Raw genomic sequence first — 72,089 nt, forward strand, 5'->3', positions numbered from 1 at the left:
AGCAATCCAGAATTAGTCGAGTTCTTTCTCAATGCTGAGTGATTTTTGGTCTAGTCTCGACTATCTAAAGGCAATGACCAAATAACGAAGTTCGATTTCAATTGAACTGTCTTTAGTTTTGCTTTCACATCTAAATAAATGTATTATGAAAATGGTAAATTTGAAATCTTTTTTCCTTATATATTAAATAATTCAATCACTGAGTTTTCTATATATGATATACACAGAAACATAAAGAAATCTTCATTCGACAATCCCGGATTTTCTTAAACCAAGTTTGATAATACTTGAATTCTTTAATTTCCGTTGCCAAATTGTTTTTGCATATTTCTTACAATGTGTGTATACAAGTGAAATTACTCACTTTATGTGGCATTGGAAAGAGAACAACAGAGAAGAAGAGAATATTAAAAATTTTACTCGAATTTACAATCAATACTTTCAATTATTCATCAAACTGGTGCAAATTGAAATAGTAGGATATACGTAATAAGGTTGCAATCCTCAATTTTGTGACTTCTTTCAGCAATACAGATATTTAACATATCTCTGAGAACTGTTTTCTGTTTTGTTTTTTTAAATAAATAATAAAACGCAATTATATATTTATTTTATTTTATTTCCAATAATAATCATCCGGGTTGAATATTCTCGTTCGTTGTCTTGACATTACGAGAATGAATGTAGTTACAAAATAGAAATAGACTTTCAACTGCATTTTTTCTGAATGGATGATAGAGGACTAAGATCTTGGCTTTTATAGCACTAACAAAATTGTAAATTATGTAAGTTTGCATTGGCGTATCAAATTATTTAATGAATTAGTTACACATTATATTGTTATGTTATACATTCACAGTTCAGCGTTATATATGCACAAATTTTAAAATGGAAAATATGATTCATTGGCGCTAAATTTGCATACGTACAACATTTCTTAAGTTCTTTTATTTCCTGAAATTGTTTGGTGGATTATTTTAAACAAATTTTTGTAAATTGTTTATTAATGCTTTGTTATATCACTTAAACGCTCCTCTAACTATTTGCTAATTCTATTTAGAGAATGTTAATTTATTTTATTTAGCATTGAATGCAATAATCTATGCTACATTTGTTTCGGATTGGTTAAGAGGCTCGTCAGCAAGCGATAGGGATATAAAAACATGCGGAATTGTTGACAATTCTTGGGAAGAAAGAGTCAAAAATGTTAGACCTTTGAAAGCAGACTTCCACCCAGCAATAAAATAATTTTGCAAATAATTATTAGTCTTTGTTTTCTACAAGAAGTAAGTTGAAATGCATTTTCTATTACACATATTATTGTTTGTAACCGCATTTTTTTTGTATTATCTTTTCATATTCTGCAGTTTGCAATCAGTAGGGAAAAATAAAAATGGCTGCAATTAAATAAAAATAGTTTTTCAAATACATCTCTGAATCGAAGTGAACGTAGTTTGCTTTTGTAGCCAACCATTTGATTTAAGATCATATCGCACAATTATTTCTATAAAATATTATTTTTTTATATCACTCCCGTTCCTTTTTAGAAATTAAAGCGATTCATTTTTAAATGTATAATTTCAAAATCGAAACATTCGAGCTTATTACAAAATTTTTTAGACCCAATAAAATATCGATGAAACTAGTATTGCAAAATTTTTATTAGTTTCCGTTGTGTACAAGAAATAAGTTGATGTACGTTCATTTTACCCGTATTCCAGTGCGGGTGCGATATTTATACGGTGTTAGTGTTTTTATTGCTGCTGCAGGCTCCAGGCAATAGCAAAGAACAGCTATAAGCGCAATCCAATAAAACCAATTTTTCAAATACATCTCTGAATCGAAGTGATTCTTTTGACTGAACGTATGCTGCTTTTATAGCTGACCATTTGACATAAAATCATATTACATAACTACACCAGGAAGAGACAGTATAATTCGATCTACAAAATAAAATTTTCGAAAATTGAATCAATTCCGTTTCGGTCTAGAATTTTTTTTTAAGCGGTTCAATCTAAAATTTCCGTACTCTTAAGTCGAATTGTTCAAAGTAATACCGTTTTAAAAATATTATATGAGATCGAAAGTCTTACATCCATTTTAAATAAAGACTAAATTAAAGTAGAACAAAGGTTGTAATTCCTATCCTACTTCAACCAAATTTATTATGCAACCGGCGGAATTCCTGATGGGTATGGTAAGTAGTATTAAAAACTAATAGAATTAAAATGTGATATGTACAATTTTAAAATAGCAAACACATATATTAAAAAAATATTTAATAATAATTATGCACAATTTAAGCAAGTAACTAATTCTTAATTCTCTTCCCTTAGTACCAACTCGTTGTTAAAACAGTTCTAAAACGCGTTTAAAAATTTCTTAATTGAATCAAGAGTTTTCAGTTTCTTAAGGAAAGAAACTTCATCAGTATCAATAGCTCAGTCGAAGTCCGAACGTCTGTTCATCTGTATTACTTCATAATCACAGCAACGATTCAAATAGTAAGTGATTATAAGTGCATTATACTAACTCCTCCCAATTTTATTGGAACAGAACGTTAAATGCATTCATTTTTCTTATTTTTTTTATGCGAGATTTCTACAACTTCAATAATTACAATTGTTGCTGGTTGCACAAATTGAATAAATCTGATTATGTTGTGGCGGAAATTTCGTTGAGTCCTGTTAACCATTCTGACGTTTGGGAGGTCGTCCAGGCGCTCGTGGAGGTGCCGGAGGATTTCTTGGTCTGTTCGGCCGGGATGGAGGAGGTAGTGGAGGTGCCGGAGGATTTCTTGGTGGTTTTATTCGGGATGGAGGAGGTATTGGAGGTTGACATTCTGTAGGTTGTAAGAAAAAGAGAAGAAGGCTCAAAGCCCCAAGAAGAGTCAAGGCGGTCAACTGCATGTTCACTAAATAAAACTTAATTGTACGTCCCATTACATGTTGATTTTATAGTAAGTGGAGTTATATGAGATATAATTTATGGAATAACTGAAATTTTGAATTAGATATGCCAATTTTCATACAAACAACCCAAAGGATATTTTAACTTTCTGCATGCATGGAATACATATATAACAGGAAACAACAACAGCTTCCGTCTCTCCATCGTTCTGTCTGTCCGTCTGTATGAACTCCTAGATCTAGGTTTTTTTGAGAATACTTGTAATTTTTGCATTGGTGATGTTGGTTCCACTACTTTGCCCAAGTTATCGGGAGATAAGATGGCCTTTTTGTCGAACGATTATGTTGAATTTCTTCTGGTTGTGCAAAAAGAAGAGGATACCTAAAGCCAAAAAAAAAAAAAAAACATTTACGGTAGTGAACTGCATTTTCGCTCATTATTGTATAATATTGTAATATGGACTTTAGTATAGATTAAGCGGTATTACTTACTCAAGCAGAAGGCCTTTGAAGCTATTGCTTTACACAAACCAAATTACCCGAACTTTATAATTGCTGGTAATTTCTTAATAATAATAATAATACTTAAGATGTGATTTACAGATTAATTAGATATGCCAATTTTTTCAATTTGGAGCTTTGATTATTTACAGAGTATGATACACTTGACACTATCTGAAATAATTAGATTTTATCAATTTTTATATTTCAATACTAATTTATATTGCCTTTTGCTCTGAATTTTTTTTATCGTGACTTTATCAAAATAGAATGCATATTATTATAAAATGTCCCAAGTTAAACATTTTTATAACTACAGTCAGAAAAAATAACACGATTCGTTTTATAAAATAGTATTTTTAAATCAATTCTGTTTCGTTCAAGAAATTAAAGCAATTAATTTTTAAATTAAAAATTTAAAATTATAAAAAGGCAAATATGTTAGAATACATTTTAGACTCAATAAAATATTGATGAAAGTAATGTTGCAAACATTAGTTTTTCGACTTAACAATAAACAAGTGGATGTGCATTCATTATACCCGTATTCCAGTGCGGGTGCGAATTGTAGTTCTTGGTTTTGTTTTTCTTGGCCTTTTCGTTGAGCTTGGGTTTCTTGTTCTTACTGCTGCTGCAGACTCCAGGCAATAGCAAAGAACAGCAATGAGCGCAATCCAATAAAAACAGCTTTTCAAATACATCTCTGAATCGAAGTAGTTCTTTTGACTAAGTGTAACTTGCTTTTATACTAGCCAACCATATATATAAATCGTCTCGAAAAACACAGAAAAATGCGTTCCACAAATTAAAATTCCAAAATCAATTCCGTCTCAGTCTAGACTTTTTCAAAATCAGCTAATTCGTAAATGTTCTGGTTCTTAGAACGAATCTTAAACCAAGATAGAAGTAAATGACATGAAATAACTATAATTTATTTATAAATAATTTAAATTACTTTATAATCTATAAAAAAAAATAATGAAAATTTGTAGTCGGTCAATTCGGCAGAATTAAAAATCTAGGCGAAACAAATGCTGAAATTTCTTTCCATTATAAAATCAAGATTTTGCTACTAAGAATTTTGGTCTAAAAAGTGCAGAAAGAACAATGTCAAGAACATTTAATATAACACCCAAATTTCTAATTAATACGAAGAAGAAAATATCTTACAAATTTGTTTGCTTACGAAATCATCGATAAAAACTTTATAGAAATTTTGATGGATTACAGAATTTTGTAGCACAAATCTAGAATTTTTTGTCCTTTTTTGAAAGTTTAGCTCTTTTTCGACTAATTTTGTTAGTTTTAAGAAAATTTACATAATGTGGTCTTATTTTAAGGATACTTTTTTTGAAGTCGAATGTTATTGATATTATGGTAGAACTTGCTTTAGTGTATAATGCTATAAAGAGCGCTCCAATTTATGCAAACTTTCTTAAAAATTTTGTACTTGAATCAAAAACTTTCAGTCTCTTTAAAACAAAAGACTCTGGCATAACAGATGGTAAGCGATAGGCCATTATCCTAACTTCTCCAAATTTTATTAGATCAAATTCAAAAGCCTAACAGCATTTTTTTTATTCTTTTGTACAAATGTCCAAAGATTACAACAATTTCATTATTTACAATTCTTGCTGGTTGCACAAAATGAATTCATCTGGTTATATTGTGGATGTTAACCAATCCTACGTGGAGGCGGTAGTGGTACATCTCTTGGTGGTTTAATTCGGGATGGAGGAGGTAGTGGAGGTTGACATTCTGCAGGTTGTAAGAAAAAGAGAAGAAGGCTCAAAGCCCCAAGATGAGTCAAGGCGGTAAACTGCATTTTGACTAAACAAAAATTTTGATAATGGGTCTCAGTGCAAGTCGATTTTATAGTAAGTGGAATTACATAAGATATAATTTACCGAAAAATTAAAATTTTGAATTTGATATGCCAATTTTCTATTTGCTGATTTGCTTATTTACAGAGTACATTTTACACTCTACCCTCTACAACAGTCGATATTTCAGATGCGACGGCCAACTTTCTATCTTTGTCAACCAAAATTGGAATTTTTAGCTGATATAAAATATATATACTTTAGGAAGATTTAATTTGTGACTTAGCTACTATGACAATTTTCCAATTTTTCTACATGCAGAAGGAAGTATATATTCTTAACCTGAATGAAAAGCTGAGTCTTTTGATTTGATCTTACAGCAACAATTAATGATATAAATTTAATGTCCTTTACTGATGTCATTGAAATAAAATTAAAAGCCCAACATTGAAAGTGCTCAAAGATTAATTTACTTTGATTATTTATTCAGGTTGTTGTATCATATTTTACCCAAGTTTTCGGGAGCTAAGAAGGTCTTCTTGTCGAACGATTTCGATGACATTATACTGGTTGTGGAAAAAAGAGAAGAAGACACAAAACCTTAAGAAGTGTCAGGGCTATGAACTACGTCTTCAATGAATATTATATTATTAAAAGTTTTAGTGTAGAACGATTCTTAGTTTGCGGCCTTATAATAGTTAGTACGATTCATTCATTAGTCTTAAATGAAAATAATTACTTTGCAACCTATGAAAAGAAACATAAAAAAATTATATGAGGCAGAACTAAACATCTAGCCAAAGAAAATATTGTAAAATTAAACGTTGTTCCTTTCCTGTAATATAATAAAAAGCGCTCAATATTTTTCGAACGTTCTAAACGTTCTCTTTAAGAACCAAAGACCTTGACTTTTCTTTTAGTGTTATACATGAATGTACATAGTTATATTCAAAACCAATATTGATAGTCAATCGATAAGAACGTCGATAACTGATGGTCAACGATAGACCATTATCCTAACTCCTCCCAATTTCATTGGAATAAAATTAAAAGCCTAACATTGAGTGCATTCATTTTTCAAATTTGTTTTTAATACAAGTGTCCAAAGATAACAAAAATTTCAGTATGTAAAACTCTTATTGGTTGAACAAATTGAATTTATCTAGATATGTTGTGGCGGCAACTTCGCTGAGAACTGTTAACCACCTTACGTTTAGGCACCTCCAGGAGGAAGCTCGCCTAATCTTGGCCGTTTCGGCGGTAAATGTGGAGATAGTGGAGATGCCGTCCGTTTCGATTGACATTCTGCTGGTTGTAAGAAGAAGAGAAGAAGGCTCAAAGCCCCCAGAAGAGTCAAGGCGGTGAACTGCATTTTCACTGAATAAAACTTGGTTATGGGCCTCAGTGCAGGTCGGCTTTATAGTCAGTGGAATTACATAAGTTCTAGTTTACGGAATAATTGAATTTCAGAATTAGATATGTCAATTTTTTTCTATTCAGATATTTAATTATTTACAGAGCAGTTTTTACCCTCGACCCTCTTGAAAAGTCCATATTTCAAAAGCTGCAAGTAACTACGTTACAAAAGATCGAAACTTTTAGCTGATCGGAAATAAGTTATCAGAAATCATTTAGAATATCGCTAATTATTCTTTTTTCGATTTGTGTGTGTTAAAATACGAAATCAATGATGTTCAGATTTACTTATTATGAACTATTTCTATCTCCCGCGACTCTTGCAAGACATTCGTCTTATCAATTGTTGTCTTGAAATAAGACCACTTTAAGATTAATGAACTTGTATCAAAAATGCCAATTTTTGAAAAACGACTAAAAATTCTAGATTTATTCTGTAATCCATCGAAATTGCTTTTTTTTCTAGATTTAAATGTTTTTTTTTTTTTTACATCTCAGTTAGTCGAGCTGTCTCAATTGCATTATTCTATGAGAGGAAGTCCTTGGGTTGAAGGGCTTTGCTAATCGATGATAAATATATCGTAAGCAAAAATTTATAAACTTTTTCTTCGTATTAATAAGAGCTTGGGTCTTGTATTAAATATTCTTGAAATAAATATGTGTTTTCTAACATTAGGATTTTCATATTCTTGACGACCTTTTCAGACCAAAATTTGACTTCGGTCTTGATTTTTGAACTTTTTCTTTTGAAGAAAATCGATGGTAAAGTTTCTTTTGCCAATTAGAATTAATTATTTTCATGGAACAAACCTACATAAGCTGACATTTGCATAATAAATTACTTGGGTAATTAGACATACCAAGTAATATTGTAAACAATACATACGCTTAGCTTTTTTAAATGTTCATGGATTGATTTCAATTTATTTATTATTGACGCTTTCAATAACATCTTGCAAAATTCAATGTTCGCATTTAGCGGATATGTTCTAGAACATGACGGCTTTACGAAACCGAGGAGTAAAAGAATCGCAAGAAAAACAATTGTCCTACACTGCATCTTATCTAAATACAAAATAAAGTTATTTCAGTAAATCTCTTGTTATTCGTTCTACTTGTTAACTGTGTTCCACTCCTACAAGTTAGTTTCTGACACCTGCAAAGTGACTTCAGCCGAAAAAGTAAGCTCGTTTTTGCCTCTCACACATTTGAAATTCAAAACGAGCAGCGTATACAATTTTGTCACGTTGATAAACTAATTGGTTTCGTCTCACGCTTCTATTATCACAGCTCGTGTGATGTTCGAATGTCAATTTAAATTTCTTTACATCCCCAAAGTCGAATCTTTGTGCTTGTTACTCATCGAAAATTCAATTGAAATACATATTCAAGCGCTTATCGTGAGCAGCAGCAGCAGCTGATAAGATTCATTCTGTGACTCAGCATTCGCATTTCAGTTGAATATTCTGCTCGATTTGTAGCTTGCAGTCAAATGCATTGCATAATGTTGCAATAAACGAAAACTTGTTTACTGTTTGTTGCCCATTTTGTTGAGCTTGATTTAATAATTTTTTCGAAAATTAATAAGCTTAACAAAAAACCAAATAGCAAGAGAGAGACCCACGAAAATTGTAGCCATTGCCGTTGCCACTTTGCTGCCTCGTTGCCGCTTTGCTTAGCTTTGCTTTGCCCAGATGCCAAACAAAGATACAAAGGCGCAGATATAGATACAGATACAGCTACGGCAACAGCTATAGCTATAGCTACAGCTATTGCTACAGATACATGTGCGTGTCAGTTTGTCTGTCTATCAGTTTGGCTCATGAGATTGCTCATTGCGCAGTTAATTTGTTCATGCGCTCAATGCGTCAATACAATTTGACTTTCACTTATTTTATGCGACCCATTGCAGCCTCTCGCTTTCCCTTGCCCACCCTTGCCCCATCAAACAATCAATACACACACAAAACTAGAGGACACCAGCTGAAGATGGAAGTCAAGCTGGAGTTTAAGTTGCAGTCGAAGCTGCATTTTTTTTGTTTTTTGTGTACCAAGTCGTCAAATTGTCAGCTCATTATGCAATTGAGTGTGAAAATATTTACAACTGACTTTGGCAGCTTCAAACTTCGTTTAAAGTACAGTGAAACTTCAACTGTGGCGCCACTGAAGTGTACCTAATATTGTCTTCAAGCATCAGAGCCAGTTACTTATACTGCCAGTTGGGAAATCCTCAACGTATGCACAAACCATGTCACTAAAAAGAGGAATAAATCGATCTACAAAGATATACTCAAAGTAAGAAAAAACTATAAACAATTATATTAAGAATAAATAACTTAAGAAATGGGTTGGAGTATTATTTATATAATATTATTTCATTTAAATAACGAAGGCAAATTCTTATTGTAATGAAATGAGCCAGATCGTCTAAGGCCTTATCTCTACCTTATTCATAATCTCTTCAAATGTTATTCACTATTCAATTCAAAAAGTAATCTCCTTTTATTACTGGATGATCTTCAGCAATTACTAAAGTAATGCATATAATAATAATGACTCTTGAAAATAATTTCATGTATTTCTTCGCAATCATTATAAATAATTTAAAAACTTCTCTGTGCCAACTAAATGTTTTATCTAGGTTTCATATCTATTCAATCAGTTACAGCCTCAGACACTACTTCTAGGCACTCTTTCTCTCTCTCTATAAGACATCCAAGTATGGCATTGTGCAGTCCAGTCAAATGATTCAGCTTTTGGTTGTGGCCACACAGTTATTTAGCCTAAACAGTTTCTGCTGCGCCACAAGCAGCAAAAGATACAACAAACAGCAGCACAATCTTTCAGATACGATTTCTTTTAGGTTTCAGTTTCAGGTCGCAGTTGTTGTTTTTGTTACGATTGCTGTTGTTGTTGTTGCTGTTGTTGTTTGGCGCGCGCAATTGATGTTGTAACATGGCTACCACGAGTGCTACATTGCACCCCTCCGTTGCTCTTCCACCGAATTGCCCCTCTAAGCAAGCTCCCTGCACACTCCCCCAAATACTACACAAAATGTGTGACATAATCTGTGCAGCCTTCGATGGCAGCAGCAGCAGCATTATTGTTGTTGTTGCTGTTGTTGCTTTGGGGCTGCAGCAGTTGTTGCTGTCTCAGTCATTCAATAAGTCAGTCAGAGTCAGCGACGAATGGTTCAATGAACCAAAAGCGACGCCGCTTCGCTTTGCCTTTATGTACAATAACCAAAAACAACGCACCGAACAACAACAACAATAACAAGACATCTTAAAAATTTTGCTGCCGAATATGTTACAAATTTTGCACAGTGCTTGTTAGTTTTGCTCCATCGCAGCTTCGACTTCGACTTCGACTTCAACTTGGACTCGGACTTCGACTTCGACTCCAACTTCGACTTCGACTCCAGCGCCAACGACGCTGTGTGAAATCACTTACTGGTTTTTATTCGGGCGGCAAAACAACACCAACAATAACAACTGCAAATTTGTTGCCCTCGTGTTGCTCATTTGGCAGCTTCGCACCTTTATGCGACGGCAGCGTTTTGCCCATTGTCAAATTGGGGACAATTTCAGCAAATTTTGAAAACAGATTTCAGTCAACGAAAAAAAGTTTACTGTTTTGCTTATAAATCCAATGACTAATCACTTAAGTACTCCGATGAATGATACTTGGGATTAGCTGCAGAACAGTTGAAAAATTGCAGATTATAATAAAGTGATTTGAGTTGAAAATAGTTTTAATAGTGGTTAAGCAAAATTTATGATGAAATGAAATGTTGTGTTAGATATCATAAAAATTGGATTAGTTATAAGAGCAAACATGGCACAGGAAAGTCAAAAGTAAATATATAGTATTAATATATTATCTTATTATTCAAAGTCGATTATGAGATGTCAAATGAGATAGAAAAAAGTTACTTTTAAATTTAACAAGTAAGAAAGCTACACGACATTATAAAAACAGTAAAATATTGTGGTATTATTATTAAAATAAACCAAATTAAAATATTATAATAAAATATACTGAAATATACCGAAGCTTATATTTGGTACATCGACATAAATAAAAATAAATATACTAACATATACCATTACATATATTTGGTATTTGGTACAAAAAACCAATGAATATTAAATCAAAGTCAAAACTAAAGTTCCATTAAAACAATTTAATTTAATAATTAAAGGTCAAACCCAATGTTTTTAAAGCATAAAAAGAACCATTTGCGATGGAAAAATATTAAATCTTATTAATTTGCATATGATAAATTAGCTGCAGGCGACTCTTAGACACTTCACACGTCTATAAATTAAGTGACAAATTGAAATAACTATAATTTTACAATGTATAACAAATTTGCTAATGAGAGAACACTTTCAGAATACTATAATTTATAATCCCTATTAAAAAGAGCTCATTTAACAACAAATATTATTTCCTATTAAAAATCGTATTAGTTAGTTATTTTTCTATGGAACTGTAGGCCAATGAAAAAGCATTGAGACGTCAGTTGATCAACGCCTTAAAACTTATTGACTATAAAATGTTGTATCAATAATTGTTTAACAATAAAACCAATGTCAGACTAGTGCTGAAATCGACATGCGATTGAATGATGAAGAGGCAGAGGGAGGGGGCAAGAGGCAAGAGGAGAACCCAAAAGCAGCCCAGAGCAACAAACATTGAGTACAGCAATCATAATTATCATAAGACCTGCTTTGAGTCAGTTTCAAGCGGTTGTTGTTCGTTTGGTTGTTGCTTGCTTTTCACACTTTTGTTTATGGAAAACCTAATGCCAGCGACTGTACAAAACTGATGTGACGTTGCTCTCTGTGTGTTTCTGTGTGTAGATTGAAAAGCATTTCAAAATAATTGTTGAGAAATTTGTGTGCCCAGCAAACGTTGAGAGCTGAGAGAGAGGGAGCAATTACCAAAGGCCAGATCGGGATGAAGATACAATACAATGCCATTCCTCCCCCCCTCCCCACACACTCCGTGGCTGTCTGATAGGTCTCCCTCCCTTGAGTCTTGAGTTGGCCGCTTAATGACCCTATTTTAATTTCAAGCGTCGCTTGTCCATCGCACTTTGCGGAATTTACATTATACTCGTACTCCAAACCAAACTCGTACGCTTGATACGCATACATTTCTACATATTTCTCAGCGCTGGGCTTTTGAGAAGCCGCCGACAAGCGACGTTGACTTTTGGACGCTAATATGACGACGATCTTGGCCTTTGGGGTGCCACACACTGAAACATACACACACACACACACTGTCACACACACACACTCACACTCACACTTCGACAGCAACAAGTCGAGCACTGGAGGAGCCTGAAACTTAAGACAATGGAAATTCATTCGTTGTTTTGGCTTCTGGCAAGGTTGTTGTTTGTTGTGTTTCGTCGTTTCGTTTCTCTTATGCTGAGAAATTAGCTGCTTCAGTTATTATTATTATGGTTGTTGTTATTGTTGTTGTTGCTGTTTGGCTGTTGGACAGGCGTATCTATATGCGATCGTCACTCGCCCTGGCACTTCATGTTTAGCTTTCAGCTTGTCGCTTGCCTCTTATTTTTTTTATTTTTTTCTTTTTTTTTTTTTGCATCCGCTTCCGCAGCGCTTCTTCTCAGCAGCAGCAACAGCAACAACAACGACAACAACGGCAATTATTGTATTAGCAACAAAAATGCTGCTGCCACAATGGTCTTCTACACCTGGGCGTTTTCTTCAGTTTGACCTCAAAACTAAAAGTTGAAAAATATTTAATCTAATGTGAAAATCGCTGAAGCGTCGTCAACATTGACTTTGTTTTAGTTTCAGTTTTGTTGTTATCTTCTGCCTTGCTGTCGTTGCTGTTGACAGACGCTGCTGATAGTGATGACGACGCTGAAGACGACGACGACAACACTTCTCTAAGCCTTTTGGGAATCGAAATTGACTTTAAAGTACCAAGGGGCATAGAATATTTTTTTTCTCTATTGTTAATGAGCCAATGACACGAGCTGAAAAGTGTTTCAGCCAAAAGAAAATGGTCTAAAGAGTGAACTTTTTCAGTTGACTGAGTGGAAAGTAGACAAAAATTTTTAAGATAGATAAGATGAATATTGTTTATTCATCAAAATTTAGAAAGATTTTTAAGCAAATTTTTATTAGGTGATATATATTTGTAAACTCTTCATTTTTTTATTAAACTTTAGCTTGAAGTAAATGTCTTTATCTGAGATATCTCTATTGATAATATCTCAGTTGCTAATAAGCCAATGAGGCGTGCTGAAAAGTGTAGCAGACAATTGAAGATTTAATGATAAGTGGCAAGTAAGTGGAAGTATATAAGATTGTCGATCAATAGAAGCGTATATGATCTAAGCTACTTTTAAAAATGTCATTTATTTGCGTATTTACTACATATATAATATTTGTAATATCTTACGGTATATAAGTATTATTCGGTATTTTGTATCTATTATTTTAGGTGATTAATTTAATCTAGTTGTCAACTCTTAAATGTCTTCTATCCGACATTAGTTTATACTTTAAAGTAACTTGATTATCGTATTTATCGTATCAAAAGGAAGTGTATTGTAATTTTGCCAGCCTTTATATTAATCACATACTCATAGTACTATTAAGTTCACTTTTTGGCTCGTGTCATTGGCACTTTGCCGACAGTTGCTTAAGCAAAATAGTTGAAAATGTTCTGCACTGTTGCTGGTTTGGCGTGAGACTTTCGGGGGAAATACAAATGAAAAATGCGCATTTGTCGTCAGTCTGAAGTCAGAAGTATGCTTAAGTCACACATTTGTCGGAGTCATAAGCATTCTGTTTCCAAAGTGATTCCGATTCCGTGCTTGCACATAAATCACAATAACGCATACCAAAAAGTGACCGAACAAAAAGAAAAAATGCACAAAAAATTAATAAAAACAAAAATCATCATAATAAATACAATACGAAGATGGCAACGTTTTGTGTCAGTTTCGCATTTCGATTACTCATACGCATAAATATTTTTGAATCGGAATCAAAATTGGAATCGAGGCGATAATCAGCAAAAGGCGCAGAGACAAAGGAGAAACAGAGAGAGAGGGGCTGTCAGTCACATGATCTGCCATCTCTTTCTCTCTCTGTCTCTCTCTCTGATTGTCTCCCTTTTGATGGTGATCACAACACCCGCGCATGCAATGTTCGAACGTGCAATGATCACGAGCTCAAAGCTTTTTCATCATCATCATCATCGTCATTCGAACGTTTGACGACTGCAATTCGTCCACAATTGGGAGAGGGGAGGGGAATAGGCACTACGCTTAGCATTTGCGCAATTTTAATAAATATTTACATTTGTTTCAAACCAATTTGCGCAATTTGTGCAACTGCTTCACAGCGACGTTTGAGACGATGGCAGATTGCTAACAAAGCTCTGCGAAAAATATTCATCAATATTTGGTGGGATGCTCGATTAATAAGCACGCTAATCAATTGATAATTGGAGATGCAAAAAATAAAGTGATGACTTAAGTAGGAGAATTTAAAAATAATAATGAAATAAGAAACGTAATTTTTAAAATATATGCAGAAGAAAAAATAGAAAATAAATGAAGTAAATTAAAGTAAAGGAATCAAAGTCAATAGAGTAAAGTATAATTTGTATATGGAAAAATTTTAAATTAATAATGAAATATTAAAAACTGTTCATAAAGAATTTTTAGTAAAAGAAAGTAATATAAAATTTATCTGTTTATTTAAAATATCTCAAGTTTCGATATATAATGTTGGGAAATAGAGTGTACTCAAAAAAAGTTAAGAAAAAATTTTGATGAATAGAATAAAAGAATGTAAGAAAATAAGTAAATAAAATCTAGGATTTCATTTATGAATATTTTCTCTTTATTTAAGTATTTCATTACTCTATTTGTTGTAAATACTTCATATGTTTATGATCTTCTCAAAACTTTTTAGCAACAATTAACAATATCAAATAATCTTTAAAGAAAAAGAAAACATGTAAAAAATAAAATCTATTGAATGAATATATTGCTGTCTATAGAGATACTTAAGTACTCAAAATATACATTTGTGGTTCATTTCAAAAGTTTAAGTTCTTAGCATAAAGCTCAATTTAAAAGAGTCATCAAAATAAGCAAATAAATAAATGAAGTTAAGAATACTTTAAATGAATATTTGCTTTTTATTTAGGTATTAAATATGTACATTCAAATAAATTAAGTGTTAAGTGTAAGTTCTTCATACAATAAATATGTAATGATTCGAACTAATTTTTATTAGAGCATTGAAGAAATTGTGTAAGCAAGTAAAACAAATTAAATATATAAAACTATTTACTAACGAAATTAAGTATAAATGATGTCTATATAAATGAGCAATTAGTTAATATTTTGAAGTGACAGTCGAGTTTATTTTAAAGTAGTTTGTGGTTTATTTAAAAATACATAAAAATTAAAATAAGTGTCTGTTAATAGTGACAACTTTAAGGGCACCCCTCGAAGTGCATATATTTGTTTTGTCATCGCTTTGATTTGGCGCGCGCTGCTCATTTCGCTTGCAATTTATGCCGTAAACGTAGCCGAGGGGCAACCGAGGAGGGAAGAGGAGGAGATGGAACTGCAGTTTTATTTGCGGGCGGGATTCATTGCGAAAATTGCTCGTCTATTAAAAATTGTTGACTGCTCCGTTGTTGCTGCGTTGCTTTTCAATGCTAAATGCAGCTACTTAAGGCCAAAGTCAGCCTCGGCCTCAGTCTCAGTCTCAGACTCTGTCTCAGCACACGTGGCAGCTGCCTGTGACTCAAAAGTGACATATACAAGTAAGTCTTCCCTCCCTCTCCCCCTTCGTCGACCCCCCCTTCGAATTTGTGCGATGCTCATGTGACAAACAGATGTGCCGATTAACAGATAAGTTTCAATTCTGCACTCTCAGAGACAGCTTTGTATACATTTCCATGCCTCATTCCGAAACGCATTTTCATTTCCATTTCCATTGATATGTGCAGTTGAGTAGGGGAAAATGAAAAGTCGAGGCGCGCGCGTCTATATTTATCAATGGCTGGCTGTATGGCATACCAAAATTGGAGCAATAAAAGCAAAGCCTCAGCCCACAGATGCCTTTCGAAGCGAAGACCCCAAAAATAGTCAAGAATGCGACTAAATTTAGTCAGAGAGCAGAGAACTGTTCAAGTTTACAGTACAGCCTGGAGAGAGAGAGAGAGAGATTGGGCAGCAAAAGAGCAACATGCACTTACATGTGTTCCAGACACAGACAGAGAAAGAGAGGGAGACCGAGTGGGAGCGAGGCAGACTTCTCGAGTGCGTATTAATAAAAGAAAGTGCAATGAATTCCCAAATATGTTAAATTGTCTACCAAACAAAGGAACGCAATGGAACTGAATGCAAGAGGGGAAAGTTCCAGCACAACATGTGTGCAACAGATACGCGAATGAAATTTCTTCTTTCTGCCCCCGTTTTGGGGGTGCTTCCCCGATGTTCGATGCTGCTTCGGTCTGGGCCGGTCGCATATTCAACAATGCCCGTAATTAAAATTGAAGTGGAGGCACTAAATTTAACAGCCCTCAATGAGGCAAGAGCACAACACAGCACAACAGAAGAAGCTGCTGCATCTTCTTTCTGATATTATTATTGTTTGCGCTGTTAATGTTGTTGTTGAGGCCAATGTTGCCACAAGTCGAAAGCAAAATGAGCAGAGGGTGAACAACAAAATCAAACAGAGGGTGCCCCACAGTACACAAATAGAGCGCCAGCGATAGTGAACTGTAATAATATACTTGTACTCGATCGCGTACTCATAGTTGGGAAATCGTACAACTTGCAGCTGGCCGAGGAAAGTCACAGCTGAAAGAGTGTTTCCCCAAATCTATTGCGGGGTCTGTCATGTGATAAATAGTTTGACATTAAGAAAAACAGCCCCCCAAACACATGCAACTAGCTAAATCAATGTCTTATAGTCAGTCTCTGAATTCAGTTTTCGAAATCTGGAATATTATTTATTAGAATTTTTGTATAGTTAATTAGTTTTTTAAACCACAGCATAGCTTGCATATTTGTTACATCTTTGAGTATCTTTAATGTGATATGCAATGAATTTTTGATATATCTAATAGTAGTGATTATATAATTCATCTGGAATTATGAAAACTATCTTTCTTTTATTGTGGTAGTCACAGTTGAAGTTGGGTTGATGTTTCTAGTAATAAAAATTATATTATATTGCAACTAAAAATATACATGTTAAAGAATTGAACAATTCATTTGTCTCATCACTGAACTACTTAACTTAATTAACAAAACACCAATGTATATTGTGATGTACTTAATTCTACATTTGCATTTTATATATTAGTTACTTTAAATTAACTTTAAAATTTTACCCTTAATAGATATACATTTAAAAAACTACTAGTGATAAATCCTAAAGTTATATGTGCCAATTTCAATTCTCCTTTTAAATTTGAATGAATTTAAATAACAAAGTACATTTTGAGAAGCTATACTTGTATAATTCCATAGAAGAAGTAGCTTTACGTTCCATATGTATTTTCAATTTAATTTCTGTCGAACTTTTATTAACATTAGTTGTATAAAATATATTTGAGTTAATAGTGAAGAAATATAAAAATAAAGCCGTATATAACCTTATTTAATATGAAGGTTCTGAATGAATATAATTTACAATTATTAAGATCTTATTTGTACTATTAAATAAGAACTAATGTGTAAACTAAGGGCACCCTAATAAATTATTTTATTGTTTTCTTTCTTAAACAAGACTTTAATTTAGTTTCTTTTTTATTATTTTTATTTTATCATGATGTTAATGTTCTACTATTGATCAAGAACACATTCTTCAACTAATGATATCCTTATTATTTTACGGTTTTGTTTCTTATCGTAGCCTTTATTTTAGTTCCTCTTTCATTATTCATGATGTTAATAAATATAAGTAGAATTATTTATACATTTATATTGTTTTTTGAATTAGTCTCTCTCTTGCCTAGTCAATTTAATATCTTTATGTTTTGTGTTGTTATTTGCTAAAACATTTGCATCACTATTTTAATAGAAATGTTACTATTTGTATAATCTTTTCCAAATATGTTGATTCGCTCAAATTTCCAGCCAATTAATCACTCTTTAGCCACTTGGAAACATGTGAAGGCTACATAAGTGGCAATCATGTAAAATTCTTGGCATACCTGCCAGATAAATTGGCATTCCTTGGCCACATTTATTCAAATGCCTGCTACATTTATTGCTGCTGTTTTTTTTTTTTTTGTTTTTTGGTTACAAGTGCCTGAGAACTTTGCGAAAACTTCTGTAATCCCTCAGGGCGCCTCAAGGTCGAGCTTCGGCTTTTGCCGGTCAACCGGATTGCTGACTGCATAAATATGCATGCTTATGAATGCGAGAGGAGAGAGGAGAGAGGAGCATATAATAATAATACACGTATGCCCAATTGTGTTTCGTGTCATGCCAAGACCGAGACTGCAAGAATTTTATGCAGATCGTTAGATGAATCGTCTTGTAGAATGCTTCTTGCATTGAGTCTGGTGTACGCGCCCTCTTAGCGCAACGCGTAATTTCCCTAACGCCTACTTTTCTCGAACATGTGCAAGAATTTTATGCAGATCGTTAGATGAATCGTCTTGTAGAATGCTTCTTGCATTGAGTCTGGTGTACGCGCCCTCTTAGCGCAACGCGTAATTTCCCTAACGCCTACTTTTCTCGAACATGTGCAATTTTGTGTATCATTTGTCATTTGTTTTGTGAGTGCTGTACGAGAAAGTTGATTTTTTCCTACGCGTCTTTTATAAAACAATCAGAGGTAAGTTGTTAATATTATTAAACTACTATTCTAATCTGATTTAAATTAAAAAATATATTTGTATTTGTATTTATATTTACAGTTTTGAGGACCACGAAAGAGCTACGTTGGATGATAAAAATAGAAACTACAAGGCATTGTTCAGGGCGAAGAATATTGAAAACGGCGAAATAAATTAATTTTTTCTTTTAGCTATTATATTATTTAGTTATAAGTAAAACTGTTTAGATAATATTATATATAAATTTAAGTACTCATTGTATTAGTTTTAATAAATTTAATTTCAAGTATAATAAACATTTTATTTACTGCATATATTTTTGAGCGTATTTTTATTTTGCATATTCCGAACTACGCACTAGAATCTAAGCACAGATTTTCGGCAAGAGCTGCACCGCATATTTTCTACAAGAAACGTCGAGTACAAATTCCGCCAGCGCAGCCGAGGGAAATTTAAATTTCCCTTTGGCAAGAATTTATACTCGACGAGTCTTGTAGATAATCAGTTCCGCATATACGGCAAAACGAAGTGAGTAAGTCTTTTCGCATCTTGTGTCTACACATGACGGGACTGGAAGAAAACTTGTATATTGTCTACGAATAAAACACAATCGGGTGCTTATCTCAGAGGCCGCCCCGTCACTCGGCGTATTCACGCCTACATGCTTCGAGTATGAGTGTGTGTGAGTGTGAGTGTGAGTAGTACTCACAAGTACAAGACATATTCGTAAATAGTTCATTGCTCCGCTTAGCCGCTTGGAGCGCGACTTGGCGAGACGTGAAGAAAGAGCGGTGGGGGAATCACAAGGGGAGGAAGTCTAGGCAGCTGAGACGACTGCGAGACACACATTCACACACTCACTCATACTTACACTCACACTCGAAACACTCACACATTCACACACGCGCCTCGCTGACTGCAGTTCATAAATCTTTTGGCCCTTTGTACTTGGCTGCTCGACTTTGAGTTCGTGCGAGTTGCTGTTGTTGTTGTTGTTTTTGTTGTTGTTGTTGCTGCCTGTGTTGCTGTTGTTGTGCATTGTTTCACTTGGCGCGCAAGTAACAGACTTTTATCTACAATTTTATTATGACTATTTTAATATTAAACTAATGAATGCGTCGCGGACACGCCGACTGTGACTGAACCCCGTTCATGCCACTTGCCACTTTCGACTTGCCACTTGCCACTTGCTATGCGGTGCGAGTTCGCGCCCTCGAAGAAGATGCCACCACATTTATAAGCTGTTGACGACCCTTTTCGAAATTACAGACCATTGCTAATTTATGCGCCTTTTGTATGATTTTCTCTTGTTCTTGCTTCCTTTCGCCTGCATTACTTTTTTGTACATCTTTCTTTCTCTTTTTTTTGGCTTGGATCCTTGTGCTTTTTATACCCTACACTTATTACGCTAGCTTTCAATTATGTGGCATGCTAATTGTGCGAGAACACATGCAACATGAGTTGCACTGGGCTGCAGAGAGTGGGCGTGGCATATCAAATATAAAAGAGCGCATATTGTTGATTGACATGATACAAGGCGCCGACGAGAAAATGTATCTTAGACTGTAATGAGAGTATCTTTTAGATTAAAGTATGCAACGGCTAGCAATAAACTGCATTTAATTTAAGGTTTATTGAGCTAAGCTGGGAATAAACTATATTTAATAGCATTTACATAGATTTTGCTGGCATTAATAGCAGCTCTTGCTCATCAAACTATCTACATCATCATCTACATACATACTTATGAATAGATGCTCATTTTTTATTTGTAAATTTTTTGTTTATCATTCAACTAATGATTTTTGTAATAAAACTTATAAAAACTCATTTTATATTGTTTTATTATATTACCTATTATTATTTATTGTTTATTTTTTATAAATTTTATTCAATTTTATACCTGTAGTGTAATAAGAGTAAAATTGTTAAGTAACTATGTTTTTACCCATAGAGTAGAAGGGTATTATATCTTTGCGTCTCCAGAAAATGTATGTAACAGGCAGAAGGAGGCATCTCCGATCCTATAAAGTATACATATTTATTCTTGATTAGCGTCAACAGACGAGACGATACGGTCATGTCCTTCTTTTCGCCTAGTTACAAGGGGCTTAAGTTACTTTTGTTGGAAATCTGGTATATTTTGAATGTACCTATAAATATAGCAAATATAGCCTTTGGTATTTTTTAGTATTTTAGTATTTTAGGTATTTTTACAATTCTTGCTTTTATTCACAGTGGCTTAGCGGGTATCTCACAGTCGAGCACACTTGCCTGTAGCTTTCTTATTTGTTATTTTTAACCTTTTGTTGATCATCTGATTAATGATTCTTGTAACAAATATTGCAGAAAATTCTTTTGTATTTATTTATTATTAGTAATTTCATTATTTCTTTTGTTATTATACCGTTATGCAAAAAGTGTTAAATTTGGATGTTAAGTAAAGACTTTTTCAACTCGATATATTTTTTAGCAGACGTATTATTGAAAGTGTTTGCTACTTTTAATTCCCCAGCTACATATTTACACAGCATTAATAGATTTTTACTGGCAACAAATTAGAGCATTGCCACGATCATCAATGCCACATTTATGGAGCACTGTAATTATGCTTGTTTGCATTTAGCAGAGAACAGAAAGCAGCAAGCATAACAATTAAAACGTGCAAAATGCTATTAAACAAGCCTAGACTATGGCATAGAAATTGTGAATACTAAGAGAATAATTTGCTTTTGGTTTAACATAGTTCAATTGTGAGATAGTCGAAGAGACTGTGAGAGAGAGTGAGAGGTGGAGAGATACGGGATTGGGGGACTTCCCCGCAGCTGTTGTCGTTGGCAGCGTTTTGTGTGTGCAGTCGCTTAAAAATTACCCAGACGAACGTCAAAATCTTGTGCTTGACTTTTCAGGCTGTCAGTTGTTAACCCGGCTAAGATGTAGCCCCCCTCCTACTACCCCTCTCTCCGCACTTCCACCACTCCCCTGTCACACAGAAAAGCCTGCAACGCGACGACGGTTTCTTTTCTTGCTCCAGTGAATTTTCTGCTGCCTTGACTTCGTCTTCGACTGCGACTGCGACTGCGACTTCAACTTGGACTTGGGCTTGCTTTTCACCTGTCCATCGTGTGGAAATCATGTGAAAACATGTGGCCGCCAGTCAGTCAGCCAGTCAGCTAGTCAGTCAGGCATTCATTTAGCCAAGTTTCAGCAACAGCAACAGCAACAACAACAACAATGGGAGCAACAAATTAAAGTAATTTCCTACCGCAACGTTTTTAACGTTGCTTTTTTTTTCTTCTGCTACACATTTTTTCAAATGTTTCGTCGTCATTTGGCTTCATTTTTTTTCACTCGTTGTTGTTGTTTGCGTTAATTGCGACTTTTCATATGCCAAGTGCATTGTACAACAATAACAAAAACAAAAGAAAAAACAAAATATATCAACCCAAATCTGCGTCCAATTTTCAAATTCGAAATCTCTTGGCCAAAATGACAACAGCTGTGTGCTTTTACCACTTGCGACTTGCTGCTTGCCACTTGCCACTCGCTTTTTGTTTTTGTTTCTTGTTAGCTTTTATTTATCAGTTTTTAGTGCGTCTTTTTGTTTTTCTTTGAGCAATTGTTTTAATTAGCCTCGCTGCGAATTCATTTGACACGCAAAATGCGGCAGCTTCGCATTTCAGTTGAGTAAATTTTTTTGGTGGCGTCATCTTTGCTCCACTCTGGAGAGTGGAGAGCTGGGAGCTGGCTGCAACAGCTGTTCGCTTTGCGAGCAAATGGTGTCAGTCTCACGAGCAGTTGGCAGTTAATAAAGCGGCAAGTATCTCAGAGTCGTCGTCGTCGTAGAAGCTCGTACATTTGCTCATAAGCATCAATAATGCGCTCTAATGGAAATTGTTGACTTTGTCAACGCTTTTTTTTTTGTTGTTGCTATTTGTTGTTATGCGTCAACCATTGGCCAGTCAGCTAGGGAGCGCAGTTCAGTTCAGTAGGGGGTGGGAGGGGAGGCGTGGTTCAGGCAACACCGCTTGACTGACATTTATCGCTAGTTGTTGCAACAGAGTTGGTGTCAGCAGCAGCAACAGCAGCGGCGTTCAACGTTTTGGAAAATTTAGCACAAGGTTGGCGCAACCAGCAAAATGAGCAATTGTGGCAACAACAACAACAACAACAACAGCAACAAAAGCTGCAACGCCAATAGTTAAAGTTGCTGTTGCATTCAAATTGCAGCCTCTTGCAGTTGTTGTTGTTGCTGCTGTTGTCATTGCCCAAAATTGTAAATAAATAAATACTTAATTATGTTGTTCGGCCGCACCGCTTTTGGTTATCCAAAGAACTGGCTTAGCCAAGAGCCACAAAACAACACATTGCGCATACGCCACGTTGACCAACTGCTACTGCTACTGCTGCTAAGAATCAATCAATACGCTGTCATCGCGCATATTAGATCACAACAATTATATGACTAATGGAAGCCAACTTAAGACTTAACATAATTCTGCCGTCATTGTAGTTCTTGATATTTTATTATTGTTTGTTGCAACCGCTTCGATTGTCATCATCATCATCGAACTCAATCGTAAAGACACCGCTGATCTGTCGAGATAGCGTCAGCAACAAATCAATGCAAAGCACTTTGCTGCGCTGACTAAGCAAATTGTTAATTAGCCGCAAATCAGATCTGTGTCTGATCGCATCAAGCTGAAAAACTCGACTAAATTCGTGATATCTACTTCGCTTCAACTCCGATTCTTATGCGAAAAGTGAGTTAGTGTGCCAGCTATCAGATAATATCAGTATCAAACGATATTCCAGCAGGCATAAAATCAACTAAATTATGCTTACCACTTTTTCATATTTTTGCAGTTGTTTTTACGGTGTCAATTTGTGGAGCAAAAAGAAATGCATTAAAAACGAATTAAATTCATAGTTTGTTAAACATTTTTTGTATTTTTTCGACATTTATTTTCTTATTTATTTATTGTTTAGTTATGTTTCTATTTCATTCTTTTAATTGTTCACTTATTTTGCATTTATGCTTGCGTACATTTATATGTTATTTCTATGAATTATTTAAATCAAAACTGTTGCTTGAGGCAATGATTTGATTTCTTTTTATATTGCTATTTTTTCTAGTTTCACATTTTTGTAGAAAAAGTGTTCTTCGTATTTTTACCAATTTCAATGAAATCTGAATTTTAGTTTAGTGAGTTTTTCTTTTCAAGTTTTTACTGAGCAAAAATAGTTAATTGGGGTATATTCAATTAATTTAATTAGCTTATTTTTCACTTATTAAGTATACTGCTTGAATTGGTTCAATTACTTAATAAATAAAAAAAAGTAGTACTATAACAACACACTATAGGGAAACTCATTCAGGCCAAACCTTAAACTCATATCATGGGGACGTAATTTGTTTTACTATCATTTTAATTGCTTTAGTTCAGAAACTTTTAGAGCTGTAAATAAATGCATAAAATTCTTACTATACGATTACATCGTTTGTGAATTTAATAGCACTTTTGCTTTTGCCTCTCGCAGATAGTTTTAGAACTAATATCATTTTAAAATTATGGCTTAACATAAATAAGTTTGAATGTTATAATAAATAGGATATTCATCGAATTTGAAAGTTTTGTGTATCACGTTCTATTTTTGATTAAATCTTTTACAACACATTTAATATAGGATCATTATAAGCCAAGCTAGAAAATATTATATTTAATTCACAAAATACAAAAAAGTGAGCCCTCAGGTATAACTATAACATATAATGCCAGTATTATCTAAATAGTCTTATATGTTTAGCAAATAGAAAAGAAATACATTTAACAATTACAAATTATACATAAAATAACAAATTCAATTAGATTTTCAATTTTACATATGATGTTTTATTTATAATTATTTATAGTTACATTATTTTTTCATAATTTTAGCAACATCTAGATAATATATTATGTAATTTAGTAAATAATCAGAAAATTCAAGTAATTTATAAATTTATATTTAAGCCGTCAACAATATCTTTTACTGGATTACATTTGCAATTTTAAACTGTACTAAAATCAAGTAGCATTTCTTATTATATATTTATTCACAACTTCAGTATCATCTAGATAATAATATATTATATGTATGTAATTCAGTAAATGCAAGTTTATGAATGTCTAAACTGACAGTTTAAAGTTGCTACTCACTGCTGACAAGCTTTTCAGCTCAATTTCCTGATGATTCTCGGCTAAGTACTATCTCTCCACCATATTACTTACTCATGCGAGTGTGTGTGTGTGTGTGTGTGTGTGTGTGTGGCAAGTAGGATAAGTTGTTGCAGGAACTCAATCAGCACTTTCGCAGTTATGAAACGACGCGACAGCAGTTAAACTCGCACTACACATAACCATAAGTTGCAACTGTGAATGTGTGAGTGTGAGCTGTGTGTGAGTGCGCTCCAAAACTCCACCCACGGATCAACAGACATACGAGAGAGATAGCAGAGGGTGGAAGGTGAGGAGAGCGTTGCATGCAGCGCCATAGCCAACAGCATCCGCTGTAAGCAGAGAACAAACTGCACACACAAAAAAAAGAAGAAAACAACAAAATGAAACGAAACGAAAAATGCGACGTCGATGCTGAAGCTGAAACTGAAGCTAAAGCTGAAGCCAACGACCGCAAACTTGCAACGGATGAGGATGAGGTTGAGGATGGCGATGACGATGCGTCGACCGTCGTCTGCCCCTTGTTGCCAGTGTGCTCCAAAAAATGCAGCAGCCAAACAAACCACTCGAGAGTGGAGTCGAGTCGAGCTGAAGTTCGAGTTGGAGCTGGAGTCCAGCTTTTCCCACCCGCGCCTTTGTCGACAACGCGGTGGCCACGAACCGGAAGTAAAACACACAAATACGAAGGTTGTTGCTGCCGCTGTTGCTGCCGTTGTCGTTGCTGCATCTGCATCTGCGGCGCTCAGAGCAGCAGGAAAGCAGCAGCAAGTGCAAGTCGATTTGCAAGCTGTGTTGCTTCTCTGCACTTCTCTGCGATTGCGATTGCGACTATGGCAGGTTCTTGCCTCTGCCAACAGATGTTGCTTGTCGTCGTCGTCGTCGTCATTGTTGCAATCAAAATGGCGTTTACAAACTTGAAGCTCCACTTCATGCTTAGAGAGCAAGGGAAAGGGGAAGAAGGGAGGAGGGCGGAGGGAGGCAGGAGGCCGGAGGAAGCGCATTTCCCCAGCAGAGCAAAGCTCAGGTCTCTTGCTCAACTTTTTCAATAAGTTGTCGGGCGCTACAAATTTGCTTGGCCCCAAAAATAAACCCAACCCGGCATGCCAGTCTCAGTCTCAGTCGACGTCTCAGTCGCAGTCAGCGTCGCAGTCGACGTTTATACAGATATAGTACGTACATATTTCCAGCGGCTTCCATTCGGCGGCATATTGCAAATTTCGCTATGCGAACACTTCTGAACGCCTGTTCGAATTTTAAGCTATTTTTATTGAAAATGAGCGATATTCTCAGTGCCCCAAAACGCGACACAAAGCCGCTGACTGAGCAACACACACAGAGAGAGAGAGAGACAGAGAGTGACACTGATAGCTGTCATTAAAGAGAGTGAGAAGAACAAAGAGAGATGGAGAGAGCGAGAGAGAGACTGAAAGCGAGAGAGATAGAAAGAATCAAGCAGATTGAGAGACAGTAAGAGAAAAAGTGTGAGAGTTGACGGGTTGCATGCGTGTGTAAGTAAGTATCTATGTGTGTGTGTGTGTGTGTGCGTGCCATGTAAAACTGTGTTAAGTGCATGCTGTGGACTGGGCAGCAGCTCAGCTCCATTGGGGGTTGCAATTGATGCACAGGCAGCCAGCAATGATGGCTTCATTGTCAGTTCTGCCACCCGCACCTCCTCCTCCTCCTTCTTCTCCTCAACAAGAACAACAACAAAGCAGCAAGCAAGCCACCCACTCTATAAGCAACAACAGTCGACCAATGCGCAATTTATGAATTCTACGAACTATGCATGCTCTTACACCTTTTTCAGCAGTTGCAACCAATTCGAATATCAAAGTGCAAATACTGTTCTCTGAGTTACAATTATGCTATGGACTACTGTATAAAGCTGCAAGTTGTTTATACCGTAAATTCACCTAAATAGATGAGACATGGATAGATTGTAAGACTATTACAATGTTATTTTTTATATTTCAATATTAAAATAAAATATTTATTTCGAATCTGTCTTGTGTAGACAAAAACCCAAAAGTAGCAAAAACGTAATCTTAAGAACTTTCTTGTTTTGTGAGAAATATAAGAAAAATAAAAATGCTGAGTTGAATAAGAAGCCTAGAATTTACATTATAAATATAAGAAATGCATTTTTCTGAAGGTGTTTTCATTTTCATCAAGCCTGCAATGTTAAACTATGTAATTGAAATACTTAAACAATAAGTATAAAATTTATATATCATCGAATTCATGTAAGTCAATATTGTACAATATTAATAACGAGTTCACTTTCTATTCATTTCACTCTGGCTTCTCTTCAGTTGTCGAATAAATCTTTCGCCTCTTAACAAGTTTCTATTTGTGACTCCAACATATGTATAATTGTTATACATTAAGCCAAGCAACATAAATATTATATATATATATATATGTTAAATGCAGAATTCAATTTGTATCTATAATATTTTCACATAAGATATGAATAAAAGAAGATGAACTATTTCTGATTTTGTTTTAAGTGTATTAAGCCACCATAAGCCAAACAAAAGTTGTATTATATTCGAATTCAGTTTGTATTTAACATATATTATATTTTATATAATTAAGACAATATGTGAATATATAATATTAACAATTTCTGATTTGAGCACATTATTTACGCTTTTCGTCAAGTAGATGGCGATTTCATCACATCGTATTCATATCACATTCAAGAGCATAACAAGCGCATTTTGCGATTCATTCTCGCACACAAAGTGCAATCAACACCGACTGCACTCTCTCCCCTCTCCCATCACTACCCCATCACACAGCAAGTTGTGACGTCTGTCTCATTCCCATTCTCTGGCTGCTCAATGCATCTTTTCATCTTAGCTTTTTTATATGTATGTATATATACATATATATATATTTTGTCATATTTTGCATATGCAAAAAGGCAAAAGAAAAAAACAAACAGAAACTGCGCTTATTACGCCCTGTTGACGACGAGTTCCCGTCGCGGAACCCATTAGAAAACGAGCTTCGAGAATGCAAAGAGTGAGACGGAGAGGAAGAGGTTGGGGTGTAAGTGAGAGAGAGCCGAGTTTTCCCTATGGCAAGACACACGCTATGGACTCTGCACTATGGTCACATCGTAGTTATGGCCATATAGCTATAGTTCTGACTCTGACTCTCGAGTCTGAGTCTGGCTGGCTGCATCTCGCCTCATTGCGATTCATTTGCGCTCGCAGCTCTTGTCGGCATTTATTCTCTACTGCTGTGTTCTAAGCCTCCCCACACACACTCTCCTTGCCCAGTTGCCCACTTGCCACTTGCTACTTGCTATGCGCTCTGTATGCTTTCCATGCCTTCTTTAGCTCCTCCATTTCCAGTTTTGTACTCTGCTCTGCTGTGCTGTGTCTGTTGTCTCTTGTTGTCGATTGTCTGTTCGCTGTCGGTTTTCGCACATTTCGCCCATTGTGTATATTTGGCAAGTTGTGCACACTCTCAGTCGCATTTGTAGCTTCCCCCCTACTTCCTCCTCCCCCGCCCCATCCACCACACTGCACCTCAATTGGAATCAGAGCCAGCAACCGAGACTGAGACAGCGAGCACGAGAACGAAAACGACAACGAGACGGAGACGGAGACCGAAGCAGTATCCGAGCTGCTGCTGCTGCTGTTCTCATTGCTGCTGCTGAGTGGAGTGCTCTCTGTTGATTGCTGTGCGCCTGTTCCGAAACGACTCAAACTGAGAGAGAGATAAAAGCATCTTGTGCTAGATGATGCTTCTGTGTTGATAAGGCTCAGGCCACGCTACATTTCAGTCTCTGTTCTTTGTGCTTGTCTCCGTCTCAGTCGCGCCAACATCTATTAATGTGTGTGTGCGTGTAACTTTTGCGTGAAAATTGAGCACAATTTCTAGATGCACACACAAGTGTGTTGTGACAGTACTACGTATATGTACAACCCACCCAAGTATGTATGTGTGTGTGTGTGTGTGTGTGTGCTTCTTCTGGAGGTTAACTTTAGTTCTCTGCGCGTCTGTCTCTCTTTGTGTCACTCACTCTTTCTTTTCTCCGATTTGAGTGAGTTATGAAGTTGCAATTGCTGCGTGGGCGACTCGCAGCTCCATTTCTTAGTTGGCAGTTCTCAATTCTTGAGTCTCTTTAAGCGGCGATTTATTGTCGTACTTAAGTCTCGGCAAGACCAAAAGCAACTCTTCCAAAATAAAACAACTAAGAAAGCTGCAGTCGAGTGTGCTCGACTGTGAGATACCCGCCAACCATTTTCAATAACAGCAAAAAGCTGCGGTATTTATTTTAAAATATACCAAATTAATGTAAAGAAAAAAATACTACAAATATACAAAATACTATACAGTAAATTGTTAATACATACCATATATATCATAGAGTTAAAAATATACCAGATTGAATATAAGAATATAAGACCCGTAGTAAGTATAAAGTATACTATATTACATAAAAAAACTTAAAAAAAATAAAAAATAAAAATAAATGGACAATTTTTATCTAATTGCAATGAAATTTTCAGGAATTTTAAATACTATAGCTCTTATTGTATATACTAAAGATCCATGCTATCTCTTTTTATATGATATGATATACATATATGATCTCGTTTGTTGAGAGATGGATATTAGATCTACATAGAAAACATGTTCTAAATGCTAAACATCTCGAATCAATGTCAATATTATACTGATTATCGATCGATGTTGCATTAAATATATATTTTATGGTAGCAAAATGTAATTACTTATTTTCGTTGCGGTTGAACGTTTTGCCGGAATAACCTATTGCGAAACAAATGCGTGCAAATTCTAATAAAGTGACTGCTTTGGAGGCTTTTCAAAATCGTATAAAAGAAGACATAACTCAGGCGATACCAACAGATTTCTTTATATTTCTTTTGCAATCCAGTTTGTGAATATGAAATTGCTTGTAAGTAGAACGTTATATCACTCAATATTGTATTTTAATTGCTAATTTCCGAAGATTCTGATGGCTTTATGCTTTATTTCTCTCGCTGTGCCTTCAAATGCTTATGGCAAAGGAAGAGTAAAATTCCCATTGCCACCTGTTGAATTACACATTAGTCCATGGGATGAAATTGATGATTATGATGCAATCTATTAAGTCATCCTAAAGCTCTATATTCAAAATACATTTGTAAAAATTAATCAAATTTTTAATCTTCGTACTGTTTTTGGTGGCATAAAAAAAAATAAATAAATTTCATACTTAAATGTTTGCAATTGTGATTTCTTTTTTGCTTCGAGTAATGCAAATTTGCTAATAGATACGTGATACTGGGTAATCAACCGAAGATCTGCAAGTAATTTTCATGTTGATTCTATGTTGTTTAAAATTTTTAAAATGTGTAGTCTCCCTATTTACATAAATATTTGTTAAAAGAAACAAAGAAAATGGTTATAGACACGAATGCTTGCTATTTAATAAAGTGAAAACAGTGCGACTTTAGCTATAAAATTACTCTTCTTATTCGATTTTTCTATTTACAAAACTGATCTGCGTATACTTTTCGTGATAACGCTGACAGATTTGGCAGAGGATATGTAAATCTGTAATCGAAACTCTTAATAAATGTTATCTGTGGCTATATGGAAATTTGGAATTATATTTAAATCAGCACAATATTTTGTCGATATCAAGAAATGTCAAATGGACGAAACAGAAATATAGTTATAAGAGGAAGGATATAAAGAAAATCAATAAATCCTAAAACATTTACTAATAAAAAAATGGCCATTTTGTAACACTCAAATAATTTGCACCGCAAGTGATTTGTATATTTGATTTCTTTAAAAATTTACCAAATTAATATACCGGAAAAAAAAATTGACAATTTATATCTGATTGCAACGAAATTTTCAGGAATCTTAAATACTATAGCTATTATTGTATACATCAAATTTTTTTTATTCAATATTTTTCGATTTGCGGGGCGAAAGTGAACGTGGCAAAAATTTCAAACAAACTTGATCTGCGTGCAAACATAATTAAATCTCTATCTCTTATAGTCTCTTAGATCCCGGTGTTCATACGGACAGACGGACAGACAGACGGACATGCCTATATCGTCTCGTCTGTTGACACTGATCAAGAAATAATATACACATTTCAGGGTCGGAGTTGCCTCCTGCTGCATGTTACACACATTTCCTGGAAGCACAAAGTTATACGACTCTTCTACCTTATGGGTAGCGGGTATAAAAATAAAACCGTGGCGACATTGTAATGCAATCTGTGAAGAGTTTCCATCATTGGGGCGTGGACAAAACGCGTTTACCGTTACTTGTTAGCCGTTCACTATTGAAAGCCAAATACTATAGACAGATGGATAGACGGCAGCTCTGCTTTGATACGCTTTACATAGCTGTAAAATGCAGCTGCCACACACAAAGATGCAGATACAAATTCAGCTTGAAATGCTTTTAGATACAATTCGTATGGAAATTTATTGTGGTGTAGTAATCTCTTTGTGACCAATCCAGAGTGTAATCAGTTGCAGACAAGGTCATATTCTATTCGAGATAAAACGAGAAAGATATTAGATCTACATAGAGAACATGTTCTAAAATCTAAACAATAATATCTTGAAATAATGCCAAAATAATACTGATAGTCGATCGATATTGCATTAAATATATATTTTATGGCAATAGGTTAGCAAAATGTAATTATTTATTTTCGTTTCGGTTGAATTTTTGCCGGAATAGCCAATTGTGTCTCCAATTGCGAAACAAATGCGGTAAAATTTTAATTAAGTGACTTCTTTGAAGGTTTTTCAAAATCTTATAAAAGACGATATAACTCAGGCAATATCAACAGATTTCTTTATATTTCTTTGCAATCCAATTTGTGAATATGAAATTGCTTGTAAGTAAATCGTTATATCACTCAATATTGTATTCTAATTGCTGTTCTAATTTTTTAAGATTCTGATGGCTTTATGCTTTATTTCTCTCGCTGTACCTTCAAAGGCTTATTATGGCCGGGGAGGTTATCACCCTCCCCGGCGAGGAGGTGGAATTGGATGGCCACCTATTGACTTCAATGTTAATATACCTCCTCCTGATTATAGTAATGACTTTGCGAATGATTATTATGCAATCTATTAAGTCATCCTAAAGCCCTATATGCAAAATACATTTAAAAAAATTAATTAAATTTTTAATCTTTGTATTTTCTTTGGTGACATAAAAAAAATAATAAACTGCATTGAAAAATTTAACTACAATCTTTACTTTTAAGTTACTTAAAACGCTTGCAATTGTTATTTCGTTTTTGCTTCGAATAATGCAAATTGTTGCTAATAGATACGTGATACTGGGTAATCAACAAAGGTCTGCAAGTAATCTTGGCAGGTTGAAATTTATAAAGTTATTTCTAAGCGCTTTTCTGCTTTGTAGTCTCCCTATTCTAATACAATTTGTAAAAAGAAAATAGAAATAAATACAAAAGTTACAGCTAATTCCAGCTATTTTTAATAATGTGAAAACTGTGCGACCTTAGCTATAAAATTACTCGTCTTATTCGATTTTTCGATTTGCAAGGAGAATATCAAAAATATAAAACATAAAACAAACCTGATCCGCGTATACTTTTCGTGATGACGCTGACAGATTTGGCAGAGGATATGTATATCAGTAATCGAAACTCTTAATAAATGTTATCTTTGACAATATGTAAACTTGGAATTATATTTAAATCAGCACAATATCAAGAAATGTCAAAAGTAACTCACAGAAATATAGTTATAAGAAGAAGGATATATAGAAAATCAATAAATCCTAAAACATTTACTAATAACAAAATGACCAATTTCGTAACACACAAATAATTTGCATGGCGTGTGATTTGTATATTTGGTATATTTTAAAATATACCGAATTAATATACCATAAAAATACTATATATGTATATATATATATAGCAAAAGCTTTTTAGGTATATTTATACATTACTACATACTAAGTATATCATACAGGGCAAAATATACCAGATTGTCAGCCAAAGCTTCTAAGACCCATACAAAAGTTTTTCTTTTATCAGTTATAAACTCTAGGGGTCCTCCTATTTTCAGTGATATTATGAGAAGTAGAAGTAGGAATTTGGAGGCGTATATGGTACGCTTAAAACCATGCAGAAATAATACAATTATTCCATTTAATAAACAGATTTGCACAGAATATAGAAATTTGTCTCGCATTAACTTGTTTATATAATTGTGCTGCTATAAAAGCAAAACAGCCAATCGCACAATCAACTACGATTCAGAAAAGATGCGGCTGCATATCCTATTTTCACTTGCAATTATTGCCTTACTCGCATTTGGCTTGCAACCAGCAGAAAGTCAGGGCAACATCATAAATAAACACAGGGGATACACAAGGATGACCGAACGTCCTCGTGGTGGAAAGAAAGGAAGGAGATAACTCAACAATAATAAATATTGAAGAGCAATAAATCTCTGAATCAAAAGTCTTCCATTCAAAATTAGACAACTTAAAAATGGACAGTCAATTTAATTTTCAATGTTCAAATAAATAAAGCAATATTCAAGATTATTTTTATAAATTTTAAGCTAGTGCTTGAACGACGATTACGTTATGCCATACCCAAAATGACGACATTACTCAAACGACACCAATAGATTTCGTTATATTTCTTAGTAAATTAGTTTGCGAATGTTTAAGTTTATGAAATTATTCGAATTCATTCTGACTAATTATTTTTTGCATGCAGAAAATATGTGTAGTAGGCAGAAGAAGACACCTCCGATCAGAGTCAATAGCTGAGATGATATTGCCATATATGTCAGACTGTCTGTCCGTACATTCCTATAACTACTTAATATCAGACCATGTAAAAGATAGAGTCATAATTTTTTCAGCGCTTTTCATTGTGTGTTTGCAGAACTTGTTTATTTTAGATTTGTCCCCGTGAAACGAAAACATCGAGTACCAAACGCAATTTTAATGATAGAGCCAATTTTTGTACACACAATAGTAACTAGTCTTTATGACTCCTGAAAATTTGGGTACGTTTAGATTAAAATGTAAGAAATTTTTTATAAAACAATTTTATATGGCAAAAAAAATTTTCAATGCAATAATATATTTACATATATCCTTCACATTACATTAGTTGTTTTTTTTTTTGTTTTAATGACTTTGGTATATTTACGATATAATACCAAATTGTTTTGCTTTTATTGAAAGTGGATAGCGAGCACTCTCGACTGAAACCTTCTTACTGAATTTTTCACTGTCGATTTTGCACATTTATGTTATGGCTATAATTACACATTACGTGTAAAACTAAAACTACAATTTAAATAAATTGAATTTATTATTTCATCTTCCCTAATAACGTAACAAATGCGTACAAATTTTAATTAAATGACTACTTTGGAGGATTTTCAAAATCCTATTAAAGACGACATAACTCAGGCGATACCAACAGATAAACTGCTGACACTTGCAGCATTTATGGCATATCAGTTTTAAGTTCTAAGGGTCCTTCTATTTTCATATTATGAGTAGTAGAAGTAGTATGTAGCTTGGAGGCATTTGTGGTATGCTTAAAACTATGCAGAAATAATACAATTATTCCATTTAATAAACAGATTTGCACAGAATATAGAAATTTGTCTCGCATCAACTTGTTTATATAATTGTTCTGCTATAAAAGCAAAACAGCCACTCGCAAAATCAACTACGATTCAGAAAAGATGCAGCTGCATATCCTATTTTCACTTGCAATTATTGCCTTACTCGCATTTGGCTTGCAACCATCAGCATGTCAGGGTGACTATGAGATTGATCCAGAATTCGTGCCAATAGAATATCGTACTACTAGGACGCCTAGCCACTTATGGACCCGATGGGGCCCCCATTTCAGAAAAGTTAATTAAAGAAGAGCAATCAATATCTGAATCAAAAGTCTTCTATATTAACATATGACAAACTATCAATGTACTTTCAATGTTCAAATAAATAAAGAAAGATTCAAGATTATTTTCAACATTTAAAGCAAGTTTTTGAAAATCGATTACGCCTGCCTTTAAAGAAATAACTCAATAGGTCAGCGAATAAAATATTTAAAATATTTATTTTTCGCTTCCCCCGCGTTTCTTTTGAAATGCTAACGGAAAAGTTCTGTGCCTATGATTGGTAAATGAGTTCAATAAATGTGAAAAAAAAAACAAGTAAGAAAGTTACAGTCGAGTGTGCTCGACTGTGAGATACCCGCTACCCATTTTTAATAAAGGCAAAATATTGCGGTATCATTTTCAAAATATACCGAAAATACTAAAAAAAATACTAAAAATATACCAAATGGTATGTTTGGTATATCGATATATATAATCGATGGTATAAACCGCACAATGTGCTAGATTGTCGGCCAAAGCAACTCAGACCCTAGTAAGTAGGCGTTTTTGCCCATACAAAAGTATTTCTTTAATAACTTCCACAATTTTTATCTGATCGCAACCAAATTTTCAGGAATCATAACTACTACAGTAATTATTGTATATACCAAAATTTGTAGCTCTAGCTTTAAAATTACACTTGTTATTCAATTTTTTTGATTTGCGGGGGCGGAAGTGGGCGTGGCAAAAATTTGAAACAAACTTGATCTGCGTGCAAACATAACAAATGCTGTCGAAAAAAAATTATAGCTCTATCTCTTATAGTCTCTGAGATCTAGGTGTTCATACGGACGGACGGACGGACGGACAGACGGACAGACGGACATGGCTATATCGTCTCGGCTGTTGACGCTGATCAAGAATATATATACTTTATAGGGTCGGAGATGCCTCCTTCTACCTGTTACATACATTTCCTGCCGGCACAAAGTTATAATACCCTTCTACCCTATGGGTAGCGGGTATAAAAACAAAACGCGTTCTTGCTTGGGGATATTGAAAATTCTTGATTCAAGTAAGAACGTTCGAATAATTTAAAGTCCGTTTTAGAATTGTTTTAAGAACAAAATGTGCTTAAATCAAGAGCTGTTGAGTTTAAGCAACGGAAGTGGACTTGACAAAAATTTGAAATAATCTTGATATGCGTGGAAACATTAGAAGTGCTGTCAAGGTGTTCATACGGACAGACAGACAGACCAGCATCGATTTGGCTGCTGACCCTGATCATAAATATATATGATTTATAAGGTCGGAGATGCCTTCTTCTGTCTTTTACATACATTGCCTGCAGACACAAAGTTGTAATACCCTTTTACCCTATGGGTAGTGGGTATAACAATTGTCCAAATCTCAGAGGCAAGCTCAAAACCTACTTGATTTGTTTTTAAACGTAAAATGGATATATATTTAAATTTATATATTGTTTCTCGACATTCACATTATTTGTTTATTTTTATTTTTTCTTTACAGATATAATGCTTATCGAACTAGAACTAGATAAATGAAAACTGGATATTGCAAATATCTTATATGAATCTTATAAACTGAACACGCTTCCCTGCTTGGCTGTCCTTTGAGATGTAGCTTTTAATTGAGCAATTTGCATGGAGCGAATGCAGAGATGCAGTTGCATGTAGTTGTTGTGGATGCTGTGGCACTTTCACTTGACTGTGCAACTGTTTGTTGCAACCATATTTGCTCTAGTCATAAATTATGCCTAATTATGTGGCATCTTAGCAAAGATTGGCCAACTCCTGAACTGAACGCTGAGCACCACTATGCAATTTGTCCAAGGCAACAGCAACAACAACAACAGCAGTAACAACAACAATTGCAAGATACTCATGTGGGTTTTGGGGCAGCTTCATAGCCCCAAACCAGGCTGAGCTCAAGTGGTTGAGAGGAAGGGTGGTCATTGTGTGCATTACGAAATATTGCAACTAAATTTGTGTCTACTTTCATTTTTGTTGTAGTTGATGTTGCTATTACTGTTGTTGTTGCTAACTGTGTGTGTGTTGATGCTTTTGTTGCAGCTGCGGACTTGAGTTTAGACTTAATTGTTACCTGGGCACAGTATCTTGAAATTAACCGCAACTTTCAACAGCGAACGGGGCAAAAGAAAGTTGATTTTTTGGGCCAGCAAGATGGCTATAAGTAGCTGTAGTTGTTTAATACTGTTGGTGGAGATTTCAAGGTCATTCGTTGGGGCAAACAATAGTAAATTGTACATTGTCGTCGTCGTCATCGTTGTTGTTGTTGTCGTCGTTGGCATTCCATGAATTTTTGTTCACTTTGTGTTCAACTTAATTAAAAGGCAAACAAAAACGCAACCTCATACACAAAAAAGAACTGATAAAACGTTTTTTATCAGCACAAAAATACAAAATAAAAACGAAAAAAAAAATTAAAACAAAACAACAAAGTCGAGACATTAACCACGATAATTATACAAAACATGTGGACTGCTTTTGTGTGTTTGTGTGTGTGTGTGTACGAGACTCTCCAAGAAAAGTTAACATAACATAGTAACGAATATGTATGAATTGATAAGCATTTTAGAATAGATATATGAGTACTACGAATATCTGGACACTTGTCGAGCTCACAAAATGTTTTTGTTTTACATACATTTGAAAGAATTTCAATTTTAAAGATAAATACGAAAAAACGTAGAAATATAGAAAACTAAGCGAAAACCATTAGAACAAAAAATTCGTTTGCCATTTAATTTAAATTTAGAGTCTTATCTGATTAAACGCAGATAAAAACCAAAATTGATAACCTTTTAAATAATAAAGTGAACGATCTTTAATGTTTATATTCTGTCAAGCAACAAAAAAAAACGGCGCTTATCAATTTCATGTTTATCTCTTCGCTCGTTGTTGCTTGTTGCAAAAGCGACCAACAAACAAATAAATGTTGGCAATCATTTGCCTAATTATAATTCATTTTATGATCACACACACACACATAACATATTTGCTTTCATTTTATGGCGTCTTATATTAAAAGAGAAATAAACCCGAACAGAATGAATCAGAATGAAATCGGACTTCCAGCTATCCAAACATTTATCATACCTAAAAAAAAATAGAATCCATATTGCTAACAAATAATTCAATAGTCAATAATTATAAAAATCTATATAGATAATTACAAGATTATAATAAGAAGAATTTAATTTGTATTTAGCTGAACTGAAAATATATTGAAACAAAATTGTATTTATTATTTTGGTTGCGGTTCAATTTTTTGGCTGATTAACTTATGTAGTGCTTCTAATTACAAAAGAAAATCCTAACAATTGAAAGTAATATAAACATATTTGTATATCTTATACATTTGTTCAAGGTGTTTAAAACTGAAGCCGTACCAAAAGTAAGTAAGTATGAATTTATTTGTAAGTTAAATGTTCTTCAACTCAATTTTATTTTATATTATATAGTAATTGCTTATCCAATTTTACCAAATTCCGACAACTGTATTCGTCTGAGAGGTGGTAGTCCTCAAATCACCCAATAATTTAATTGATCAATCAAAGCCTTTAATATAATATGCAAATAAATTAACTGTTGTATTAATTTATATACAAATTTTGAGTTAAATAGGAACTAATAAATATAAAAAATGGAAAATATTTAAACAGAAATAAATAAATAATAAACTATTTTTTTTTAGTTTTATAAAATTGCGCAAGAGTGTTGACAAATCTTTAAAGAATTTTTTTACCTTTACCAAACTCCACCTTATATATTGTAAATAATCTTTAAAACACCATCTCGATTAATGCTTAAAAAACCTTTATCTTCAATCCCCCCTGAAAGTGGTGTTCAAAGAGCAATTAATTTTTTATGGTTTACCAACAGCTTTTCTACTTTGATTTCAAGGTATAATTATCATAAAATTGTTTAAATGATAAATCAAAATCCATCATCTATAAAATCTAAAGGTGCGTTCGCTTTTTTCTTTACTCCGTTTGCATTAGTGATGACAAGAACTTTAATGGGTTAACAGTTGGTTGGACACGCATTCAGTTTCCCTCTGCATCTCTTTATCACACTCACTCCAGTCGGTCCCTCTTTCTCCCTCTCTCTTTCTGCCCGTTCTTCACTGCTTTAGATGCTGCTGCCCACATACAGACAACATGCAACGCATTGCGTCGCTTCTTTCGGGCAGTGGCAAGCAGGCAACGGAAAATCACTCAGTGAAGTTGAATAAAAAGTAATCTAACTAATATTTCGTTTTCCTCGCGAATAATATGTTCGCCATTCATTTAATTTCGTTCATTTTGTTTGGTTAACGTGTTCAATAAATGTGAGACTGAAAATTCCTAATTAAAGTACGAACGTTCGAATAATCTGAAGTTCGTTTTAGAATTGTTTTAAGAACAATGTGTTCATTAATAAAGAACTGTTTGCTTAATTTTCAATGTCTGTCCGTACATTCCTAAAATACCTACATAGCTAGCTAGATCTCAGAGCCATGAGGCATTTAAAAAATAATTTTTCATGGCAATAAACAGGATTCGGGTCTTAGTTTGTTTTGTTAACAATGTGGTTTTTGTTGTGTTCCATGCTAAATATAAAAAAAGTGGGCTTATATAATATAGACATATGTATAAAAATTCCAATGTTTTTTTGGTTTTTTAAATTATTTTAATTTTAAATTATTTTAAATTATCTCACAGTCGAGCACACTCGACTGAAACCTTTTTACTGAGTTTGTCGATTATCCACATTTATGTATATACGTTAACATATCGCTAATAACAAACAAATATATTTTAAATCAATTAAATTTATTATTTTCGGCTCTGTAGATATTCTTCGTCGGATTAAGCAATTTGGTGTCTATAAAAAGGGAAATGATGTAGAAGGGCAAAGTCGAGTATTTTAGACTGTAAGATACCCGCTAGCCGTTCATTAAAACCAGAGTCTTTGATATGATAGCTATGATATCCATATTAATATAGTATTACATTCAAAATACAGCATAGTGTGCAAAATATTCCAGATTGTCAGTCAATGTAAGTAAGACCCGTAGTAAATATGCTTTTTTGCCCATACTTAAATACCTTCTACAATTTTTATCTGATCGCAGTCAAATTTTCATAAATACATACTAAGTTATTACAGTATGTACCATGAATCTCCGATCTAGCTTCAAAATTACGGTTGTTATTCTATTTTTATCGATATGCAGGGGCGGAAGTGGGCATGGCACAAAATTTGAATCAAACTTGATCTGCGTGCGAACATAACAAGTGCTGTTATAATACTCTTATCTCTTATTGTCTTTGAGATTCATACGGACAGACAGACGGACATTGCAACATCATTTTGGGCGTTAAAGCCCAACAGATTTCTTTATATTTCTTTACAATCCAAGTTGTGAATATGAAATTGCTCGTAAGTAAAACGTTCTATATATTATTGCTGTTCTACTTTCAAAAAATTTTTCTGATGGCTTTATGCTTTATTTCTCTCGCTGTACCTTCAATGGCAGGAGGTGGAAATGGATATGTTAAACGACCCTTTGAGGTAATTTTCAATGATCAAGGTGAACATATAATATTTGTAAAATGCTTCAACCTTTTTAATAAACTATCTTCAGATAAGATATAATCGCATTCTTTAGTTTTGAATTACTAAAAATATTCACAATTATCATTTCGTTTTAACTTCGTTTAATGCAAATCTAATTTTCTCAGCTTGCAGGTTGCGCAGAAGTTTTTTATTGTCACTAGTTGGAATAGAATTTAAATGATTTGTTTAATGGGTTAAGAGTCGCTCCCTCTGCATTTCTTTTTCTCTCTGCCCACTCTTCACTGCTTTAGATGCTGCTGCCCACATACATACAGCATGCAACGCATTGCGTCGCTTCTGTCACCAAGAGGCAGCAGTGGCAGTGGCAACCAAGCAACGGCACCAACAACAGCAACAGCAGCGCATCAACTGCCCTCGGGGCAAGGCAATGGAGTCTGATGATGCTGAGAGTGTTGCTTCGACTGTCGGTCCGTCAGTCTGGCGGTCAATCGACTGGCTGCTGTTGCTGCGTGGCTCATCAGCAACGTGTGTGGCATGTGGGGCATGGGGCATGTTGTACATTGAGAATGAGAATGAGACTGCAACCGGGCCTCTGATCGGAAACTGACTGAGGGACAGAGAAGATTGCCGGCATGTGCCGGGGCTCTGAAAGCGACAACGGCGCCGATGCTGATGTCGATGTCGATGTGGATGTCGATGTGGACGATGGAATGCTGTTAGTTATAAAATGGCCACAAAATCATAACGCGGGCGTGGGCTCTGACTCCGAGTCGGACTCTGACCACTTTCCTGGGTCTGGAGCCCAAAACCGAACCTGATATTGACGATGACTAGTTGTTAGTGCCACCGCCAACCACTTTTTCCCCCTCTTCTCTCTTCTCTCACTCTCAGTGCCTTGGTTGGTCCAGAGTGTGAATTGAAATGTTTTTTACATGTGTTCTGTGTGCTGTGCTGGCTTTTGCCATGCATCGCATTGGATCAACAACTATGAGTAGCAAGCACAACAAGAGAATGAGAAAAGAGAACTCAAATCGAAATCAAAACTCGTCGTCGTCGTCGCAGTTGTTTTATGAGTTTTAGAAATTCTTTTCAACTTGATTTTTATTTCTATTTTTTTTTTTTCTATGTATATCGATAGACATCGAGCATTTCCATGCACTCGCCCACAAAAACTTGTTTTGTTTTTCTCGTTTCTGTTTGCCGTTCTTGTTATTATTATTAGTTTTCTATTTCTAAAGCGGTGGCGATGTCGATGGCGGTGTCGGCGGCGTTGGTGGCTCGCTTTGAATAATGATGATAAGCGCAGCTCCATCCAAGCCAGACAGGCAGACGGACAGACAGACAGACAGCCAGTTATAGCTGTTAGTCAACCATCGGGCCAATCCAAATGAGTACATACGAATATTTATATACTCGAAAACATCCATCCATCCATTCATCCATCTATCTGTCGTTCTCTTTTTGATTATTGACTTATTGTGGCATTTATTTTGTGTGTATATTTCTTCTCTTGATATTCTCATTTTTTTTCAGCTCTTGTTTTTGTTTCTGTTCTTTTTTTTTTTTTTTGCTTGAAATCGTCGCCAGGTATACGAGAAATCGTCACGGTCAACAAAAGATACTCTGGGAGCCAAAGTATCTCGGGCCTATGCAGATACAGAGATACATTTGAAGCGCACGCTTGTCCGTTTTGATGTTGTTGTCATCAATTTAGGAGCAACAACAAAGCCAGCAAGCAGCAAAGAACAAAACCAGACATTCTTCGAGACAAGACGAGACGAGACGAGAACCGAACTGAGACGCGACTCTCCCCAATTGTGTTTCGTGTCATGCCAAGACCGAGACTGCAAGACTTTTCTGTAGATCGTTAGATGACTCGTCTTGTAGAATGCTTCTTGCATTGAGTCTGGTGTACGCGCCCTCTTAGCGCAACGCGAAATTTCCCTAACGCCTACTTTTCTCGAACATGTGCAATTTTGTGTATCATTTGTCATTTGTTTTGTGAGTGTTGTACAAGAAAGTTGATTTTTTTCTGCGCGTCTTTTATAAAACAATAAGAGGTAAGTTGTCAATATTTATAAACTTCTATTCTAATCTGATTTAAATTAAGAAATATATTTGTATTTATATTTACAGTTTTAAGGACCACGAAAGAGCTATGTTCGATGATAAAAATAGAAACTACAATGCATTGTCCATGGCAAAGAATATAGAAACAGCGAAATAAATTATTTTTTCTTTTAGCTATAAGTTTATTTAGTTATAAGTAAAACTGTTTAGATAATATATAATTTTAAGTACTCATTGTTATAGTTTAAATACATTTAATTTGAAGTACAATAAACATTTTATTTACTGCATACATATATTTTTGAGCGTATTTTTATTTTGCATATTCCGAACTACGCACTAGAATCTAAGCACAGATTTTCGGCAAGAGCTGGACCGCATATTTTCTACAAGAAACGCCGAGTACAAATTCTGCCAGCGCAGCCGAGGGAAATTTAAATTTCCCTTTGGCAAGAATTTATACTCGACGAGTCTTGTAGATAATCAGTTCCGCATATACGGCAAAACGAAGTGAGAAAGTCTTTTCGCATCTTGTGTCTACACATGACGGGACTGGAAGAAAACTTGTATATTGTCTACGAATAAAACACAATCGGGTCGTCGTCGTCGTCGTCGTCGTCGTCGTCGCTTTTCGTTCTCATAATTTGTTTGCCTCGTTTCCCCCGTCCGTCTGTCCATCAGTCCGTTCGATCTTTTGCCGCGCGTTTCCCATGCCAGAGTCTCAGTCTCAATCCCGTTCCCAATTCTTTTCTTTCTCGCGCGATCGTCGCCGACTGTGAGAAAGATTTTATTTCGTTCAAGTGGTTTTTGATTTAACACCAAACAACAGTAACAACAACTATAACAACAACAACAAGCAATGGAAAATATTTTAATGATGCGTCGTCAATGCAATTCAAGCAAAAGAGAAGAAAATAAACAGATTTCTAACTTGTTTGGTGGCCTTTCTATATTGATCTGTCTTTCTTCTTCGACTTCTTCTTCCACATTTCACTGCCAGGCTCAATCTTAATCTTTGGCTTCATTTCATCAAGCCAATCGATTGATTAGCTTTCTGAATGCCGATAACCCGATGATCCTCCACACAACATCTGAAACATCAACAACATCAGCAGCAGCAGTAGCAAAAGTAAAACTCACCCTACTCAATACAACATCTAGAAAGGGGGTAGCTTAAGAGCAGACTGAACAGCAGCCACTCGACAAGCTGCGTATTATATAGAGTATATATATATAATACCTTATACCGATGCGGTAACATCTGTCACGGCTGCTTCCTGGACACCACCAAAAACCACAAAAGTAGCTTGGGCAACTGAAACTCAAACTGAAACTGGCACCATTAAGCTGCTTTCGGTATTTACACAAATTTAACATACTTTTAACAGTCCTCGCACTGGGCATAATTGCATTAAGATACAGCATGCGACGGATCAATTAATTATCGACGAGTTTCCGATAATCGAAAAGAAGCAAAACTTGAATTTAACGCATAAGATACGCCAATTGAGTTAGCTGAAATTTTTAATTAAGAGGGACGCAAATATTCAAAGCTAAGCAAATAAAACTCAACTAAATAGTGATGATTTGGGAAAGTATTTTATATAATGATTCTTACAATGTTTTTCTTTGAAAAGGCGGCAAGTATTCTGTACTAAGTTAAGCAAATTAAAGAAATTATGATTTTGAAAATAATTTTATATAATGATCCTTACATTGATTTTCCTTAAGAAGGTGACAAATATGCTAGGCTAAGTTAATCAAATTAAAGTCATTTAAATAGCGACAATTTGGAAAAGAATTTTATACAATGATCCCTATAAGATTTTTTCTTCAAGAAGATGGCAAAAATTCTAAATTAAATTAAGCAAATTAAAGTCACTTAAATAGTAATGATTTTGAACATACTTATATATAATGATACTTAAAATATTTTCTTTAAATTAATTTTTTTCTATTATATAAGATGAATCACATTCTTTTATGAAACGATTCTAATTAAATATTCAAGAAAGCTACAGTCGAGTATACTCGACTGTGCGATACCCGCTACAAATATTGAATAAAAGTACCATAGTGCGGTATTAATTTTAAAATATATCAATTTAATATACCGCAAAAATAATTAATAAATATTGTACTACAATCAAAATATACCATAAAGTGCAAAATATACCAAATCAACTAAGACTAGGTTGTGGAAATTTAGTTTAATACACATTTGGAAAAATGATTTAAGCATCAATTTTCCAAAATTTCTTTCTATATGCAAGTGTGTTGATAAATACCAATAGCAACTGCGCTGAAGATATTAAATTATTATCTTGAATAGTAATTGTAACATAAACGGGAAGAAACTCTTTTTAACACAATCTAAGATATGCAAATAAAAAAACAAATCTACAAAATTTATTTTTTGGCGCTTATCTTCTTAAATAGACATTTATAATAATATTCTAACACCCAGAAAAAAATTAAATAATTAAATTTAAATAAACTGAAGTTCATCTTTATAAGAAAGAATTCTATTAAATTGATTATTATTTTATGTACTTAAAAATCTAAAAGAGTATTTAAATTGCGTTGTGCGTATGTTCTCTTTTTTTTTGTGTTCTCCTTTTGTTGTAGTAGTTTTTTTTTTGCGTTTCGTTTTTTAATTTAAGCCCTCGGTATTATGCCATTATGAAAATATGCAATATTTTCGCTGCTGTTGCTTTGAACTAAGCGCGATGCCGACACAGTGAAAGATCCACAGCTGATATTCAGGACTTTGGTGGTCATCAGTCGTCGATCGAAGTTCGCCGCTTGCTTATTAATGTGACACTAATCATGTGACCTCGAGTGTTTGGCTGCATTTTACGGCCACTTTACACGCTGTTTGTTGACGACACACGAAATGCTTTTCATAGAGAGAATGATTCGAACCATTCATAAAAATGCCATTCTATTGCTTTCTTCTCTTTGTGGCACCTTTCTTTCAGCGTATCAACAACAAGAAATGGGAACATGCCACACCGGGAACTGGTAACTGGGAAAGGTTCTCGACTCTGTCCAAATGCACTTTGAAATAGACTCGACAACAACAACAGCAACAAAAAACGACTCTAGGAAACTGTTTCTTGCGTAGGTAGTTTCGTCAACTGGGCCAAAACAAAAGACAATCTAAAATTGAGAACGAGCAACTGAGTGAGCGATACCAATAGACCGAGAATGATGTACAATTTCACCTTTTGCTGTTGCTGTTGAAGTTGCTGTTGCAGTTGTTGTTGCAGTTGCCGTTCACTTGGAGAGCATGACGCGTGTCAGGGGCAACCAATTAGCAGAGAGCCTCTGCTCTGCTTAGCTCTGCTCTGCGGTATCTGTGTAGTCTTTTGTGTCGTTTGTGATATAGGGGTTGCTGATAACTAAGACGGGCCTACGTGCAAGCACACTGAAAAAAAATACTTAGTATAAGAATTGATTGAATTTGTAATTAAATGCATTCTTATTTCTCAGTAATTTTGAAAAACATATTTAAATGATATTTTCAGCAAGTTTGATATTAAATTCATTAATATTTTTAAGAAAAATGTTGTTCATTCTATTTTAAGCAAATTTTATATTAAATTCATAAATATTTTTTAAAAAATGTTGTTCATAGTATTTTAAGCAAATTTTATATTAAATTCGTCAATGTTTCTTAAAAAATATTCTTAATAATATTATTCATAAATCTGAAATTCCATTTAAAGTTTTTAATTCCAATTTTTTTCATAATTTTTTCGTACTTTTAATATTCTCCTAAAAGATGAATAAATAATCCTAAAAAAATAACACAAAAAGACTTTACAATTGTACTACAATTTTTTATATGAAACAATACAATATAAACAATTGAAGTTTCCTACGAGAATTGGAAAGTTATGTATATCAGAATTGGTAAATACTAATTTAATGGACTTTTAGCTATAGTCAATTGTCAGTTGGTTTATCTCTGATTCTTCAAACTTATTTCTTCATATGTTTTTACCTTCAATAGAGTTTATATTTCATATTTATTTTAATAATTAGATATTTAAATAATTCTATTTTGTTTTTTGTTTTAAGATGGTATCTACGCAAGTTACAAATTTAATGCACTTGATACCTATTTTATTATATGTTACAAAATAATTAAAAAGTAAGGTTTTCAGTCTACTTATTATTAAAATAAATTGGGTTATATTTTCTCATGCAGTTTCCCAAATAATTTCCCAAAAAAATTGCTATTACGTAAATAAAGATTTTCAAGCTTAAGGTCTTTTCAACCATTGCTTTACTAATAATGTTAGTATTAATATAATTGTAATTAACCTATTTATATAAATAAAGATTTACTTTTCCTAAAGAAACCTAGCTTACCACAATGCAAACATTTCAAAATGTATATTTTTTACACTTTTTGAAGTCAGTTGTCATTGTGTTATTCTTTAGTTCCTCGTAAAGGTCAGTCTTTAATCTTTCAGCACTCGTTATCACTAATGTAATGAAATTAATTTATGCAATTAGCTTCTGTATGTGTTCAGTGTAGTGAGATCGCAAAGCGTAGCCTTGTGGCTGACGCTGATGAGCCGCAAACTGCGCAGGAAACTTCATCCAATTGACAGGCGGCATTTAGGGGATAATTTTCGGGGCATGTTGTTGCGTTTGCCCCCCAAAAGAAACACAGACAGGCAGGACACAAAGGGAAGAGACAAACTGCGCAGGCGCAGAGACGAAAACAGACAGTCGGAGTAGCAGCAGCGTGTAGGCTGAATAAAAAAAGAAGTGCGCAGGACGAAAAGGACTCGCTCCAACAGTTTTTTGTACGACGCTGTAACATCTGCTTGTGCCTCTCTCTTTCTCTGTCTCTGTCTCTGCATCTTTCTCGCTCTGCCTCTGACAGGACATGTGCGTTTTTAGTTATTGAAATTTTTACTTGTTTTGTCCTGGTCGCCGACTCTGTGCATTGAGTATTTAATTGCAGATAATATCGACAACAAACAGCAGGCAGCAAGAAGCAGAAGCAGCAGTTGAACAGAACAGAAGGATGAAATCAACAGCTGAATATTACCTTTGCCGGAAATGCATCTGTGGCATTTCCAAGGAGCTGCTCCTCGCTCCTTACCCTTCGCTCCTTGCTCCCCTCTTTGCTTAGGACATTTTCTGTGGAGGTGCGCACGTGTCAATAATTGTTCAGTTTTCGTGGAGCTCAAGAATCAGCTGTCCTTTGCCACTTGAAGACAAACAAAGCCAACTGCGTTGGATTGAAGTATTTCTTAACATTTCTCAGCAGTCATCGTCATTTAATTCCCTTTAATAAAGAACTTGAGCACTTTCTAGTCGACGACATGAAGAGCAACAAAAGTGTGGATACATATTACAAACACAGCCTACATTTGCTTTGTGATACTCCTGAAGGATCCGCCAGGTGTTTGTCCTATTGTGTAATAATCGCATTTAATGAAATGTTTACTCATTGCCTATCATATAATTATTTCTATTATTTCATCTTTGCATCTCAGTTCTTAAAATTAAGATTTATTGATATATGTTAGTTCTTTTTATAATTCCATTTAGATTTGAATTTTTGATGATGAAATTAGTCAAGTCATTGTATGGTATCTTCATTATATGTTTGTAATTCCATTAATGTAGTTTTGTAATTATGGATATACTATTAATACTTAAATTGAAATTCAAGTTTTCAAAATTTCATTGTTTAGTTTTTAAACACTTTCTTACTTCCAACTAAGTATTAAAATTTGTTGTCTGACAAATGTGTTGTTTATTCTAAAAGTTTATATTAGAGGTGGAGAACTATCGGGACTATCGATGGTTGGCCACTATCGACACGCTCTCGATAGCGGCGCGCACTCTCGATAGTGGTCATTCGCTATTGTCGATAGTGGTCGATATTTTTTCATATATCTTTGTATACCCGCAACCTCCGTAGAGTCGGAAATGGTCTTCAGCAAAAAGGGGAACATATTATTTCAAATAGGCGTTCAAAATTATTGGTTGAAATAAATATATAAATAGCAGTTGAGGAAAAACTAAAAAATCATATTATTTGAATAATATAGTATTAAGTTATCCTTAAGCTCTATATATACAAAATACATTTGTAAAAATGTAAAATTAAATTCACATAAAGAAGTTATTTCTATACGATTTTCTACATTCTCTCTAGATAGTCTCCCTTTTCTAATAAATATTTGTGAAAAGAAAAAAAGCAAATAAAAAATTTACAGAGGCAAATGCTTATTATTTTTAAAACGAAAACAATGCGACTTTAGCTATAACATTACTCTTCTTCTCTTCTTATCAAATATATTAAATATAAAAAGCATTCAGCGTTTGGTAGAGAGTATATAAATATTTAAAGGAAACTCTTACTAAGCTCATCAATAGATCTTAAAACATTTACGAATAAAAAAATGACTAATTGTCTAATACTCAAATAATAAATAAATAACTGCTGACGTTTGCAGCATTTATGGCATGTCAGTTTTAAGTTCTAAGGGTCCTTCTATTTTCATACTATGAGTAGTAGAAGTAGTATGTAGCTTGGAGGCATATATGGTATGCTTAAAACCATGCAGAAATAATACAATTAGTCCATAGAATATACAGATTTGCACAGAATATAGAAATTTGTCTCGCATCAACTTGTTTATATAATTGTGCTGCTATAAAAGCAAAACAGCCACTCGCACAATCAACTACGATTCAGAAAAGATGCAGCTGCATATCCTATTTTCACTTGCCGTTATTGCCTTACTCGCATTTGGTTTACAACCATCAGCAAGTCAGCGTGACTATGAGCTTGATCCAGAATTCGTGCAAGTGCGTACTTCTAGGGGGCCTACCCACTTACGGACCCGATATGGCCCCCGTTTCAGAATTTAATTAAGCAATCAATATCTGAATCAAAAGTCTTCTATATTAACATATGACAAACTATCAATTTACTTTCAATGTTCAAATAAATAAAGAAAGATTCAAGATTATTTTCAACATTTTAAGTAAGTTATTGAAAAATAATTACGCCTGCTTATAAAGAAATAACTCAATAGGTCGGTGAATAAAATATTTAAAATATTTATTTTTCGATTCCCCCGCGTTTCTTTTGAATTGCTAACGAAAAAGTTCCGTGCTTATGTTTGGTAAATGAGTTCAATAAATGTGAAAATTTCTGGATGAAATTATTAAAAAAAAAAAAAACAAAACGCGTTCGTACTTGGGGATATTGAAAATTCTTGATTCAAGTAAGAACGTTCGAATAATTTGAACTCCGTTTTAGAATTGTTTTAAGAACAAAATGTGCTTAAAGAGCTGTTGAGTTTAAGCAACAGAAGTGTACTTGACAAAAATTTTAAATAAACTTGATATGCGTGGAAACATTAGAATTGCTGTCGAGGTGTTCATACGGACAGACAGACAGACAGACCGACATCGTCTTATTTATTATTTTTAGATAAAGATTGGAATACCAATTTCATACTCTTATATTTGAAATAAATATGGATTACTTCAAAAACTAATTAAATTAGATATATTCTTTTACTGCACTATCGACAACTATCGACGATAGATTTTCCTTGTCGTCGTTTATGGAAACTATCAAGCACTATCGATAACGCCTACTATAGATAGTTCTCCGCCTCTAGTTTATATGACACAAATATAGGTAAACATATGAAAATATAAGCTAAATGTCACTAAGCCATTTTTATTAAAAAATTGTATAAAATTTTCAAACTTTTAATGAAGAATTATTTCAAGGAATTAACAGAATTATTTTGAATTTACTAAAAGAATTAAATTCTTTATTTCATGAAACACTTTTGATACAAAAATAATACTTTAAGGTACACATTAGATATTGAGTTCTTCTACTCTTTTATTTGTTTATTTTAAATCAATTCAATTTTTGTTAAACACAGAACACAAAAATAATTTTGCTGAATCGGTAAACGTAAAACTAGAAACTTTTTAAAATCTACACAATTTTATTTCATAAGTATTCAATATTGAAATTTATTTAATAATTTCAATTCACCTATAAAAATAAGCAATAGAAAATGTAAATCAAATTTAAACTTTTCAAATTGTTAGCTGCAAATTTACTATAATTTTTCAATTTCAACACACAAAGTAATAATTATACAATAATGTCTTTTCATGAGCTAAACAAGTATTTATTTATTTATAAAAGTAGACAAAAATTTATAAAAAAAATCTTAGCATATTAAGGTACCTAAACAAGTAATTACTATTAATCCTGAGTATGCTGAATATTGAAATAATTTTAATCGATGATAAAGCAAATTTCTAATTATATGAGCAAGAATATCTTTTGTACTACCTGTACTGTGCTACCTGTAAGAAGCAACATTCTTAATAGCTTGAGCTATTGTTGGCCAAGAAAAGCATTCTTTACGCTTCCAACTGTTTGGCTAACTCAAATTCTCGAGCCTCAACAGTTGCAAGATTCATGATCGTTGTTGTTCTTGGCCATTGAATTGCATTTAGCTGCAATTTGGCAACAGCAACAACAACAGCAGCAGCGAGCAGCGAGTTTTAAGCCGCCCAAACAAATGCAAATTAGTTGCGCACTTGGCCAACAGTTAACTCTGAGCACTCATCTCTCAACTCGACTCGACTTCAGTCAACTCAACTCAGTTCAGCTCGGTTTGCCGACGAACCGACGAACCGACAATTGCAAAAGTAACGGCAAAGCTAATGCCAAAAGAAGTCAACAACAACAGCAACAACAGCAACAACAAAAGTCGACTGAGCGGCAGCTAATGTAATTGTATTTGTAAATGCCATAAAGTTGGCAACACTTGCTGTGCCAACAACACAGCAAACAGCTCTAACAGCAGCAACAGCAATACAAATGAATTATGTTGGCTGCCCAGCAGCAGCAGCAGCAGCAATCCCTCTCTTTCCCTCTCTTTCTATAGCGAGCTTAAGCCACACAAATGTTGCTCCAACGTTTGCAAATGAAGTTCACGAGATGGTCAAGACGATAATGTTGGCGAGCGCATTTGCCAAGTCATGAGTTGTTGTTGTTGTTGTTGTTGCTGCGGTGTCAGGGCAGCAGCAACAGCAGCCCACAGCAATAGCAACAACACAATTCAGTTAGTCAATGCGCGTCACAGCGAACGAGTTTTTTTTTTGCGCTAGCTGTTGTTGGTGTCCATTTTGTCGCCGTTGTGTTGCCCTCAAAATAGTTGAAAATCAAATCAACAACATCAGCAACAACAGCAACAGCAACAACAACATCGAACGCTTAAACTGAAATCTATGTATGTAAAACTCAATTGAAGCGCAGCGAACAGCAAACAGCGAGCAACGATCTCTCTCTCTCTCCCCAAACTGCGTCGCCCCCGTCTAAGTCGTCATCGTCGCTCCACTTTTCTTTTTTTTTGTGTTGTATTTTTTTTTGCTGTTTGCCTTTTGTTTGATTTAGTTGATGCAGCTCCCTTTGCACTCCCTTCGTCCACTTCTTCTTCTTCCAGCACAGAGCCCAGCCCAGTGTTCCCTCCCCTCTCGCTTCGCCGCCCGCTGCCCTTCACAAGCTGTGTGACTTGAAGTTCCAAGCCCAAAGCTGACTGCAGTTCCCCATTCACTTACACACCAACACAAACTAACACACACACGCATCTGCTGGCGTCGTCGTCGTCGTCGTCATACAAATATTTAGTAGAGTATGAAGTAGTTCGGGTTCGGTACATAAAATGTGTTGACCTCAGTTGACCTCGTTTCAGTTTCTTTTGCCGCTGCTGTTACTCTTTTTTCTGCTTTTTGCAGCACTTATTTTATTTGTGCAAACGTTTTAATGAAATTTCGTTTCATTTTTTTTTCTCTGCTTCTGCTGCTTCTTTTCAGTTGTTGTTTTTGTTTTGTACGTCTTCGTTTTCTCTCTCCCTCTCCTTCTCCCGCTTGGCAGTCGCTGTGTCTGGGCACATTTGAGCGCGCCGCTGAGTTTTTCAATTAGAAATCATCATAATCGTATCTCTTTGTGGTTCTTCAACCTTTCAGTTACGCGGCGCTGCAGCTGCCGGAATTCCCTGGCAGCAAGAAAGAGATAGCTATAGAGTGGTACCCACTTCCAGGGCTGGCTGATGTTTTTTTTTTGTTGTTGTTGTTTTTGTCTATGGAGCATTCTCGTCTCTGCTCTGGTCAAAGTCTCGCGCTTCGCGTCTCAAATGAACTTTTGGCGAGTGTAACTCTTTTTTTTTATACTTTTTGTAGTTTGTTTACCTCGCTTAATGTTGTTGATGATTACTTTCACCGGACAGCAACAGCAACAGCAACCAAAGTCTGAGCAGCACAACAAAACACAGTTATGACAACAACAACTACAACAATGGCAGCAGCCAAGCGATTGCTGAGGAAGCAACAACTACAACTACGAGAAGAAGAAGAAGAAGAAGTAAAAAACAGAGCCAAGTTGCTTTGCTTATTTGTTGCTGTTATTGTTATTGTTTTTTCTGTTGTTGTTGCTGGCATATGAAATATGTTTGAACATAATGAGGCCAACAGAGTCGCTGTTGCTATTACTGTTTCGCTATTGTTGTTGTTGTTGTTGTTGTTGCTGTTGCTGTTGTGTCTACTGAGGAACTGACTTCGACTTCGACTCCAGCTCCGACTGCAATGATTGCAGGTTGCTGTTGTTGCTGTTGTTGTTGTTGTTGTGGCTGCTGTCTAATGTTGCCATCGGCATCTGGCTTGGTCTTGGCTCGTAATCTGAATCTAAATCAAAATGAAAATTTGATACAATTAGCAATAGCACAAAAAGTGTTGTTGTTGCTATTACAGCAACCTGCTGCTTTGGTTGTTGATGTGCTTGTTGTTGCTGTTGCTGTTGCTGCCAATGCAATCGGCAACATACTAGATCAGCATAACATGTTGCTGCAACTCTTAGCCTATTTTGACCGATTTGTTAGGCACTCAAAGTAAGCTTTACTTTTATTTAACCATTAATAAACACTGAAACTGTTTTATGCACTTAATGATTTATGAAGTGTTATTAAGTATTTTGATGGAAATAGAATAGACATAAAAAAAAGTATTCCAAACACCATAACATAACACCAATTGAATTATTCTATAAAAACTATTATGGATAATAAAGTGATGAAAATACTATTCGTTTAGTATTTAAATGCTGTATATTTTAAAATTTACTACATTAATTATTATCTAATTTACAAAGAAATTAAAAGTATTCCAAACATCACTTTAATCCATTAAATTATTTCAATAAAAATATTATAGACAATTGAAAGAGTGCTAGAAATACTCTTAATGTAATATTAAAATACCATATATTCTATAATATACTAAATTTATAATTATAGGCAATCAAATGAAGAATAAATGCATCTAGTTTAATGTCTTAATGTTTGCCAATAAAAATCTTTTAGTCACAATATTTCAAACATAATTTATTAGTGAAGAACACTAGTGAGCAGATTTTTAAATAGACATATGGATAATTTATTCTCTGATGGAAATTATCGTGTACTTCAAAATTTACAGTAAAAAAAAACAATAAACTAAAACAATTTTAAAATTAGGTAAAGGTTATTTTTAAAGTTCTAGATTAGAATTATATAGATTTAGTATTGATTTTGAATCAATAAGAAAAAGCTAATGAATAATTTAAAAAAAAAAACAAACATATGTCCTCAATAAACAACAATGAAATAATAAGAGTAAATAAATAAAATGATATCGAACCAAATAAAAAAGCTATAGTCGAATGAGCTGTGAGATACGACTATATTTGGTATATTGATATATTCCTATATTCCAAATATACTACACAGTTCCTAATATACCATTTAATTTCTATTGCTTATCTATGCTACATATTATATTCAAAAGTAGAGCAATAATTTTTATGTTCAACTTTAAAATTTTTTTCATTGCAAGTAAAGAAATATTATTTGATGAAAATCATATAATATAATTTTACTTTCATAAAATTGAAAAATAATTCACCCTTATTAAAAAAAAATAATTTTAAAATTTTTAGCAGTTGCAAAGATGAAGAAATGCTTCTGAATTTAAGATACTTTGGTACAAGTCTTCTATGAAAATATAATTTAAGCCTTTTCGTTGGTTGCCTTACAAGATCTCATTGATAAACATTATTAGCTTTCATAAACACAAGAGTTGTGGAAGAGTTTTCATTGTGTCACACAACAAGAAAGCTGTCAAATTGGGTGAAAAGTGCAGGAAAGGGAAATTGGAAAAATAAAAGACAAGAAAAAAACTTGTCAAATTTGCATTTGTCAAAAATCTCCCAACATTTCGTCAGCCGAAATGTCAGCTCTATTTATTAGTATGTGAGTGTATGTGTGTGTGAGTGATGCCAATTTCTAGCTTGTTTTCTTATTATCGCCCGCATAAGCTCTGTGCACTTTCTATTTCCTTGGCACGCATTTGGTAAGAAAGAGCAAAAATATAATACAACAAAAAACAAGCACAGAAAAAAAACCGTTAGGTAAATGAATTTCAGTGGCAGTAACCGAAAAGTTGACATGCATCTCATATAACGCGTACCCCGAAAAAAAAAAACAACAACAAGAGAGAAGAAGAAAAAGCGAGTCAAACTTAGCGATGTCTTTCGTTTGGTTCACGTTCACGTCCAAAAATTTCATTGTACCCACGCCGACGACGACGACGACGACGAAGCGACAAGCGGAAATGGTAAACATTACCTTTACCTACACTTGCAACACGGTTAAAAGGAGGGGGAGTGGAGAGGGGCGGGGGGCAGTGCGAGAAATGGGAACTGAGAAACAAAAAACGGTTAGTTATGAAACCAAAGCATCACTCAAAGGCAGCCGCCAAAGCCGCCCGCGCTGCTTAGCTGACTTGATGGGGTTAGTGGAATACACTACAGGGGAAAGGCAAACGAAAGAGGAGGGGAGGGGAGGGAAAGAAAGGAGAAATGCAGACAGCAAGAGAAAGAGGGGAGAGGGGAAGCCGCTTAGAGGTGACAGCACGCTGGAGAAGCTCAGCGGGCAATGCGGACTCAACTCAACTCGTCTCGTCTCTTTTCGTACAGCAGCAGCAAACTTTCCAATGTACACAGACACAAATACTATAAACACGGACTCAAACAACAACAGCTCACATTTGTGTATTATTTCATTATTGTTTCGCTTAGTTTTTACCAAAAAAAAAAAACTGAAAAAAAGAGAGGTAACAACAATAACAGTTGCATGTAAATGCCATAGATTGAAAAAGTTGTAGCCAAAGCAAACACTCGAAAGCGGGGGCAAAACTATCAAGAGGGAGATAGAGAGAGAGATAGAGATAGAAAGAGATTGTTAACTCTGCACGCAGCACAACTAATTATTAAAATTTGTATTTATTTTTATTTTATTGCTTGGCATTTTATTTCTTCCTTGCAGACAGACAACTGTGAGTTAGCCAGCTCTTCAACAGACTGCAACAGCTTAACAAAACTGCCATTCAAATTTTAATAGCAACGTTTAGTGTAAAATATTTCAGATAATCTATCACTTGATAAAACAAAATGTTTGAAAATGTTCATTAATTTTAAAATTAAATTTTAAAATGATTATTTCTAACTTTTATTAAAGTACTTCTTTTGTTATTCTAAAATTTTGTAAAGATAATTATAATGGCAACACTTTATGTATTAAATATTTTGGAGATGGTAATTATTTCAATACACTTTTGTATATAAGCATATACTTAATTGTACATTTTGCTTTTCAAAATTTTAATTATGCATAACTTTCTGTTCGATATATTAATTTAATATCTAACATACCTCTTGAATGTTATATTCCAGAGATGAACTCAGTTAATGTAAGCACTCATGTTATGTTAAAGTCAGTCACTATCACGGTTGTCATTCCAAAAAAATGTACCAAAAATTTTTTCACGAAAGATTTTTTGTATTTCACAAATTGTGATTCACAATATATAACTGTTTAAGTAGTGATAGACCTTAGATTGGCTCTTACATATTTTCTCAATTGACACAATACGTCGCAAATCGACTGTATGCAATATTTTCCAGTGTTAGTCATGGTTCAATTTCTAACTGATACAAAATTTGTGTCTGGTGGAACAGAGCCATTTGTTAAAATAATATGTGTGAACCTAAAATTTTATGAAAAATTTAAATTCTAGACCAGGCATATCGAAAATGTACCAAAATAAAAAAAAAGTGATCCAATGTACCAACGCATAAAAAATGTACCAGTTTTGGTACATTTGTACCAAAAGTGGCAACCGTGGTCACTATTAAAACTCTGAACAAGCCACACAAAATGGTCACCATAAATTGAATACTATTATTTAATATGCTAAGATTTTGTAAAACAATTCTTAAAAGCAACGTATTATATATTAAATTTAAGATAGTAAACATTTCTTCAATAAATAGGTTCGCCTTAATATTGCAATTGGCTTTACTAAGGTTTACTTAAGCATTTCTAACTTTTGTTATTTCTCACCTCTTTTGTTTTTTCTAAAACACTTCAGTTTCAAATACATTTCGGTTATTTGAGTATGTTAATTGAGTATGTAGTATTGCCATAGGTTTTTGTTTAGAATGAGTATTTATGATGTTTAAAAAATATTTATTTTGTTTAAGATGAATACTTCTAATGTTTAACGATTTTAAATAATCAGTAAAAATTCAAGAAATTTTATCTGTACATATTATTTTTTTATTATACAAAATTTATTTTTGTTCTAAACAAACAAAATTTCGATATGGCTTTTTTTATTATTATGTAGCCTAGAACAATTTACGCCATTGAGCATTATAAGTATATGCAAGAAATATATCGGTCAAGCAAAACATTTTTCTTACGATCCAGGAAGTTATTACGATTAAAGGTAATACTATAAACTTGATAAGGTTTCGAAAACATTATTATTTACCATTAGAAAATCATTCAATCTCACATTTAATCTCTAAAAATAAAGTGAAATGTTTTTCTTTATGTGTTTAGTATGTTTGCACTTTAGATGAATAAATTGTGAAATGCGCAAAGTAAAATGTTGAAAAATTTAAATTTCAATTGATGGCTGCTAAATTGTTGCACCGACGTAGGAGTTGCGATAAAACGCACAAAACTGTTGCACGTTGAAAAACAATTCAATTGCATGAGCTTGTGGCAGGTGGAAATGGAGAGAGAGAGACAGAGACAGAGAGAGAGGGAGAGAGAGAAAAATGGTTGCCAGTCGTATAGACAGACTGGGAGAGTGAAGGGAAGAGAACCGCAGCAACAAAGCCGATGGCCATGCCATCTGCCAACCTCCTGCCTACATCCTTTTTGGACTCCGCATCCTTGCTGGCATGTTAAATGGAAATGCATTTGGTGGCGGCGGCAGGCGACAGAGAGAGAGAGAAAGAGAGAGGGAGACAGAGTTGGCGGGAGGCAAGAAGACTTCAACATGGAGCCAGGCAGCTAAAATAAAACCAAATAGACGTAAAATGGGGAAAAAAGCACAACGTCGACAACGAGACAAAGGGCAGAGAGAGAGAAAGAAAGGGAAAGAGAGAAGTTCTGTGGGTGGGAGTTATCCGCACATAAACACACATCCTTGACAGTGCCGACTGCCGAGTTCATTGCATTTTATGCGAAGCGACGTTGCAGCAGGTAAAACACAAACACAAACAACAACAGCAACAGCAGCAATATGGCCTGGGAGCAGGGCCAAGTTTGGCTTTTGGGACTGGCTAATGCGCCACGCACCCAACGGGCAAAAGTATTGTGGAAAACTGTGTGGATGGCTGAGGGAATTGGGCGGTGGGTGCATGGGTGTTTACCTTTGTTGTTTGCAATCGTTGCATGTCTGTTGCGACCCTTCGCAACCAAAATGCCACAACACAACACAATTTTCTCACCAGCCAAGTCGAGGAGGAGGCAGAGGAGGAGGAGTCGAAATTGAAGTAGCAACCAGAGCGCAGAGCGTGTTGCTCCTGCAACACACACACAAAAGCCAAACTCATTGAGTTTTGAGTTTTAGAAATGTTTGTGGTGCAATGCCAATTGCATTTACAGGCGGCAAAATATCAGCAGCAACAGCAGCAGCATTGATCGAGGCAATTGCCATAATCAGCAGTGACAGACAGAGCAGAGAAACACAGGACATAGGCCAAGGACATCAGCAATCGGTTCTAGGACCTCTTTTTCGCATAGTCGTCAACAGCAGGCAGGCTGGCAGGCAACCGAGTTTAGTGCAGAGTACAGTTTGCTGGGCAGAAATCATAAAACGAAAAACAAGTTACAAACTGCTGAATTCCGCCAGCAAAGAGCCGAGAACAGAACATGAGATGGTGATGGAGATGGGGGGAGCGGGGAGGTAAAGGAAAACAGGTAAACAGAGGCAATGGCAACGCCGTTTTGGAATGCAAACTAAAAATAGGAAGCGCAGGCCAAAAAAGCAGAGAGGCAAATGGATGGTGAGAGGCAAGGTGCGGTGTCGGTGACGGTGACGGTGGCGGTGGCTCTAGTTATGCCTGTGTGTCTGTACCTCCGACTCAGTCCCCAACAACAACAGTTGTTGTTGTTGCAACAACATTCGCTGCTGCTGTTGCTGTTGCAACAACATTCGCTGCTGCTGTTGCTGTTGCAGTCACATAGTCGCTTCTAATGTCTGGCCATGGTCGTTGCCATTATATCGTTAGAGGTGGCAGCACAGTTCTCTATCTCCCTCTCTCTCCTTCTCTCTACGTACATATATCCCGAACCTCTCGACTCTTTACCCCATATCCAATAGCATTTTGCCAGGTTGAACCTTTCAGACGTCTCAGGTCTCGATTCTCGATTCTCGGGTCTCGGTCTCGTTCTTGTGGCACCAACGTCGCCAGTTTGCCGTTGACTTTGATTGCAAAGTTTACATGGCACCAAAGTGCATTTTCAATAAAAGGAAATATCAAACTGCAAGCTCACACACACACACACACACATACATGCTGTTGTATATAGTGCATGTATACTGTGGCATGCCTTTAGTTTTTGCACTTGCTCTGCTTCTTTTGCTGTCGCCTCGCTGGCTCTCTTTCTATCTCTCTCTCTCTCTCTCTCTATCTCGCGTTCGCTTCCTCTCAGGACTCTGTGAATTCTGTGACCTCGACACGGCGCTTTGCAAGTTGTCGCAACTCTTATGACCCCTCCTCCCCCTCCTCCTCCTCTACCAACACACACACACACCCACCCAACCAACAACCTCGAAGTGGGATGCACCAAAGCGACGAACTTTGAATGTCGACCATGCAATGACAACAACTGGAACAACAGCAATAACAAGCAGCTTAAGGTTTTCATTATGTCTTGCGAAGATTAAATACCCTACTAAAATGAAAATAGAAACGAAATATTTAAGTGGAAAAAGAGCACAGGAATTTCTTAACAAAACTCACAAAGGTGCTATGCAAGTTTATCAATTAATTTCTAGTCAGTTAATCAAATAAATAAACTGATATATTAACAAAATAATGCAAAATTTAAAATACGACAATTAAATAGGAATCTAGAATATATTATTATTAAAATAAAAAATAAAAAATAAATAAAGTGAAATATTACCAAAATAATGCAAATTTCAAATACGAAAATTAAATAGGAATCTAGATTAAATTATTATTAAAATAAAAAATAATTTTTTCTTTAAAAAGTTTAAAAAGTTATTGTTATTATCTTTAAATTAATTAGTTCGAAATTGAATTTATAAAAGTATATTTATTTTTCGAAAATATTTGTAAATATTTTTATTTTTAATTCCTTTATGTTAATCTATGCATTAATTAATATTAAATTTTCAACATTTTTAAACTTAAACTAAAACTTACCGAATTATTGGCTTATTTTTAAAGTATTGTAAATACTTTTTCATCTATAAAATCTTATATTATATGTCTAACAGTACATTAACTTTACATTAACATAACATTAGCAATACATAAACATTGCATAAACATTACCTTCACATTAACAGTGCAGTAACATTTCATTAACATTAAACTAACATTACATTAACATTACAATAACATTACATTAACAATATATTAACATTACATTAACTGTAAAAACAGTCTAAATTATATGTATCGCACTTCTAATAAAATGTTTCAATTACTAATATTAAATAATTACTAAAATATAAAATTACTAATAATTATAAAAAGTTGCAATACATAAAAGCTAAGCAATTTCAATACTGATTGAACTTTTAAATGAATTTCTAATACGATAACAAAATACAATTATTTCTGCACTACATTCTACCAGTTTTAATGTATAGCCTAACTCTCTGACTAATCCAACTTACTTTGGCAAATATTTAGTTATTCGTAACAACAACTCTGCACACAGAACACACAAAAAGTTCTCAGTGAAAAGTTTTTGACACTTTCAGATGTGCTGGGCTATTGAAAATTTAACGCTGTCACAGTCGACTTTTCAAATTACAGCAGAAACTTCTGCAGTTGTTTTCCTGTCGTCTTCTTCCCCATTTTCTCTTTTTTCATTTTTCTCTAACTCTTTCACCCATCATCTCACGCTGCCCACTCAATGTTCTCTTAATGCTATCAACTAGCTTTTGTTCTATTTGTTTTCGAGTGTTTTGTTGCCTCAATCGTATCGCTTTTTAAACTATTGTGCAGCAAACTGCACAGTAGATGGTTTAACAATTGGGTCACATTTATCTCAAATGCTCAACTTGAAATCACATTATCTGATATTGGATTAATCTAAGAAACGGTAGTTAAATTTTGCAAGTTTGAGCAAATGACACAACACTTCAAGTTATTATATAGAAACAGCTTTTTAATATTATTAATGTTCTAGAAGAACTTCAAGAAGTCATTATTTAAATCCAGATGCAACAAGTTGCTTAAAGCGCATTAATTATTCATGTTAAGCTTAACGAAGAAAAGCTCCAGATTAAAAGCTCTTGGGTTGATTTTATGGAGGTCAATGAATACAACGGAACGCTTAAACCTTATTATATAATTCTACAGCGTTTATAATTATATGCTGCTGTAATCCTTAAATATTAATTGTTAATTATTTTCAATATTAACTCTGGCATTCCAGGTAGAAAAGAATCTCTTCAGCTTAGTCAGCAAAGAAGCCTATGTTATAATCCCAATAAATCGCATAAAAAATTATTTGTTGAATGTCTCTTAAAATTTATATTTGATGACAACTAGGAATAAAATATATATTGCAGTTATTATTGTACGAATCAAAAGTCATGGTTCTAGTTTTAAAATCTAGCTGCTTGGCTGATTAATCTTGCAAGCTGCTGAAAGCTCTAAGCTACGCCAAAATGCAAGCCAATTTGCGCAACAAGTTTAATTCTATACTTAAGACAGTTTTGACAATTGCATTGCTTATGAATTTAATATTTAAGAGTCACTTTAAGCCAGTATAATTTATCTGTAAGCTGCTGAAAGCTTTAAGCTATGCCAAAATGCAAGTCAAGAAGTAGAATAAATATAGTTCTATACTTACTATAAAACAGATCTGACAGTTGCATTGTGTGTGAATCTAATATATAAGTTGCACACTAATCCAGTATCACTTGTCTCCAAGCTGCTGAAAGCTCTACGCTACGCCAAATTGCCAGAAAAGTTGTTTAACAAGTTTAATTCTGTACTTAAAACAATGTTGACAGTTGTATTGCATATGAATCTAATATTTAAGTGGAACTTAGGCCAACGTAATCTGCCTGCATGCTGCTGAAAGCTTTAAGCTTTACCAAAATGCAAGTCAAGTTGCTTAAAGAGTTCGACGACAGTTCTGACACTTGCATTGAATCTAATATTTAAGTGGCACTTTAAGCTAGTATCAAATATCTGCAAGCTGATGAAAGCTCTAAACTAAGCCAAAATGCCAGTAAAGTTGTTTAACAAGTTTAATCCGGTACTTAAAACAATTTTGAGAGCTGAATTGCATATGAATCTAATATTTAGGTGGCACTTTAAGCCACTGTCATTTGCTGCAAGCTGCTGAAAGCTCTAGGCTACACCAAACTGCATGTTAAGTTGTTCAATGAGTTTGACGACAGTTCTGACAGCTGCATTGAATCTAATATTTAAGTGGCACTTTAAGCCAGTGTCATTTGCCTGTGTTGTGCAGTTGTCTGCGCGCTGTTTAACTAATTGCAATGATCGTGATCGTCGTCGTCGTCGTTGTTGTCGCTGTCAGAAAAAGTGCTTAAGCACTTGCCCCGGATGTCCGGAGGAGCAGTTGTTGTTTGCTCGCTTCCAGGCGGGGCAACTCCCATGTCCACTATCCAGAGTCGAGTCTCATTCTCTCTCTGCACAACTTGCGACTGTCCACTTGAGCACTGTTTGTGTTCTTTCGGGGCCACGCCTCGTCGGCATATTCATCAAAATTCACTTTAACTTCATTATCATCGTTATTGTTTTATTTATTCCACCTTCTGTTTCGCCTCAAGACACTTGATCGCTCAATTGATTTTGTGGCTCAGCTCTCAACTCAACTCGACTTCGTCTTCGACTTGCGACTGCGACTGCGACTTCGACATCGACTCGGATTGTGACTCGTTGTGTGTTCGGCTCAAGTTAACTTGATGGCTGCGGAGAAGCTGAAGGCGGGTAAAGAAGGCGGAGGCGATTGCAATGCCCTGTCACCTCCTCTCTGCTGTCGCGAAACTAAAACCGAACTCGAGTTCGAACTCAGAGCTCAAAGCTCTCTTGGTCTCTTGGTCTCTGGTCTCGGGGTCTTGACTGCCTGCCTGCCTGCCTGCCTGCTGCTTTTTGACGGTTTCGTTGTGGTCGTTGTTGTCGGCTCTGTTGTTCCTCTTGTTGTTCCTGTTGTCGTTGTTGTTGTCGTTGTTGTTGCTGTTGCTGTTGTGCGCATTGTCGACACTTTATTGACTACTTTTCTGGATGAATTTGTTGGTTTCTTAATTTCTCTGCACTGCACCAATGCCCTCGCCTTAGTGTTCGCTGACTGCTGCCTGCTGCCTTGGTTCATTGTGTGTTCCTGTGCCTCGCAACTCTGATATCACTCATACGCCCCCCGCACCACATTTTGCTCTCCTTTCTCTGCGCTTCTTTTGCCGGCTGCTGCTGCTGCTGCATCGATTTAGTTGCTGCTGTTTCTGTTTTTTTTTTATAATTTTATTGTATTTTTTCCCCTCTTTTGTTACTTATGTGTTTAATTTTGTTCTTTTTTCATCATTTTTGTTGCTTTATTTTTTCTTTTTTACTTTGCTGCGGCCCAGACACAAAGACAAAACCAAGCAGACACAGACAACGACGATGGCGATGGCGATGGCGACGACGTCAGCGTCAGCCACGTCGCTTTGGGTGACTTTGGACGCGACTCTCTGACTGGAACTTACACACAGACAGACAGACAGCGAGACAGACAGAAATAAGGGGAGAGACTAAGGGAGACAGACGAGGCACTGATTTAGCCGGCTTTAAATATGAGTTGAGGTGTTGTCCTCGCTTAAATTAGCCCAGCTCCGTCGCTGCCAATTCCAGTCTGTGGCATCTTATATACATATCTCTATATATGCAACTATGTACACAGCTTTATGTACTCGCATTGCATATGATTCTGGGTATATAATTTGCTTTCTCAGAGTTTGTGCCTTTTATATAAATACATACTTCGTGCACTTATCGCTTTTGTCTTTGGCATCTTTGCTTAATTTACGTTCGAGATTTTTATGGCTTTGTCTGGCCTTATAAACCCTTTTTGGATCAACGCTATAAATCAGTTTTCAGCATTTTTTTTTCTGTTATATTTTTTCGGTTTCTTATTCATTGCTGTATTTTTGGCATAACGGTTAATGCTGCACGCGCCTTTTATGGCCACTCAAAAAGCCCTCATAATGATCACTTTTGATCGCAGCTTTTGATTCTGTTTCGGTATTTTTTTCCCTCCTTCTTCAACTTGTCTCTGATCAAGTCTCAAATTGCATGCAATCACAATATGCAAAGTGTGAAAATCCACATAAAGATTTAACTGCCAATCGATTTGTTGTTTACACAGAAACTCATATATATATCTGACCACAAATTGTCATTTAAGCGTCCCATTATGATGAAACTGTTGGGGATACAGCTACTAAGGGTTATCGCCAGCCAACGAGTCGGGCTGTTAACTCGGGAATCCGAAACCAAATTGGCAGTCATATAGTTTTATAGACTCAACTCAACTCAACTCAACTTGACTTAACTCGACAGAACGCCACAAAACAAGCGACTAAATGACCAAATGACTGAATGTATTTATATGGAGTGTAAAGATCATTTCTTATGAACGGAGACTTCGAAGTTAAATGATTTGAATAGCGCCATAAACAGCTGCTGATGATGATGATGATGCTGGCAATCATATCGAAATCATTCTAATTACACAGCTGTCAATTGCAAATGTGCGTATTATGGCACATTCAAACATTTATAATATTTACAAGTTAACATATTTAATAATTTGCTGAATTAAGTATTTTTAATGTTTACAAATTAACATTTTTTAAAAGTTTCCTGGATTAGTAAGAAATTCGTTATCAATTGCTTGTTTCATCTTAAAGTAATTATTAAAATCCATTTAATTCTCGGTTCAAAACATTTTTGTTTTAACATAAATAAATCATTTATCTTAAGTATGTTACTAAACCTATAATAAAAATTTAAATTAAACTAATTGAATGTATATTTAAGAGTACCTTAAATATTGAGGAATATCATGAATTGAATATTTTATTTATGTATAATTATACTTTTTATTTTATTTAAAATTTTGGCATATTTTATTTTATTTAAAATATTAATTGGGTTAGTATGTAATATAAAATAATCATGTATAATAACTTAGTAAGTATCTTTAATTAAAATATTTTTTAAATCTTTTAAAATCAATAAAAAATTGTAGGAAAAAATAATGTAGGTAAAATATGTTTTTATTCTTATATTCATGTACACTGATGGTCTTAGGTCACGCGCACGTTTATTTACTTTGAAATTTGTTTAATATTTATTGTTTAATGAGAATTGAAATAAAGTTCATATGCGAAAATATTTGGTATATATATATTATTTAAATGAATGATCCTCAAAATGTAAATTTGAAAATTCTATTTAAATCTAATCATATTTATTAATAGAATTATTTATTTATTTATAATTATATAATTTATTAAATTAATAATCTGCATTTAAAAACAATGCATACACATTTATTTATGAGTATACAATATTTATTTTTCAAAAGTTTAAGTTAATTATGAAATAATAATTCGTTTTCGGATTTTCATTCATTTTCATTCATTTCTTTTCTTTCGAAATACGCTAATTTGTATAAATTAAATATTTTATATTTATATTTTAAATTCCTGCACGAATTGATTTACGATTGTGTCGCAACATTCATTCAGTCAAAAAGTTGCCCATTTGTTGCAGCTTTTTTCCTCTTCGCTGCACATTTCACAGATCTTTTTTTGTTATCCGTCGATCTTGCTGAAAGCATAAGAATAATAAATTCATCGATGAAAAAGCATTATTATCAATCAAAATACCAATGGCGCCACTTGCAACAGGCAGCAGGCAACTGGCAACAGGCAACTTCCGGCCGCAAAAGAAGACGAAGCCATAACCCCGATAGCGTTGTCTTCTTCACCTGCAGCTGCAGCCGAATCATGAAAACAAAATCGAACTCTCAACAACGATCGGGGTATTAATACTTGAAACGATATACGGGCCACCTTGGCTCTTGGCATTGAATCATGCGCTGCGATTTGACATTGGAATTCAATACGGGTGGAGCTTGAGCTCAAGCTCCACCAAAAGCCAAAAGCAAGCTCCTCTGCAATCCTCTACACGATCAACGACTCTCTTCTGGCTTTTTTTTGTGCCTCTTTTACTTTTTATTTATTTTTTTGTTGTCTTATATAGTTGTTGTTATAGGGCTTCGGCCTGCAGAAGCCTGCAGTTGATCAGTCGCGATCAATTTCGCGTCAAGTCATAAATCCGCACTCGAGTTTTATGCATAGCAAGTTAACAAATTATGTGGAATGTTATGCGATAGAACAGAGAGCAACAGAGACTTCAGAGAGAGAGAGACAATGTCAGGGACCCAGACAGACAGCCAAGCTCTGGTAGCGTGCCTTGGCAATGACAACGCAACAACAATGACAACGCACTGGTTTACCTTCAGCACGGTCAGAAGTAGCTGCCACAACAGCAACTGGCAACAGCAACACCAACAGCAGCAATATTGCTGACTTGCAACGTTGCCACGCACAGCCCCCCGAAAAAGACAAAGAGACACAGGCACTAGTTACTTACTATATCGTAGTTACTACTTATACCTGCTACCCATAGAGTAGAAGAGTATTATAACTTTGTGCATACAGGAAATGTATGTGTCTGGCAGGAGCAATCTAGTATATTATCAACGCATTAGTATGTCGATATACCATAGATTAAAAATGTTCTTAAGCATTGTCAATCGATTCTAGTAAGTCATAGCTTGATGATTTGAATGTTATAGAATGTAAACAAACCAAATGAAGTCTTCAGTATATTTTTGTAGTTCCGTAACAGATATATCCTACCCAATAAAGTAAATATAGCGATCAGCGACCATCTGTCTTAAATTTTTGCCAGGCTCAGTTCCACTCAATTTCATTTTTATTGTTATTAAAATATACCAAATTAATAGACCAAAAATAAAAAAAATATACCGAAGCCTGCAATTTGTGTATCGATAAACGATTACATTTTGGTATATTTTAAATGTAACAATATATTGATGCACCAAATATACCAACATACTAAAATATACCGAAAGCTAGATATGGTATATCGATATACTATTAATAAAATATTGATATATCAAATATACTAAATTAATATACTTAAAATACTAAAACATACGAACACCAACATGTGATATATCGTTATCTTATTACATTCTGGTATATTTTCAATGTAGCAATGTATAGATATGCTAAATATACCAAATTAATATACTAAAATACCAAAATATACCGAAAGATTTAGATTTATTTAGTATACCGATACAATATTAAAGACTGTCACATATTGGAATGTTGTACTATGTCAATATACCAAATATGGCTTGGAGTCTATATTGGTATTTTTTTCGGTATATTAATTTGGCATATTTTAAGAAAACAAAGTTGTAGCGGGTACCTCACAGTCGAGTGTGCTCGACTTTGTTACTAGTTTTATGCTGCGCAGGGCAACATCATGTTGAAGTATCTATGCAACTGTATCTGTATCTGTATCTGCGTTTGTATCTGCATCTCGGCAACGTCTGCTGGCAACTGCTGTAAATTAACGCGGGCGTTAAAATTGCAATTTTTCACTTAATGCACAGCAACAAAAGCAACGATGAAGCAGCCGCAAAGCTTGAGCTAAAGTCATTTAAGCATGGCCAGCACGTAGGACCATCAAGTGGTTGAGGTGGCTTTTGGGCTGCCTTTGCTTTTGCCTTTGCCTCGAACTTGTTTTTTTTTTTTGCCTGCCTGCCTGCCTGCCTGCCTGCCTGCCTGCCTGCCTGGCAGTCTCTATGTAAAGTGTCCTTGAAATAATTGTAAATTATGTCTACTCAATGGCAATGGCCACAGCTCGAGCGAGCGAGCGAGAGAAACCTGACAGAGGAGTCGAGTTGCGATGCGTTTCAGTGATGTGATGTGAGATTTTTGCTCGCGTGGGTGGCGGCTGTCTATTAATAAATTTCAATAAGTTGCATTCGAATGGACGCTGCTGGCAGGCCATGTGGCATATTTGTGGTGCATATGTCACCGCCCTGCCGCAGCGGCAGCCACAACAACAACAACAACAACATCGGCGACTGCTGCTTAATTGAAAATCGCAAATATACAAATTATGAGCGCTTCAGCAAAAATTACAGACTGCGCTGGTAAATCAAACAAATAAACAGACACACGTCGTGTTGCCCAGCCTCATAAGATGCCGCTGCTGTTGCATTCTCGGCCAACCTGTTTAATTTCAACGCTGCCGCTCATTTCGATAAATTATTTTGCCAACTATTCGACGAGTTGGAGAGTGCAAGCGCGAGAGTAGATGAAGGCAACAGAGAGAGGGAGGAGGGACTGATTAGCTGCGCCACATGGCACAGCGATCTGAGAGATGTTTACCCAACAGAACGATTCTCGCTCATGCTGCAAACTTTGGCGATCGGTTTTTAGCCTCAAGAGCCAAATTATTTGGCGAATAATCTGCCGCTGCCGTCGCGTCAGCTCGCAATTAAAAACTTATTTTTAAGAAAAAGCAAAAACAAACAACAACAACAACACACAACATAAATTGTTGTGGCCCGCAGTGCGCTCGAGCGAACGCAGACGAGCTGCCGAGCATTAGAACTCAACTGAACTGAGGTCCACAGGGAAAGGTGAGGCAAATTAAATGCATATAAAAAAGAGGAAAAAGAAAAAGAAACCAAGAGAGAAAGAATGGGAGACCAAAAGTAGCCCACAGTGTGGGCCACACTCGGGGGCACTCGCCTCGAACCGAAAGGCGACCACATTCAACTACTACAACGACAGCGAACAAATGCCGGCGATTGAGTCGCAAATTTATATGTGACGGCCTACGCGGCGTATGCGCAACGAGGCGGAGGAGCGTACAAAATAGGAGCGGACAGCCAGGCGTTTGGGCGCGAAAAGCGCAAAGGAGAGCAAGAGGAACGGAGTGTAAGGGTAGGAGAGGGTAAGGAAGGGGGATGAGGTTGATGGGCTGCGGGGTTGCGCTGCTTTGGCGATGCGTTGACGCCTGAAATTGTTGAAATTTGCGTTTTAAATTGCAAAATTTATAAATGACAAATTAATATTGAGATACACACAAACATGCAGCATAGTGTGTGGGTATGTGTGTGTTTATGTGTGGACGAATTGCTCTTTTCTTTGTTAAGTTTATTTTTGGATTAATATTCTTTAAGGCAAGCACTTTATTTGGCCAATTGTCTAGAATTATTCGCTCATTTAATGAAATAATATGAGGATGATTAATATGTAACTTAAATCGGACCAAATAATATTGCTCTACAAAACATAAGCTATTCAATTAAAATACTGTATTATTATCGACTGTAAAATAAATAATTTGAATTTAAGTATTAACTTCATTTACTGTTTTATGTTTTATTTTCTAATTTCGCAAATATTTACAAATTAGTCTATTCAACCAATTGAAGATTACCTAAATACATTTTAATAAAGAAATTTTACAACAATAATAGAATAAATAAACTTATATTAAGTATATGGATTAACAATACTATTAATATATAACTTACATATTCCCAAAATATGCAAAATGAATTTAGGTTTCTGTTAAGTGAATATTTTGTAACTTACTTATAATCTTTATTAGAAGTTGTAAATTTTCATATATTCTGGATCGAATAATATCTTTACAGTGTTGTAGATAAAAAAATATATAAAACAGTGCTTAAAGTAAATAAAAATAAATAAGTTTTAAAAAGTTTATCGTATCAATAAATATATTTTTAATAGAGGAATTAAAATTATTACAATATTTATTATAATATTTACAAATTAACTAATGCTTTTAATCGTTTTCAGACTTTGCTTTTCAATATCTTTAAATCTCCTGAAAATATTTTAATTTGAAATTTATCTACTAAAAAATATATATGTACAATGAATGAAAGCATTAAAAAGTAAGAAACACATTTTCAATAATTTGTTTAATATTTATTAATATTTATTATTAATATTTATATTTTAGTATATTTGTGATATATTAATTCGGTCTATTTTAAGGCTTATACTATATAAAATTTGGTATATTTTAAGTATTTTGCAGTATATTAATTTGGTATATTTTTTAATTAATACCGCACTGTTTTTCAATAATTTGTTTAATATTTGAAACAAGTTATTTTCCCTCATTATATAATATTTATGAATAAACTATTCAATATGTATTATTAAAATATCCTGGAAATTCTTTAATTTTGCATTTATTTGTTTATAAAGTGAAGCATTATAAATACAGAGAAAAACTGTTTCACCGTTTTTTTATAATATTCTCTTTTATCAAATTTTATATTTATGAATATTCTAAAAGCGTCCGAAAATGCTTTAATTTTAAAATCATGTATTTATAAAATGAATAAATAAAATGGAATCATTAAAAAAAGAGAGAAAACCAATTTCAATAATTTGTTTATTATTTTGTGGGGAAATCAGAAGACAACGAAAAAGAACAAAATCGGTTGCTATATTGTGCATAGTTTATGTGTTCATTGCGTTTAATTTGTGGCATGCAAATAAATTTCAGAGGCAGAGCCCAACAAAAAAAAACAACAATTCAGTATTTGCCCCCGCCGCAATATGATGGTTCTATATATATAGATATATTATAATATATAAATATGTGTGTGTGTGAGTATAAATAAATAAGCAAGTATTTGTTTAATGTGTACTTTTTATATGTATGTTATGCATTGCATACAATTTTGCCACTTGCAAACTGAAAAGTAGTTCATTGAATATTTTCAACTTGATGTTATTTAGCGGACGCTTAAATGATTTATACGAGATGCCAAATACAAAGCGCAAACACAACCGCAAATACAGCGAAAAACTGAAAACAAAACAACAACAACAAAAAATGTACTTTAGCGTCAGTCATTCAATTGATGCAGATACAGATACAGATACATTTTTGTATAGATACGCAGAGCTATGCATAACCGATGTGCGATACAATATATTGATTGTACTCACATATAAACAAATACACACACACTTTACTGTGTGTGTATATCGCCGCACATTTGCGGCTAATAATAACTTTAAAAACGAACTATTTTGTTGCCTTTAGAGATTTTTTCATAGTTGATGTTGATTTTAATATGATTATTGCATTTCAAGTGTGTTGTTGTCCGTCTGTATATATAGAGTAATATATATATGTATATATAGATTCGTGTGTGTGTGTTTCCACTTGTCTATCGGGTGATGCACATTTCATGGCTGTGTTGATATTTTATTGAAAATTCACATTGCATTATATTTTATGTGTGCGACTATTTGGCATTTATCCCCATACATACAGACACATAAATATATCTATATATATGTGTATTCCGATGTCGATGTAGGTAGAGCAATAGATTTGCCATTTTTATGATATTTTCGTTCGCTTTGATTGTTTGGCAAATTTGAAGGCAATTCAATTTGCGAAAACAGACCAAAAATTATGGCTGGCAAATGTGATTTTCATTTGAATTTCAGTTTTTTTTTTTTTGTTTCTATTTGTATTTCGATTGTGGTTTTATTTTATTTTCGATATTTGTGTGTGTGTGTGTTTGTATTGCATTTGAGTTTTCTCAATTGTTTTGCACCATTTAATCGGCTCAGTGAATTGCTGGGCCCACATGGCGTATGATTATTTGTTAGTTACATAAAGTAGAAAGTTAAAGAGGCGCCAAGAAGACAGCTTATGAATAACGGAAAAGTCAAGGAATTTACAATATAAACACATTTACTTTACAATGTGCAACATTTTATTAGCGATTAGCTGAGGTAATTTTCAAATGGAAATGAAACAAAATAAACAAAAAACAATTATTATATGTATGCTTATAATGTGTAAATAAAGCTCCAAATAATAATAGTAATAACAATTGCATAAAGTAAAACTGTAACAATTAACTTTTAAGAATATAAATCTTATTGTAAGATTCAAAAATGT

At 34.5% G+C, this 72,089-nt stretch overlaps 2 long non-coding RNA genes across 2 annotated transcripts; both read left to right on the forward strand.

Annotated features, from left to right (window-relative positions):
- The first annotated feature begins 29,472 nt into the window (after positions 1 to 29,472).
- Positions 29,473 to 30,005, forward strand: LOC117568771 (uncharacterized). Its single transcript, XR_004572183.2, has 2 exons — positions 29,473 to 29,680; positions 29,735 to 30,005. It is a non-coding gene; the product is annotated as an uncharacterized LOC117568771 (long non-coding RNA).
- Positions 30,006 to 31,528: 1,523 nt separating this feature from the next.
- On the forward strand, positions 31,529 to 31,994 carry LOC117568770 (uncharacterized). Its single transcript, XR_004572182.2, has 2 exons — positions 31,529 to 31,639; positions 31,699 to 31,994. It is a non-coding gene; the product is annotated as an uncharacterized LOC117568770 (long non-coding RNA).
- Positions 31,995 to 72,089: the final 40,095 nt, after the last annotated feature.

This window comes from Drosophila albomicans, chromosome 3 (genome assembly GCF_009650485.2).
Source record: "Drosophila albomicans strain 15112-1751.03 chromosome 3, ASM965048v2, whole genome shotgun sequence".
NCBI lineage: Eukaryota > Metazoa > Arthropoda > Insecta > Diptera > Drosophilidae > Drosophila > Drosophila albomicans.